Here is a 72,089-nt window from a genome sequence, read left to right on the forward strand (position 1 = left end):
CTTCACTTATATTATTTTGAGAGTCCTATAGAACAGCATGGTAATTTGCTTTGGTTATGAAATTAGTCCTAATATGATAGGCATCCAAGATGGGTATAATAAAAACTATCATAGAAAGTGCATTGAATACTATGAGAAGTTTGATACTTGATAATTGTTTTGAGATATAAAGATGGTGATATTAGAGTGTGCTAGTTGAGTAGTTGTGAATTTGAGAAATACTTGTGTTGAAGATTGCAAGTCCCGTAGCATGCACGTATGGTAACCGTTGTGTAACAAATTTAAAACATGAGGTGTTATTTGATTGTCTTCTTTATGAGTGGCGGTCGGGGACAAGTGATGGTCTTTTCCTACCAATCTATCCCCCTAGGAGCATGCGCGTAATGCTTGGTTTTTGATGCTTATAGATTTTTGCAATAAGTATGTGAGTTCTTTATGACTAATGTTGAGTCCATGGATTATACGCACTCTCACCTTTCCATCATTGCTAGCCTCTTCGGTACCGTGCATTGCGCTTTCTCACCTTGAGAGTTGGTGCAAACTTCGCCGGTGCATCCAAACCCCATGATATGATACGTTATATCACGCATAAACCTCCTTATATCTTCCTCAAAATGACCACCATACCTACCTATTATGGCATTTCCATAGCTATTCCGAGATATATTGCCATGCAACTTTCCACCGTTTCATTCATGACACGCTTCATCATTGTCATATTGATTTGCATGATCATGTAGTTGACATCATATTTGTGGCAAAGCCACCATGCATAATTTATCATACATGTCACTCTTGATTCATTGCCCTTCCTGGTACACCGCCGGAGGCATTCATATGGAGTCATATTTTGTTCTAGTATCGAGTTGTAATCATTGAGTTGTAAATAAATAGAATTGTGATGATCATCATTAATAGAGCATTCTCCCCAAAAAAAGGGGAATGCCCAAATAAAAAAAGGCCCAAAAAAGGGGGAAAAGGAGGAAATAAAAAGGGACAATGCTACTATCCTATTTTTCCACACTTGTGCTTCAAAGTAGCACCATGATCTTTATGATAGAGAGTCTCTTGTTTTGTCACATTCATATACTAGTGAGAATTTTGCATTATAGAACTTGGCTTGTATATTCTGACAAAGGGCTTCCTCAAATGCCCTAGGTCTTCGTGAGCAAGCAAGTTGGATGCACACCCACTTAGTTTCTTTTGTTGAGCTTTCATACATTTATAGCTCTAGTGCATCCGTTGCATGGCAATCCCTACTCCTTGCATTGACTTCAATTGATGGGCATCTCCCTAGCCCGCTGATTAGCTGCGTCGATGTGAGACTTCCTTCTTTTTTGTCTTCTCCACATAACCCTCATCATCATATTCTATTCCACCCATAGTGCTATATCCATGGCTCACGCTCATGTATTGCGTGGAAGTTGAAAAAAGTTTGAGATTACTAAAGTATGAAACAATTGCTTGGCTTCTCATCGGGGTTGTGCATGATGAGAGCATTCTTGTGTGACGAAAATGGAGCATGACCAAACTATATGATTCTGTAGGGATGAACTTTCTTTTGCCATGTTATTTTGAGAAGACATGATTGCTTAGTTAGTATGCTTGAAGTATTATTATTTTTATGTCAATATTAAACTTTTGTCTTGAATCTTTCGGATCTGAACATTCATGCTACAATAAAGAAAATTACATTGAGAATTATGATAGGTAGCATTCCACATCAAAAATTCTGTTTTTATCATTTACCTACTCAAGGACGAGCAGGAATTAAGTTTGGGGATGCTTGATACGTCTCCAATGTATCTATAATTTTTTATTGTTCCATGCTATTGTATTATCTGTTGTGGATGTTAATGGGCTTATTTATACACTTTTATATTATTTTGGGGACTAACCTACTTACCCAAGGCCCAGTGCAAATTGTTGTTTTTTGCCTATTTCAGTGTTTCGCAGAAAAGGAATGTCAAACGGAATCCAAACGGAATGAAACCTTCGGGAGAGTTATTTTTGGAACAAACGTGATCCAGGGGACTTGGAATGGACGTCAAGAAAGAAACGAGGTGGCCACGAAGCAGGGAGGCACGCCTGCTCCCCCTGGGCGCGCCCCCCACCCTCATGGCCCCCTCGCAGCTCCACCGACCTACTTCTTCCTCCTATATATATCGATATATACCGAAAACATCCAAGAGCACCATGAAACCCTATTTCCACTGCTGTAACCTTCTGTACCCAAGAGATCCCATCTTGGGGCCTTTTCCGGAGCTCCGCCGAAGGGGGAATCGATCACGGAGGGCTTCTACATCAACACCATAGCCTCTCCGATGACGTGTGAGTAGTTTACCATAGAACTTTGGGTCCATGGTTATTAGCAAGATGGCTTCTTCTCTCTCTTTGGATCTAAATACAATGTTCTCCTCGATCTTCTTGGAGATCTATTTGATGTAACTCTTTTTGCGGTGTGTTTGCCGAGATCCGATGAATTGTGGGTTTATGATCAAGTTTATCTATGAACAATATTTGATTCTTCTCCGAAATCTTTTATGTATGATTGGTTATCTTTGCAAGTCTCTTGGAATTATCAGTTTTGGTTTGGCCTACTAGATTGATCTTTCTTACAATGGGAGAAGTGCTTAGCTTTGGGTTCAATCTTGCGATGTCCTTTCCCAGTGACAGCAGGGGCAGCAAGGCACGTATTGTATTGCTGTCATCGAGGATAAAAAGATGGGGTTTATATCTTATTGCTTGAGTTTAACCCTCTACATTATGTCATCTTGCCTAATGCGTTATTCTGTTCTTATGAACCTAATACTCTAGATGCATGCTGGATAGCGGTCGATGTGTGGAGTAATAGTAGTAGATGCAGAATCGTTTCGGTCTACTTGTCGCGGACGTGATGCCTATATACATGATCATGCCTAGATATTCTCATAATTATGCACTTTTCTATCAATTGCTCGACAGTAATTTGTTCACCCACCGTAATACTTATGCTATCTTGAGAGAAGCCACTAGTGAAACCTATGGCCCCGGGTCTATCTTTTATTATATAAGTTCCCCATCTATTTTATTTTTCAATCTTTATTTTCCTATCTATATCATAAAAATACCAAAAATATTTATCTTATTATTATTATCTCAATCAGATCTCACTCTCGTAAGTGACCATGAAGGGATTGACAACCCCTTTATCACGTTGGTTGCGAGGTTCTTATTTGTTTGTGTAGGTACGAGGGACTTGCGTGTGGTCTCCTACTGGATTGATACCTTGGTTCTAAAAAACTGAGGGAAATACTTACGCTACTTTGCAGCATCACCCTTTCCTCTTCAAGGAAAAACCAATGAAGTGCTCAAGAGGTAGCAAGAAGGATTCTGGCGCCGTTGCCGGGGAGGTTGCACCAAGTCAAGTCAAGATTTGATCTCCCGTCAACAAGCCATTTCTGGCATAGTTGCCGGAGAGATCTACTCACAAGTCAAGACATACCAAGTACCCATCACAAACTCTTATCCCTCGCATTACATTATTTGCCATTTGCCTCTCGTTTTCCTCTCCCCCACTTCACCCTTGCTATTTTATTCGCCCTCTTTTTTTGTTCGCCTCTTTTTGTTTGCCTCTTGCTGCCATCATGTCTGAAATTGGGGAGGTTATCATTGATAAGGATAGTGGTAAAATTATTGGAAAAGGAGTTATTCAAGATTTCTTCACTTGTGTCGATGCTTTACCTACTATGGGAGGGTCTATTCTCCATAGAACTAGTAGTTTTTTGGATGCTATATCTTTGCTCATAGTTGAACTTGAAAGACAATTTATTCATATGCACCCTTGCATCCAAAGGATTTTCTAGAATTTTCTAATATTGAGCACTCTTCTGTTAAGCGAGCAGCTACTATCTTTCTAGCTCATGAGTTCAGATTTATAATGAAAGAAGCCAATGAAATTTTTGCGCATTATAGGGTGGACGTCGGCCGTCCTCCCAAAGAAGCAATCCTTTTTTATCAAGAAGACATAATGCGCTTACGATCCTTAGATCATGTTGCTTTTAACGAAAACCTTAGAAAGAAGGTTCCTACCGATATTCTTGTTGATAGTATTTCTGAACTTAATAATAATTTTTCCATCCAAAATAATGGGTTAGGTTTTTCCCTTGAACAAAAGCTCATGACTTTTTGCCAAAAGAATTCTTATAATGATGAATTGGTTGTGCAATATGAGGGGCCAAAGGAGGAACCAATACCTCCCGGGCTTGATCTTGGGGACTTTTGTCCCATTAAATTTAGCCCTTTTGATTACTTTTGCTTGCCACAAAGAAAGCTTGCTGCTGAACGTAGGGAGTATGAGATGAGTTTTCATGATCTACCTTATCATTATCATGGCAATACCAAGATCTATTCTTACTTTTATGCCTAGCTAGGGGCGTTAAACGGTAGCGCTTGTTGGGAGGCAACCCAATTTTATTTTTGTTTCTTGCTTTTCGATTCTTTTTAATAATAAATAATGCATCTAGCCTCTGTTTAGATGTGGTTTTATGATTTTAATAAATGTTTGTGCCAAGTAGAACTTTTGGGAAGACTTGGAGGAAGTTTTAGCGATCTTGCTGTAAAAAACAGAAACTTTAGCGCTCACGAGATTTGCTGCCATTTTTTACTGGAGAGTGCGATTAGGTTGATTTATTTTTCAGATGATTAATAGAAAAATTTATCACGGCCACAAATTTAATTCAGAATTTTTGGAGTTACATAAGTATTCGAAACCTACAGATTACTACAGACTATTCTGTTTTTGACAGATTCTGTTTTTCGTGTGTTGTTTGCTTATTTTAATGCATCTATGGCTAGTATCGGAGGGTAGGAACCATAGAGAAGTTGTAATACAGTCAGTTTAACACCAATATAAATAAATAATGAGTTCATTATAGTACCTTAACTGGTGGTTTGTTTTCTTATACTAACGGAGCTCATGTGATTTTCTATTGAGTTTTGTGTTGTGAAGTTTTCAAGTTTTGGGTAAAGATTTGATGGATTATGGAATAAGGAGTGGTAATACCCTAATCTTGGGGATTACCAAGGTACCCAGGGTAAAATTCAAGGACAACCAAAAGCCTAAACTTGGGGATTGTCAGTGTCAAAACCGGTGGATCTCGGGTAGGGGGTCCTGAACTGTGCGTCTAGGATCGATGGTAACAGGAGGCAGGGGACACGATGTTTACCCAGGTTCGGGCCCTCTTGATGGAGGTAATACCCTACGTCCTGCTTGATTGATATTGATGATATGAGTATTACAAGAGTTGATCTACCACGAGATCGTAGAGGCTTAACCCTAAAAGCTAGCCTATGGTATGATTGTTGTATATTATCTATTGACTAGCCTGGCCTCGGTTTATATAATGCACCAGAGGCCTAGGATAACAAGAGTCCTAGCCGAATACGCCAGTGGGGAGGAGTCCTTGTCTTGATCACCAAGTCTTGTGGAATCTTCCATGTATGTGGCAGCTGTCCGAACTGGCCCGTGAGTATACGGCCATGGGGGTCCTCGGCCCAATCTAACAGATCGGGAGATGACGTGGTGAGTACCCCCTAGTCCAGGACACCGTCAGTAGCCCCCTGAACCGGTCTTCAACTTAGGGACGCTCCTTGATTCTTCCGAGCTATTCTTCATCTTCGATTCTCGGTCTTGAAAACTGGTTCAACAAATCTTCTCATCTTCGATCTTGAGGATCGCCGAAATGCATTCGACAAGTTTATACGTCGGGTATCCGAGGAGCCCCTTTAAGTTTCCGGCCTTTATCAATGCCTTGTTATTTTTATGCCACACCTCGGGTTTGAAGTTGTTCCCGGGAGGCAGTGTCCTCTTGCCTCCGAGCTCCAACGCCGGACTACATTCGAGGTATCTTTTGCAGCCAGGCACCAATGTCGGACTGCTTCCGTGCTCCAACACCGGACTGTGTCCAAGCTCCAACGCCGGACTATATCCAAGATGTCATAGGTCATCTTGGTCCAAAAAAATTGAAGGAGTTTAGCTGAGCTTAATGCCAGAAATGCCCTCTATGGAGCCAGCCACTTGCGCCCGAGCTTTATGCTGGACTGCTTCCGAGGTGGTGCACCACCCCGACTGTGGGCCGATTTTTTGTCCATATTTTTTATTGGTGCAATTTATTCTCTACCGAGATATACAGCCAGTAGCCCTCAAGGTGTGTATCGGTCCTAAACCCGAGGTGCACCTGAAGGATGACGTAAGACCGCTGATCCCAGTAGCCGCTGAGACTCAGGTTGATTTGCAAAATCGGCCTGAGGATCAAGTCCTAGCTTGGCAGAATACTTCGGGACACAAAAAGCGGCGTGCTCAGTCCTCGAGACTCAGGTTGGGTGCGGCCGACCAACCTGAGGATCAAAATCTCCTCGGAAACTATATTGCACATAAAATTTTCTGCATTGGACAGGCAATGCAGTAGCCCCCGAGACACTGGTCGGGTGGCAACACCAGATCAGGGGATCGATGTGCCCCTTTAATAGTTGTAAATAATAAGCCCGAAGCCCAGTAGCCCCCGAGCCTTGATGCGGGCACGGGTGGCCGAATTAAGGATTGATATCCATAGTAAAATCACAAATTATGTGTAATGACTCTATGTATCCAAATACTTTATGTCATTAATGCTTGGATCCGCATTGTACAAAACTTTGTTGACCGACCATCGGCTTCCACCTCCTCGGCCAGTAGCCAACGAGTGTTTGTCCTACTTTATAAAGCCTTTATGAGGGCAAATATTTACGACAAACAAGGCAATCTGGCCATACGGTTTTATAAACAAAGATACGCAGAGAGATATGTTATATTACTGTTTAATATAAGAAATGTCTTCCAAAGAAAATAGTCCCGCTATCGGTTCCTTTTTTTGGGTTGTCATGCTAAGCATGATCATGAAACCTCAGCTCTAATGTAAGAGCAAAATATTGAGGATTTAGTTTGCGAGGCCAGTTACTAGCCCCGGTAGTGTTCGGCGACAGTCGAGGTCAAGCCGTAAACACTTTGGCCAATGTTATGAATGGCCCGTCATTTAACACAGTCATCGGATCGCTGACCAGTTTACGCTTATTGTGACAGTTAGTTTTCAGCTTTCTCCACTAAGGTGCTTAACCATGTGAGCTGGAAGCACAATCGCAGTGGTTCTCCCTTTGCACACCTAGCCGAATAAAGCGGAACATAGGAGGCAAGCGCAGGAGCCGGGCAACCCAACTATTGACCGAAGACACAATTCGAAACCGATGCATATATAGCAATATCCGAGAATGTTTTTGCCGAATCTCTAAAGGTGTCCGGTGTTGCACTATGAGACTTGTGCTGAAAACACACAAATAGTTTGAAAGTGCCATAAGCTTGGAAAACAAAAAAAACGTTAGTAAAAACTTGACGTCCGAACAAGATCAAGTGTCCGGTGCCAATCCGAAAATTGAAAAAAAATTGTGCTTCTGTCGTGCTTTAACATGACACATCCGATCTCAAGACTTCACGCGGGTCAGCCTACGGCTTCAAGCTCCTCATCCCAAAGGCGGAGTACTTCTCCGAGGTCAGTTTAGCAAACTAAACTCAAGCGGCTTCCAGAGAGAAGACATGCTATCCGGCTATTGACCATAAACTCGAGTCGAAAAAGGAGCGTAGAAAAAGACTTTGCAACGACCAAGAAGAAAACACATTTACTATAAAATAGCTCATATAAATTTTAAGAGCCCCCAAGTGACTTGGGTAAAAGAATTTTATGTATAATGATTGTATGTACCGAAGATGACCTATGACATCTTGGATATAGTCCGGCGTTGGAGCTTGGACATAGTCCGGCATTGGAGCACGAAAGCAGTCCGACATTGGTGCCCGGCTGCAAAAGATACCTCGAATGCAGTCCGGCGTTGGAACTCGGACGCAAGAGGACACTGCCTCCCGGGAACAACTTCAAACCCGAGGTGTGGCATAAAAATAACAAGGCATTGATAAAGGCCGGAAACTTAAAGGGGCTCCTCGGATACCCGACGTATAAAATTGTCGAATGCATTTCGGCGATCTTCAAGATCGAAGATGAGAAGATTTGTTGAACCAGTTTTCAAGACCAACAACCGAAGATGAATAATAGCTCGGAAGAATCGAGGAGCGTCCCTAACTTGAAGACCGGTTCAGGGGGCTACTGACGGTGTCCTGGACTAGGGGGTACTCACCACGTCATCTCCTGATCTGTTAGATTGGGCGGAGGACCCCCATGGCCGTATACTCATGGGCCAGTTCGGATAGCTGCCGCATACATGGAAGATTCCACAAGACTTGGTGATCAAGACAAGGACTCCTCCCCACCGGCGTATTCGGCTAGGACTCTTGTTATCCTAGGCTCTGGTGCATTATATAAACCGAGGCCAGGCTAGTCGATAGATAATATACAACAATCATACCATAGGCTAGCTTTTAGGGTTAAGCCTCTACGATCTCGTGGTAGATCAACTCTTGTAATACTCATATCATCAATATCAATCAAGCAAGACGTAGGGTATTACCTCCATCAAGAGGGCCCGAACCTGGGTAAACATCGTGTCCCCTGCCTCCTGTTACCATCGATCCTAGACGCACAGTTTGGGACCCCCTACCCAAGATCCGCCGGTTTTGACACTGACATTGGTGCTTTCATTGAGAGTTCCGCTGTGTGATCGGCAAAAGGATCAATGGCTCGCCCGCAGGTCAACTGTGACGTCAGCATCTTCGTCGCCGGCTCGACTGGTCACCTTGGCTCAACCGAGCACCGTGCTCCATCTCCGATCGTCATGTTCGGATGGGGGCCTTCTTCAACATCAACTCTGATCTCTATCATGATCATAGAGGATTCATCCATGGAGCTCGAGGGCTCAACGTCAACATTGCCATCGGGCGGTCGTGCTGCTTTTATGGACAGCGAACTTTTATTCGCCGTCACCACCTCCTCGAGTGTTGTTTTAACGATTCCTTCAGTGGAATTGTGCGGAATTGAGTCTACAACAACCTTGAAAAAATTCATCGAGTTCCGATGGAGTAATCTCTGGCAATCCGCGATATACCGGAGCCCTGTCAAATCTGGACGGGAATCTGGACGAGTTTAGGGCGTGGTGCATAGCTTTTAGCTCGGACGTCCTTTGGAAGATCCAACTGTTGAACGGCTGCGGAATTCCCATATCTACCACCCTTCAAAATTTCAGCTCGATCCGACCGTCCAAACTTCGGGAACCTTCCGATTAGTGCATCACTTTTCAGATATGCTTTCTGCACGAAAACGAATCCGTCCCTAGTTCGTCTTTTTTATGAACGGGATTTCGGACATCCTTTTTGAAGGAAGTTTTGTATGGGGTATTGTATTTTGTTCCCGAACACATCCCATTAACTTTAAAATCTTTTGAACATGATCTTCACCATCATGCTGGTGTCAAACCAGTCCGGTAATATTGCTCCACGGCTGCCGACCTGCGCTAGACACGTCGTCCTCCAAGAGGCAGTTGTCCGAACTGGCCCGTGAGTATACGGCCATGGGGGTCCTCGGCCCAATCTAACAGATCAGAAGATGACGTGGTGAGCACCCCCTAGTCCAGGACACCGTCAGGGATGCTCCGGAAGGCATCCCTTCTTTCGTCTTCTTCCATCGGTAACTTTACTTGAGGCTATATTTTTATTCGCCACATGATATGTGTTTTGCTTGGAGCGTCTTGTGTGAGTTGAGTATTTTATTTTTAGTTTACCACAATCATCCTTGTTGTACACACTTTTTAGGAGAGACACACATGAATTGGAATTTATTAGAATACTCTATGTGCTTCACTTATATCTTTTAAGCTAGATAATTTTGTTGTGGTGCTTCACTTATATCTTTTAGATCACGGTGGTGGTTTTATTTTATAGAAATTATTGATCTCTCATACTTCACTTATATTATTTTGAGAGTCCTATAGAACATCATGGTAATTTGCTTTGGTTATGAAATTAGTCCTAATATGATAGGCATCCAAGAAGGGTATAATAAAAACTATCATAGAAAGTGAATTGAATACTATGAGAAGTTTGATACTTGATAATTTTTTTGAGATATAAAGATGGTGATATTAGAGTGTGCTAGTTGAGTAGTTGTGAATTTGAGAAATACTTGTGTCGAAGATTGCAAGTCCCATAGTATGCATGTATGGTAACCGTTGTGTAAAACATTTAAAACATGAGGTGTTATTTGATTGTCTTCCTTATGAGTGGCGGTCGGGGACAAGTGATGGTCTTTTCCTACCAATCTATCCCCCTAGGAGCATGCGCGTAATGCTTGGTTTTTGATACTTGTAGATTTTTGCAATAAGTATGTGAGTTCTTTATGACTAATGTTGAGTCCATGGATTATACGCACTCTCACCTTTCCATCATTGCTAGCCTCTTCGGTACCGTGCATTGCCCTTTCTCACCTTGAGAGTTGGTGCAAACTTCACCGGTGCATCCAAACCCCGTGATATAATACGCTCTATCGCACATAAACCTCCTTATATCTTTCTCAAAACAGCCACCATACCTACCTATTATGGCATTTCCATAGCCATTCCGAGATATATTGCCATGCAACTTTCCACCGTTTCATTCATGACACGCTTCATCATTGTCATATTGCTTTGCATGATCATGTAGTTGACATCGTATTTGTGGCAAAGCCACCATGCATAATTTATCATACATGTCACTCTTGATTCATTGCCCTTCCCGGTACACCGCCGGAGGCATTCATATAGAGTCATATTTTGTTCTAGTATCGAGTTGTAATCATTGAGTTGTAAATAAATAGAAGTGTGATGATCATCATTAATAGAGCATTCTCCCCAAAAAAGGGGAATGCCCAAATAAAAAAGGCCCAAAAAGTAAAAAAAGAAAGAAAAAAGGAAGAAATAAAAAGGGACAATGCTACTATCCTCTTTTTCCACACTTGTGCTTCAAAGTAGCACCATGATCTTTATGATAGAGAGGCTCTTATTTTGTCACTTTCATATACGAGTGGGAATTTTGCATTATAGAACTTGGCTTGTATATTCTAACAATGGGCTTCCTCAAATGCCCTAGGTCTTCGTGAGCAAGAAAGTTGGATGCATATCCACTTAGTTTCTTTTGTTGAGCTTTCATACATTTATAGCTCTAGTGCATCCGTTGCATGGCAATCCATACTCCTTGCATTGACTTTAATTGATGGGCATCTCCCTAGCCCGTTGATTAGCCGCGTCGATGTGAGACTTTCTTCTTTTTTGTCTTCTCCACATAACCCTCATCATCATATTCTATTCCACCCATAGTGCTATATCCATGGCTCATGCTCATGTATTGCATGAAAGTTGAAAAAAGTTTGAGATTACTAAAGTATGAAACAATTGCTTGGCTTCTCATCGGGGTTGTGCATGATGAGAGCATTCTTGTGTGACGAAAATGGAGCATGACCAAACTATATGATTTTGTAGGGATGAACTTTCTTTTGCCATGTTATTTTGAGAAGACATGATTGCTTAGTTAGTATGCTTGAAGTATTATTATTTTTATGTCAATATTAAACTTTTGTCTTGAATCTTTCGGATCTGAACATTCATGCCACAATAAAGAAAATTACATTGAGAATTATGCTAGTAGCATTCCACATCAAAAATTCCGTTTTTATCATTTACCTACTCGAGGACGAGCAGGAATTAAGCTTGGGGATGCTTGATACGTCTCCAACGTATCTATAATTTTTTATTGTTCCATGCTATTGTATTATCTGTTTTGGATGTTAATGGGCTTATTTATACACTTTTATATTATTTTTGGGACTAACCTACTAACCCAAGGCCCAGTGCAAATTGCTATTTTTTTGCCTACTTTAGTGTTTCGCAAAAAAGGAATATCAAACGGAATCCAAACGGAATGAAACCTTCAGGAGAGTTATTTTTGGAACAAACGTGATCCAGGGGACTTGGAGTAGACGTCAAGAAAGAAACAAGGTGGCCACGAGGCAGGGAGGCACGCCTGCCCCTGGGCGCGCCCCCACCCTCGTGGGCCCCTCGCAACTCCACCGACCTACTTCTTCCTCCTATATATATCGATATATACCGAAAACATCCAGGAGCACCACGAAACCCTATTTCCACCGCCGTAACCTTCTGTACCCAAGAGATCCCATCTTGGGGCCTTTTCCGAAGCTCCGCCGGAGGGGGAATCGATCACGGAGGGCTTCTACATCAACACCATAGCCTCTCCGATGATGTGTGCGTAGTTTACCACAGAACTTCGGGTCCATGGTTATTAGCTAGATGGCTTCTTCTCTCTCTTTGGATCTAAATACAATGTTCTCCTCGATCATCTTGGAGATCTATTTGATGTAACTCTTTTTGCAGTGTGTTTGCCGAGATCCGATGAATTGTGGGTTTATGACCAACTTTATCTATGAACAATATTTGATTCTTCTCTGAAATCTTTTATGTATGATTGGTTATCTTTGCAAGTCTCTTGGAATTATCAGTTTTGGTTTGGCCTACTAGATTGATCTTTCTTGCAATGGGAGAAGTGCTTAGCTTTGGGTTCAATCTTGCGATGTCCTTTCCCAGTGACAGCAGGGGCAGCAAGGCACGTATTGTATTGCTGCCATCGAGGATAAAAATATGGGGTTTATATCATATTGCTTGAGTTTAACCCTCTACATTATGTCATATTGCCTAATGCGTTACTCTGTTCTTATGAACTTAATACTCTAGATGCATGCTGGATAGCGGTCGATGTGTGGAGTAATAGTAGTAGATGCATAATTGTTTCGGTCTACTTGTTGCGGACGTGATGCCTATATACATGATCATGCCTAGATATTCTCATAATTATGCACTTTTCTATCAATTGCTCGACAGTAATTTGTTCACCCACCGTAATACTTATGCTATCTTGAGAGAAGCCACTAGTGAAACCTATGGCCCCCGGGTCTTATCTTTTATCATATAAGTTTCCAATCTATTATATTTTGCAATATTTATTTTCCTATCTATATCATAAAAATACCAAAAATATTTATCTTATTATTATTATCTCTATCAGATTTCACTCTCGTAAGTGACCGTGAAGGGATTGACAACCCCTTTATCGCGTTGGTTGTGAGGTTCTTATTTGTTTGTGTAGGTACGAGGGACTTGCGTGTAGTCTCCTACTAGATTGATACCTTGGTTCTCAAAAACTGTGGGAAATACTTACGCTACTTTGCTGCATCACCCTTTCCTCTTCAAGGGAAAACCAACGCATTGCTCAAGAGGTAGCAACGGGTACCAGGGAAAATAAGGAAAACGTGCACTGTCTTTGAAGCGACCGCCGAGGGTAGATGGGCAATGGATGTTTGACCATCGGTGGTTGCCGAGACGCTGCAACAATACATACTTATTTGGCCAATGGTGGCGGCAATTAAAGTGGATGACCAGAGGCAAGACTCCATCGTCTGGTCCTGGGAGAAGGAGGGCCGGTTCTCAGCCAAGTCGGCATACGATGCAAAGTTTGCGGGACTGGAGGTTTTGCCAACGGCCGTCTTCACATGGAAATCTAGGGGGGGCCCTCCGTTGTCATTTCTTCACATGGCTCGCGCTAAAGGATAGGTGCTGAACTTCCGACCGGCTGGTGCGACATGGACTACCGCACCATGACTCGCGCCCCTTCCATACTCAGCATGACGAGACCATCTGCCATCTACTCTTAGAGAGCGTCTTCGTCCGGGAAGTCTAGTCGCACATCTTCTCGGCCTTGGGATTGGTGCAAGGCATGCCGCATATGGGGGAGACGTTGACGAGCCGGCGTGGCTGGCAAGGCCTGCATGGGCGTCAGGCGAGGACGGTGCACACAATTTGCCTTCTAGCCATGTGGGAGATTGGAAACACAGAAACGCCATCGTCTTTGACGGAGTACCGCCTTGCCTTCTGAAGGTTCTACGGCGGATTGCATGGGTATGCAAGGACTGGCAGCTAGCAGGCTTGTTGCGAGGAGAGCTGGAGGACTTCTTTAGGGTGGCGCTTGCATGGGATCAAGGCGAGTAGTCCTGTTCTGTATGGAGTGTGGGGTGGGGTGTGACCGTCTGTAGCCACATAATGTAAGCAAAATGTGGAGGGGCTCTTTCCCCCTTTCTCCTTTAATATACGCACACTTGTGCATATCCGAGAAAAAGATATATAGCCCCCTGTGGATTAACCATGCCATGCCTGCTGCACTAGGCCGTCCCCCACAACGCTTTTAGTGGGCTCTCGCGAACTTCCTTACAGTCTTCATGGCCCGCTTGGCCTTCCTCGGGAAGGTTGTGATAAAAGGGAGCTCCTATACGCCGCTTATTGCGGCAAATGGAGTGCGTGCCGCACAGGGGTCCCAACCGGCCCACTACAACCGAATTAAGTTGAACGCTAAACTTTACGATGCAAAAATACAGAGAAAATGATAGCGCTGGGAGGAACCGAACACGCGACATCCCGCCTCTGACCACATGCAGCTAGCCTGTTGAGCTGAAGCCGCCAGATGGCCAATGGTTAGCACGAAACTTTAAGAGCAGACAATAGAGGAACGTATTTAGAAGTCAAACATTTTTTTAAAGTTACATCACATTTTTGAAAATGTGAACATTTTTCAAAATTCCTGAACATGCTTTGAAAACGTGAATTTTTTTTGAATTGGTGAGCAAAATTTGAAAAAGGGACAATGTTTTAGATTCGGAACAAAATTTTAAAATTGACAACAATTGGAAAATCCTGAACAAATTTTGGAAATGTGAACATTTTTATTTAGGTGAACAAAACATTGAAACGAAGAAAAAAATCTGAACCTTCAAACATTTTTCGAAAATGCGAACATCTTTTGATTTTGTGAACAAAATTTAAAAACTGAAACAACTTTCAAAATACGTGAACATATTTGAAAACAAGAACATTTTTTAATTTTGTCAACAATTTTTGTAAAGAGAAACATTTTTTGAAATGCCGAACAATTTTGAAAAATGAGAACATTTCTTGAAGTGCCCAGATTAGTTTTTGAAAATGCGAACATTATTTGAATTTATGAACAATTTTCAAAAACATGACTATTTTTAGAACATTTAACATTTTTAAAAGGAAGATCATTTTTTAAGTTTCTGAACAATTTTCGAAACATGAACTTATTAAAAAATAAGAATATACTTGAAAAGTAAAGAAGAACCAGCAAAGGAAAAGAAAAGATAGAAGTATGTTCTTGTTTGAAAACAAAATTGAAAAAGGTGAATTTTCGAACTTTTGAACATGAACCTTTTTCGAATTTGTGAATAAAATTTTAATATAAAGAACATATTTCGAATTTTTAGAACAAATTTCAAAATGGAGAATAATTCTAAACATCCCAAAGAATTTGAAACGTGAACAATTTTTTAATACGTGATTTTTTTTAAACGAGAACACTTTTTGAAATTTCTGAACATTTTTTTCAAAAGGAGAAACATTTTTGAAATGCTGAACAATTTTGAAAAATGAGAACATTTCTTGAAATGCCCGGATTAGTTTTTGAAAATGAGAACATTATTTGAATTCATGAACAATTTTTTAAAACACGACTTTTTTAGAAAGAATTAATATTTTTTAAAGGACAAACATTTTTGAAGTTTCTGAACAATTTTCGAAACATGAACTTTAAAAAAAATAAGAATATACTTGAAAAGTGAAAAATAAATATAAAAGGAAAAGAAAAGATAGAAGCATGTTCTTGTTTTCGGAAGGTGAATTTTCGAATTTTTTTTGTAATTAGGAACATGTTTTGAATTCGTGAACAAAATTTTAAAATAAAGAACATACTTTTGAATTTTTAGAACACATTTTGAAATGGAGAAGAATTATGAAAATACCAAAAAAAATTAAATGCGAACTTTTTGAATATGCGAACAATTTTTTTGAAAAAGAGAACACTTTTTGAATTTGTGAACAAGTTTTGAAAACAGGAACATTTTCTGAAATCCCGGTCATTATGTGAAAAGTTCTGACTAATTTGATCAAAAATATTCCGAACAATTTTAAAAAACACTCCGAACAAGTTCTGAAAACAGGAACATTTTTTAAAATTCCAGAACAGTTCTTTGAAAGTGCAAAACGTTTTTTATTTTTTAAAAAACAAGACCATTTTTAAAAATATTTAACCATTTTTTAAAACCACAAACATTTATTTAATTTCCCAAACTATTTTCAAAACTTGAGGTCCTAAAAAAAGAAAAAAAAACTTGAAAACAAACGTAAAAAGAAAAAAGAAACGGCTATAGGAAAAGAAAAAAAATAAACAAAAAAACAAAAGGAAACAGAAAAAACGGTTCAAGGAACCTTCTAGAAGGTTCCCAATACCAGAAAAACGGAAACTGTAGAAGGTTCCCAAAACCGGAAACGCTTCAACACGTTAATGGGTCGGCCAACGTAATCGCTACATCGCTAGGTCTGTGCGAAGGGTAGACATTTCGTCCCTTCAAAAAAAAAAGGGTAGACATTTCGACGCACCGTGCGTCCGATAGGAAATTCCGTGACAAAAGGACACGTCATACTGTGAGGAAAAAAGACACCGTGCCATTTTCATGCAGCGCACGCACCTGGCCCGATCGAACGCCTGGGACGAGACGCCCGTACATCACGGCACGCGGCCACCCGCGTGTCGTCACGTGCGCGTGGCATCGCCTTCGACATGTCATCGTCTCATGGCACCCGAGGCGCGTGCCGCCCACGCCCCAGCCATGGGCGCGCCCGCGGCGGCGCGAGCCCGGAGTATCCGCCCTAGTCCCCCACAAAACCGTTGCGCGGCGACTCTACGGCGGCGCCTAGCGACATGCTATATAAGTCGCGGTCGCGGCGAACCAAACGGAGTACCATCGACCGAGCAAGCACCACGAGAAGACCTCGCGCCCTCCACTCCTCCACCTCCACCGCGCATTGGTGAGTCTTGTTCCTTAGATCGGAGTTCCAGGGGTTTCTCCTCCGGCCAGTGCCCTCGCTCGCTTATTTCTGACCTTTGTACGCGTCACACGGCCGGCCGGATTATAGGGCATCAATCGTCGATACTTCTCCTCCGGCGATCGTCGCACGGTTGAGTACTTCGGCCTCGTGCACTTGCCTCTCTGTTAGCGCGCTCCCCTGTTCCTCGAGAAGAGCCGCCGCCTATATCAGTCGAGTAGATGTAAGCTCCACGTACGGCACCATTATTCACCTCTACGCCGCCGCATTGCCGTCCGCTAGTTCAGACGCCACTGTGTTCTGGCTTGATGCCCGCCACTGCGTCGACCTAGCGAGCTCTCTAACCCCCCACTGATCGGGCGTAGATTTTCCTCTTGTAAATTCAAGTCCTAGTATCATCGAGATTCAATCTAATCTACAAGGATTTTGAAGTACTCCTATTTCGTTTAATTCAATGCAATTTTGCAGCTAGAAAATGGAACACAACAGGGAGACACCGGCGGTCTCCGGCAAGGAAGAAGTCGACATCGAGGCCGTCGCTGGCCTGAGAAGGGATGATTGCGGTGTCAACTCGCAGGATCCTGCATGGAAACGGTTCCTGCGCCACATTGGACCAGGCTTCATGGTCTCCTTGGCCTACCTCGATCCGGGAAACTGTAATGCTCTCTTCTCCATTAGTCTCTCTCAATCACAATTCACAACACACATAGTATGATTCTGGTACATATCTGCTCACGCGTTCCAAACTGAAACAGTGGAAACGGATCTCCAAGCCGGCGCCAACCACAGATACGAGGTACGTGGTGACCATTTGTTCGTCTTGCATTGCGTTTTGCTCGCCGGTCAGTCACCGTAGAAACTAATTATTTTGCTTCCTTCCCTGTTTCCATCGCATGCAGCTCCTTTGGGTGATTCTTATCGGCCTGATCTTCGCGCTAATTATACAGTCGCTGTCAGCTAATCTTGGCGTGGTGACAGGTAAGTGAGACGCATGTATAGTATATGTGACACTCATTTTATCATGCACATGATACACCAAACTAATTGGATTTGTGTCGATGGACATCAACTAAAACAGGGAGACACCTCGCCGAGCTGTGCAAGTCAGAGTATCCCGTATGGGTCAAGATCTGCTTGTGGTTACTTGCAGAGGTGGCTGTGATTGCTGCAGATATCCCAGAAGGTTTCAACTGCTGACATTATACTCAAAAGTAAAAAAACAACAAAAACAATCTGCGTTTAACTGTGATGTTTGTATTTGTGATTTGCAGTGATAGGAACGGCATTCGCTTTCAACCTCTTGTTCAACGTCCCGGTATGGATCGGGGTTCTCATTGCTGGCTCTAGCACGCTGCTGCTTCTCGGCCTTCAAAGATACGGGGTAACTAGCTACGGTCATCCCTTTGAAATGAATCGATTTTCTAGACACACATAGAAATGAGCCCCATGATATGTTGTTCTTATGTATGACCAGGTACGGAAGCTGGAGTTTTTGGTTGCGCTGCTGGTGTTCGTCATGGCGGGGTGTTTCTTCGTGGAGATGAGCATCGTGAAGCCTCCGGCAAAGGAGGTGATGAAGGGACTATTCATCCCCAGGCTCAACGGGTCCAGTGCCACCGCCGACGCCATTGCTCTCCTCGGGGCTCTTGTAATGCCGTAAGTCGTGCAGAATTTTAATGCCAGTTGCCATGCCTGTTTTTTTGTTGCCTGTTGCGAACATTAACTCACTGTCATGAATTATTCCAGGCACAACCTATTCCTGCACTCTGCCCTAGTGCTGTCAAGGGACACGCCTGCATCAGTAAGAGGAATGAACGACGCTTGCAGGTTCTTCCTCTTCGAGAGCGGCATCGCGCTGTTCGTGGCCCTTCTCGTCAACATCGCAATCATCTCTGTCTCCGGGACTGTCTGTAACGCGGGCAACCTATCCCCGGAAGACGCCGCCAAGTGTGGCGACCTCACACTGGACTCGTCTTCCTTCCTACTCAAGGTTTGTGAAATTGGCCACTGACTTCGGTTTGTGAACTGTACATGATCGATGGTGATTTATGAAAGATTGATTGTTATTTTTGTGGTGTTCTAGAACGTGCTGGGCAGGTCGAGCGCGATCGTGTACGGTGTGGCGCTCCTGGCCTCTGGGCAGAGCTCGAGTATCACTGGCACCTACGCCGGGCAATATATCATGCAGGGGTTCTTGGACATCAAGATGAAGAAGTGGGTGCGGAACCTGATGACCCGCAGCATCGCCATCGTCCCCAGCTTGGTTGTCTCCATTATCGGAGGCCCCAGTGGTGCCGGTCGTCTCATTATCATTGCATCGGTAGGTACACTGTTTTCACCACAGCACAGAATTGCTAAACATCCTGAATACTGCATGATGCATTATGTATAATGGCCTTGGTTATCGTCCATCCAAGCAGATGATACTATCATTTGAGCTACCGTTCGCTCTCATCCCGCTTCTCAAGTTCAGCAGCAGCAGGAACAAGATGGGACAGTGCAACAACTCAATCTATGTAAGGAAGCACATGCACTACCGATCGATAAATTTCATTAACTGTTTATATTTTTGGCTGTGGAAGTGTGGAATTTGTTGGCTGAATCCATCCATGTACCTGTGTACACAGATTGTAGGGTTCTCATGGACGCTAGGATTCATTATCATCGGGATAAACGTCTACTTCCTCAGCTCGAAATTGATTGGCTGGATCCTCCACAACTCGCTGCCGACCTACGCAAACGTCCTCGTCGGCATCACCTTGTTCCCGCTGATGCTGCTCTACATTGCTGCTGTCGTCTACCTCACATTCAGGAAGGACACAGTCAAGTTCATGTCTCGCCGCGAGCTGCAGGACATTGATGACACTGAGAAAGCGAAGGTTGCCAACGAGGGTGGCATCGAGGACGACATAGTTGTACAATCAAAGTGATGCTTGTTTACCACCCTCATTAATCCTAGATAGAAATATTTTGTTAGCTAGGCATATTGATTGAATTGATTAGTTTTTTGTATATCTTGTTAGTGTGGTCTTCTGCTAATGATAAATAGGCTCTGCAAGCATGCACGGCTTTGCTGCAATTGTTGTGGTGATGTATTTTTTTTCTCTTCTCTCAATGCCTTCTCTTTTTTTTGACCGCAAACTACGCGGTCATAAAAAAACATGAGGCAACCGAGCCCAATCTTTTCGCCCCTCTTTTGGCAAATTAATCGTCGTCGTGGTTGTTCCGACGATGCTCAGGTATAAGAGGGTCTGAATAAGCCCCATACATGCTTAGAGAAGGAGCAGTCCAGGATAATGTGCACATCAGTCTCCGGTTCTTGGTCACATAAACACGAGAGGATTGTTCGGCCAGCCTCTCTTTTGTAACCCGTCCGCTGTCCAGATTCAACCAGAGAAACAATTTCACCTTGCCTTCGGCCTTGACCTTGCAAGCAAGGTTTGCTGTGGCATAGGGATGTGACCAATGAATTGCACATCATAAGCAGCCTTGGCCGAATATTTGGCCCGAGCAGAGAGCATCCATGAGATCTCATCAGGATTGTCGGAAAGGTTAACTTGCTGAATTATTTCCCAGAGCAACTGTTGGTGTATGACTATATTTACCTAGTTCCTTAGGGACTAAAATGTAAAATGTACACATACTATAGATGTATATGTTAGAGTTATATTAAGTGATGTCTTTTGGCCTTTTACATTCTAGTCTCTTGGCATCATCTTGTAGCCTTTTGGCATTCTCATGTATGTGTATATATGTTGGCATTTGCCTCCTAATAATATATGCTGCATATTTCCAATATGGTATTAGAGCTCTAGGTTTTTTTTCGCAGGCGCACTCGTGCTCTCCCCGATCCAAAGTTCCCGTCACTGTTCGTCTCTGTCCAGCCGATTGCTGCTCCTAATCCCCTGTGCACATGCCCATGCCACCGTAACTCCCCTGCCTAGATCGAGCCACCCTGGTTTTCTCCACTAAGAAAAGCTCTGCTGCTCTCCCGATCGGGCCGCCCCGATCCTAATCCCCATTCCCGCCGCCGGCCGCCTCCAGATTGGGCGGTGTCTCGCCCGCCTCGTCTTGGCTGGCCCTGGCCTGCTTGGGTGTCCTCTGCACATCCCGCTGCCGGCCGCCGGCTCTTGGCCTGCTATCTGGCGCCAGCTTGACTCCCTTCGCACTACTGTTTGTGGCACTTGCCCGTGTTGCCAGATTGTGAGGTCAGATTTGGAGTTTCAGCGCGTCTATGAGTTCTTGTCACGGCTCCGTGGGGAGTTTGAGCCTCGACGTGCTCAGTTGTTTGCTCGTGGTCGTGTTCCTATTTCTGAGGTGCTTTCTGAGCTTCGTGCTGAGGAGACTCGCCTCTGTGGTGCTGGTTTGCTTCAGGTTCCCTCTGTACTCGCTGCTCGAGCTACTACTCCTCCAGTGTCTTCTCGCTCTAGTGCTCCCCCGCTACTGCCCACTCCTCCAGGTAGTGAGGCCCGCTCTCGTGAAGGCCGCTCTCGTCCTCGTACTCATTGTGACTACTGCAACAAGGATGGTCACCCCGAGTCTGACTGCTTCAAGAAGAAGTGTGATATGCGTAATAGGGAGCGCAATTCTTCTTCTGGGACTCGTGCTTCTTCCTCGACGCCGTCTACTGTCTCCTTGACTGAGCAAGATATTATGAAGCTCAAGCGTCTACTTGCTGCTTCAGGTTCTTCGACGGGTATCGCAGGCTCTGTGACTGGTGCTTCTAGTGCCGAGCGACCACTGTCTACATAGTCAGGTACATCCCCATGGGTTCTGGATTCTGGAGCTTCATCTCATATGTCCTCCGATTCTTCTATCTTGTCCTCTTGTAGATCTCTCGATTTTCCTATTAATGTTCTTACAGCTGATGGTACTCCTCTTCCTGTTGCGAGTCGAGGCACTCTTGCCACTTCTTCCTTTTATGTTCCAGATGTTTCTCATGTGCCTCGCCTTACTATGAACCTATTTTCTGCGGGTCAGCTTACTGATTCTGGTTGTCGCGTCATTCTTGACGTTGATTCTTGCACTATTCAGGATCGCCACACGAAGGCTCTGGTTGGGGCTGGCCCGCGTCGCCATGATTCTCAGGGGCTTTGGGAGTTGGACTGGCTTAATGTTCCTTCCGCTACCACCACACTCGCCAGTCCATCTGCCTTCGTCGCTTCAGCTACCAGCTCCTTCCAGCAGTCGCATCATCGACTTGGTCACCTTTGTGGTTCTCGACTATCGTCTTTAGTTCGTCGTGGTCTTCTGGGGCCTATTTCAGGAGATGTCTCCTTACAATGTCAGGGTTGTAGGCTTGGTAAACAAGTTCAGTTACCTTATCCTACTAGCGAGTCAGTGTCTCAGCGCCCTTTTGATTTAGTACATTCAGATGTGTGGGGTCCGGCTCCCTTCTCTTCCAAAGGGGGCCATCGCTACTATATTATTTTTATAGATGATTTCTCTCGCTACACTTGGCTTTACTTCATGTTTTCTCGTAGCGAGGTTCTCTCTATTTATAAGCGTTTTGCCGCCATGGTCCACACTCAGTTCTCTACACCTATTCGCGTGTTTCGTGCTGATTCTGCTGGCGAGTATATCTCCAAAATGTTGTGTGGTTTTCTTGCTGAGCAGGGTACTCTTGCTCAGTTCTCTTGTCCCGGTGCTCATGCTCAGAATGGCGTGGCTGAGCGCAAGCATCGTCACCTTCTTGAGACAGCTCGTGCGATGATGATTGCCGCCTCTCTTCCGCCTCATTTCTGGGCTGAGGCTGTCTCCACTGCCACATATCTCATAAACATTCAACCCTCATCTGCTCTACAGGGAGGTATTCCTCTAGAGCGTCTTTCTGATCATTCTCCTGATTATTCTGCTCTTCGAATGTTTGGTTGTGTTTGTTATGTTCTCCTTGCCCCCCGAGAACGCACCAAACTAAGTGCTCAGTCTGTCGAGTGTGTTTTTCTGGGCTACAGTGATGAACATAAGGGTTATCGGTGTTGGGATCCTATCGGTCGACGGATGCGTATTTCTAGGGATGTGACTTTTGATGAGTCTCGTCCATTCTACCCGCGACCATCCTCTTCGCCCTTTTCAGTAGAGGATATCTCTTTTCTCACGTTTCCTGATACACCTCCCTCTTTGCCTCATATTCCTACTCCTCCTTCTCATCCCACTATTGCAGATTCGACACCACCTTCTCCTATCGTATCTTCTCCTTCCTTATTGCATGACACTCCACCTTCATCACCGATGTCTTCTCCATCTCCATCATCTCCGATGGTTCCTTCTCATCCCACATTTCCTTTTCATTATACCCGTCGTCGACGTGTTATGGATGCATCTACTGACGTGCCATCTACTTCTGGTGCACCGTCTTCCTCCTCCCAGCCGACTTATGGTCTTCGGGCTCGACCTTGCCCTCCTCCTGACCGCTATTCTCCTAGCCGATATGGCCTTTCAGTTGTACTTGGAGCCTACCTCTTATCATGATGCTGTTGTTCATCCTGAATGGCAGTTTGCGATGGCAGAGGAGATTGCCGCACTTGAGCGCAACGGCACATGGGATCTGGTTTCTCTTCCTCCCCGTGTTCGTCCCATCACTTGTAAGTGGGTCTATAAAATTAAGACTCGCTCTGATGGTTCTCTCGAGCGTTATAAAGCTCGTCTTGTGGCTCGCGGCTTTCAGCAGGAGCATGGTCGTGATTATGATGAGACTTTTGCTCCCGTGGCCCATATGACCACTGTCCGCACACTTCTCGCTGTGGCCTTTGTTCGCCACTGGTCCGTGTCACAGCTTGATGTTAAAAATGCCTTTCTTAATGGTGAGTTGCATGAGGAGGTTTATATGCAGCCACCACCTGGGTATTCAGTTCCCGATGGCATGGTTTGTCGTCTTCGTCGCTCTCTCTATGGCCTTAAGCAAGCCCCTCGCGCTTGGTTTGAGCGTTTTTCCTCTGTGGTCACTGTTGCTGGTTTTTCACCCAGTGATCACGATCTAGCATTGTTTGTCCACCTTTCTGCTCGTGGTCGCACTCTTCTTCTTCTATATGTTGATGACATGATCATCACTGGTGACGATTCTGAGTATATTGCCTTTGTCAAGGCCCGTCTTAATGAGCAATTCCTTATGTCTGATCTTGGTCCTCTTCGTTACTTTCTTGGGATTGAGGTTTCGTCCACCTCTGCTGGCTTTTTTATTTCCCAAGAAAAGTATATCCAGGGTCTTCTTACTCGTGCGGCTCTTAGTGATGAGCGCACTGCTGAGACTCCTATGGAGCTCAATGTTCACCTTCGTGCTTCTGATGGTGAGCCCTTGTCTGACCCGACACGTTATCGTCATCTTGTTGGGAGTCTTGTGTATCTTGTTGTCACTTGTCCGGATATCTCCTATCCTGTCCATATTCTAAGTCAGTTTGTTTCTGCTCCCACTTCAGTTCACTATAGTCACCTTCTTCGCGTTCTACGATATCTTCGTGGCATGATCTCTCATCGTCTCTTTTTCCCCCGTTCCAGCTCGTTACAGCTCCAGGCCTATTCGGATGCTACGTGGGCTAGTGATCCTACGGATCACCGTTCACTTTCTGCCTACTGTGTCTTTCTTGGTGGTTCCCTCATTTCCTGGAAGATGAAGAAACAGACTGCAGTTTCTCGTTCGAGTGCAGAGGCCGAGTTGCGAGCTATGGCTCTTCTGACGGCTGAGGTGACTTGGTTACGATGGTTACTGGAGGATTTTGGTGTTTCTGTTACTACACCTACCACCCTCCTATCAGACAGCACAGGTGCTATTAGTATTGCGCGGGACCCCGTGAAGCATGAGCTTACCAAACACATTGGTGTTGATGCTTCTTATGTGCGCGCTGCTGTGCAGGATCATGTTGTTGCTCTTCAGTATGTGCCTTCTGAGTTACAGCTAGCGGACTTCTTCACGAAGGCTTAGACTAGAGCGCAACATGGGTTTCACCTCTCCAAACTCAGTGTTGTGGATCAACCATGAGTTTGAGGGGGGTGTTAGAGTTATATTAAGTGATGTCTTTTGGCCTTTTACATTCTAGTCTCTTGGCATCATCTTGTAGCCTTTTGGCATTCTCATGTATGTGTATATATGTTGGCATTTGCCTCCTAATAATATATGCTGCATATTTCCAACAGTATACAGAGAGAGGGACCGAGGAGAATGGTCCAGAAATTTCCCCAAATCCTCTCCATGGTTCTTCCAATCCCTAAAACTATTCTCTCAAATCTTGCTTGATTTTCAAGATGGCATCGGAGCAGGTTGAAATCCACTGCGTTTCTTCTGTGATTTGAGGTTGGCGGTGCTGTGTTGCCGTCCAGATTCGCCAGCTTGACTACGGCGGCTAGGCGGTAAGCTTTGAATCATCAGGTCGCCCCTGTGTTAGTTGATAAGGAAACGAGAAGCTAGTGATGTCTTGCCGCATCTAGCCGCACTGCCGCCGGTATACAGATTTGTTAATCTGCAGGCGAGCTTCTTGCTGTCATCCGCCAATATACGGCCACTGCCTCCTCTGCATCTGACCATCTGTATGAGAAGGTGATAATAGCACCTGTGATTCCCTTTGGATTATTGCGATTAGTACTGACTGCCTGTGAGCTCGTCAAGTCAAGCTTATCTTTGCTTGGTGGCCGGATTAAAATATTCTGCTTGTGCTGCGTGTGTGCATCTGAGAGCAACTCATACTAATACATTTACTTGCCATTGTGTACGAGTGTGTTGCTGGTGGAGTGCTAAAAAACAAGTCCTGTGTGACTGGGTGTTTGTTTTGTCGTGGTGAACTATGGCAGATCCAAGCAAGGATAAAGCAGGGGATTCTAGTGTGGATAAGCTATATGAAATTTTCAGCAAAATGTTTGAGCAGCAGCAACAACTCAGAGTGGTTCCTGAAGGAGTCAAATATGCACTTGAGCCCAATCCAGTAAAGCTGGCTGGACCGGGCAATTACATCAGCTGGGCACGACATGCCCAGTTAATCCTGAGTTCTCATGGTTATGATGACTTGCTTAGTGCTGATGAAGGAAAACAACTAAGTGACACTAGCGCAAAACAGGTTAATGACAGAGTGTTGGTCTGGTTATTAGGAAGCATGGAACCACCAATTCGAGAACAAGTTGCGAGTATGACTACTGTATCTGAAGTATGGGCAGCTTTGGAGAAGCAGTTTGCAGGGAAATCCAATAAAATGCAAGGTAATCGTATTATGCATGAATTAACAAACCTGAAGCAAGGCGCAAAGTCTGTGACAGAGTATGCTGGTGAGACCAAAAGACTGTACAGAGAACTGCATTATTATCATCCCTTTGAGCCCGTTGACAAACAAGACTTGGCTATTCATCATACCTGGTTTGAGCCATTTGTGAGAAAGCTCTTTCTTGATGGCTTAAATGAGAAATTTGACCTTCGACGCCAACTTATATTCTCAAAAACTGAGTGGCTTAGTCTTGATGATGTTATCTCAAGTGTGATATAGGAGGAGACTCGGTTGGCTCAGCCTGAGAATGGCCTAAAGTATACAGATGCTCGTGTAGCCTTATCCATGCAAGCTCGACGTGCCCCAAAGTTTGTTGGCAAATCAGATAAAAACAAACTTTTTTGCAACCATTGTAAAAGGACTAGACATATAAAGGATGCATGCTTTGAGCTGCATGGCTTTGCAACTTGGTGGGAAAAAGGAAAGTCTCGGCCAGGGGGAGTTCATGGAGCAAACAAAAAACAAGCTAACCTCACTACATCCAAGAGGGAGCTACCAGTGGTCGATGTGCGAGCTCTTGAGGATTTTACTTCCAAGCTTAGACTCTCAGAAGGCTCGTCTACTTCCTAGGATTCCTCTAAAGCTGAATCTAGTTTCTATATCAATTCACACCAAGGTATGAAACCTCACCAGACCCACACTTCTACAACACAATCAAACCCTTGGGTTATTGATACAGGAGCTACTAACCACATGACAGGAGCCTCAAATTTGTTCACTTATTACACACCTTGTTCAGGTAAGGACAAGGTACGTGTAGCTGATGGATCCATGGCACCTATTGTAGGACATGGATCCGTTAGGTGCACTAAGACATTGTCCTTATCTCCGGTCCTACATGTTCCTAAATTTCCAATCAACCTCTTATCTGTTAGCTCTATTACTAAATCCCTTAACTGTAGAGGTTGGTTTGATCCTACCTGTTGTGCTTTTCAGGAGCTAGCGACAGGGAGACTGTTGGGGACTGGGACCGTGCATGATGGACTCTACTATCTTGATGAAGGAAGTGATGAAGTTGCTTTTGCATCATGCTTGTCTCCTAGCCAAGAACTACTACTCTATCATCGCAGGCTTGGCCATCTATCTTTTGCTGCATTATTACGTATTTACCCCTCTCTTTTCAAGTTGTGTCCCAAGGAGCTCCTTGTATGTGATGCTTGTGAGTTAGCTAAACATACAAGGGGTTCCTATCCTAGTATAGGTTTAAGAAGTGCCAAACCATTTGAAATGATTCACTCGGATGTTTGGGGACCCTGTGAGGTTCGTTCCATTTTTGGGCACCGATGGTTTGTGAATTTTATTGATTGCTTTAGTCATTACACTTGGCTTTATCTCTTGAAGCATAAGAGTGATGTGTTCTTGATTTTTAAGGATTTATGTGCTCTCATTAAAAATCAACATGGGGCAACTATTAAAACCTTGCGTTCAGACAATGGTACCGAATATATCAACAACGAGTTTGGACAGTTCCTTGCCTCAAATGGCATTGAACATCAAACTACCTGTGTTGATACTCTAGAACAAAATGGTGTTGCAGAGCGTAAAAATAGACATTTGCTTGAGGTTGTACGATCACTTATGTTTACAATGAATGTGCCTAAATTTCTTTGGGGGGAAGCAATAAAACCGCAGCATATTTGATAAACCGTATGCCTCTTCGGGTTCTTGGTCACAAGACTCCCGCTGAGTGTCTCTTGAATTCTAATGACTTTGTAGTTCCTCCAAAGGTCTTTGGGTGTGTGTGCTTTATGCATGATTATAGGAACTCTGTTGGAAAATTAGATCCCCGTGCTCTCAAATGTGTTTTCATGGGTTATTCCCCCTCTCAAAAGGGTTATAGATGTTGGTGCCCTTTAGAGCGCCGGTTTTTTGTGAGCATGGATGTGACGTTCCGTGAGCATGAATCATATTATGGCTCAACAGGTGACACCGGCATTGCCTTATCCCTGCGTGAAGTGCAACAAGAAGGGGAGAGTAGTAATGGAGACTCTCCATTAAGCCCCATTCTTGTTTCCACTTCGGGTGGTTTACCCATTCTAGATAATGCTCAAAATCAGGAGGAGGAGACAAATAATGATGGGTGCAATAACGGTTCTGGTCATGGAGACACAGAAAATGCAATAGAAAATTCTTCATTTCCTTCACAAGACCGTGAGCTTCACATGCATGAGGACCCAAGTACTAACACTAACCCATGTAGTTCCGCCACTCCTATTAGCACCGCGGGGCAGAGTGAGAATCAATTATCTACCCTTGCTCCTGAAAATAATCTACCGATTGCTTTGCGAAAACCTACTAGAAATCGAAACATTCCAGGACACCTCAAAGATTATAAACATAACATTGCCAATTTCATTTCCTATGAATATTGTAATCCACCCTTCAAAAGCTTTATTGCCTCTTTAGACTCTATGTCCATACCATCTAATTGGAAAATAGCTATAGAGGATCCAAAATGGAAGGAAGCAATGCTTGATGAGATGAAAGCCTTGGAGAAGAATGAGACTTGGGAGCTCGTGGATCTACCACCAGGTAAGCAACCTGTAGGTTGTAAGTGGGTTTTCACTATTAAGCAGACCCTCGAGGGAAAGGTGGAGAGGTATAAAGACCGTCTTGTGGCGAAGGGCTACACACAAACATATGTAATCGACTATGAAGAGACCTTTGCATCGGTGGCAAAGATGAATTCGGTAAGGACACTTATGTCATGTGCTGTAAACCTTGATTGGGATATTTACCATATGGATGTGAAGAATGCTTTCCTTCATGCTGATCTCCAAGAAGAAGTATACATGCATATACCTCCTGGGTTTGAGTCCAGTCAAACCGGTGGAAAGGTGTTGCGCCTACATCGTTCTCTATACGGCTTAAAGCAGTCACCACGAGCTTGGTTTGACCGGTTCAGACAATCCATGCTGAAAAGGGGCTATGTTCAAAGCAATGCTGACCATACACTATTCTACAAGCATAGTAATAGCAAGGTTGCAATACTAATAGTGTATGTCAATGACATTGTGATTACCGGAGATGATTCCACTGAGGTTGCAAATCTGAAGCATCATCTTGCACAGGAATTTGAAGTGAAGGACTTGGGAAAACTGAGATATTTTCTTGGTATAGAGGTCTCACGGGGGTCAAAGGGCATTTTTCTCTCACAGCGGAAATATATCTTGGATTTGCTAAAGGAAACATGTATGCTTGGTTGTCGACTTGCAGCTACACCTATTGAGCAAAATCATCATTTAAGTAGTGATGCAGGTACACCCGTGGATCGAGAGCGCTATCAGAGAGTTGTTGGAAGGTTAATATATTTATCTCATACCCTTCCAGATATTGCTTTTGCTGTGAGTGTAGTTAGCCAGTATATGCATGACCCAAAATCAGCTCATATGGAAGCTGTAAACAGGATCCTAAGGTATCTTAAAGGGTGCCCAGGAAGAGGCCTTTTATATACCAGACAAGGAGACTTACAAGTTGAGTGCTTTACTGACGCTGATTGGGCTGGTTCCCTAGATGACCGATGCTCAACATCTGGTTATTGTGCATTTGTAGGAGGAAACCTAGTTTCTTGGTGAAGTAAAAAAGCAAGGTGTCGTGGCTCGATCTACTGCAGAGGCTGAGTTTAGATCTATGGCTCATGGCATATGTGAGTTACTATGGATACATATCCTCCTAGCAGAGCTGCGGCTGTACAGGTGCAAGCCTCTGATGTTGTACTGTGACAACAAAGCTGCCATTGACATTGCAAATAAACCTGTTCAGCATGATCGAACCAAGCACATAGAAATTGATTGTCATTTTATTAAGGAGAAGCTTGATAGAGGGATAGTTTGCCTACCGTATGTAACCTCAGCTAGTCAGGTAGCAGATGTCCTTACAAAAGGACTCCCCGAAAAAACATTCTCCATGTTTTGTAGCAAGATGGGTTTGTATGATGTATTTGCCCCATCTTGAGGGGGAGTGTTGGTGTATGACTATATTTACCTAGTTCCTTAGGGACTAAAATGTAAAATGTACACATACTATAGATGTATACAGAGAGAGGGACCGAGGAAAATGGTCCAGAAATTTCCCCAAATCCTCTCCATGGTTCTTCCAATCCCTAAAACTATTCTCTCAAATCTTGCTTGATTTTCAAGAGCAACACAAACTAGCCAATAGCTTCAATATAATTAATTTTGTGCACTCCTGTCATCCAAGTGTTGCTCGCAAAGCCTTCCTTGACAGAAATTAGTCTTTTCATCGAGGTGTTGGCAAGCAAGGGAGCAATCTCAGCAGGTTCCTGACCATCTATCCATCTATCCCTGGAAACTAGTCGTGGTGCCATCTCCCAGCGTGATTTTGGTTAGAATATGTCAGCACTAGTGCTCTGTTGCTGATGAAAGGCGCATTACGGAGCAGACAGGAGAAGAAGGGGATAGATACTAAGTGGCAGGCCGGAAGTTGACTCAAACGTTTGGGCCGTTGGCCCATCTCGTAGGGCAAGAGGACCCATGTAATAGAGTGCGTTAAATACCCAGTAGCTGAGCCGGAGAAGGCAGCGAATTGTAATTGGATCTCGATCCCCTCTCAGACTCTCCCTTCTCCCTTCTTCCCCAAGCTGTACCTCTCTTCTCCCAATCCCCATTCCAATCTATACGAAAGTACTATATATCCTTGAATTCGTTCAATAGATCGTGAGTAGAGGGTTCTATACATCACAATTGGTATCATATTTGGGTCGATTGGCGGCGGGATCGGACTCGGCGGCGGTCGGGTTGGGTTCTCTCATAAAATCCCCGTCCATTGGCTGGGTCTGCGGCGGCGGAGGGTGGCCGCAGTTCTTCGGCGGCACGGGCGGCGGCGGGTCGAGGGTAGCTCTCGATTGCACTCAGATCCTCTAGGTGTGTGAAATTCCGGTGGGCTACTCAGTTGGCGCTGCATGGCGGGGTTCGGAGTCAGTTGCAGAGGAAGGGGTTAGCGGCTGCTGTAAAACTCCCTGGTACTCGCTGATTCCTGGTAGGCGGTGAAGCTGGCGACTACGGCACCCCCAAAGCCGAATCAGCAGACACGTCTCATGGTGGATGCCATGGAGACCATCGAGGTGCGGGTGGGAGAACAACTGCAGCTTCTGCAAACGGTGGGCGACAAGTTGGGTAAGCTGGATGATCTGTTTAGTCGCTTGGATTCCCTTGATCAGCAGTTCATGGCACAGGCAGCGCAGATGCATATTGTTCAGAACAATGTCAGTCTCACGATGAAGTCGATTGGGGAAATTAGACAGGAGCAGGCAGCAGCTGCTCGTGAGTCAGGACCGAAGCAATCTCCTCCGAGTGCGTCCACCAGCGATGGCATTTTGGGTATGCCACCACAGCATAGGCAACCGGCCATTCCACCACCTGTGTTTGTGACTCAGACTGGGCATTCTACAACAGAGCATTTTGGGACAGAATTTCAGTTGAAGAAACCGTGGATGCCCAAAATGGATTTTCCCCGTTTTGAGGGAGAGGATGTTCGTATCTGGCTAGATGGATGTGAGGCCTACTTCTCACTGTATGTTTATCCCTGAAGAATTCAAGGTCACATCAGCTACGCTGCACCTGTCTGTTGATGCAGCAAATTGGTTCCATGCATACAAGGCTCTGCATTAGTGGCCGTGCTGGAATGAGTTTAGGATGGTAGTTATGCAGGAGTTTGATGTGAATGTTCATCGCACAAAGATGAGAGCTCTATTGTTACTTAAATAGACTGAATGAGTGGTTGAGTACAAACGGGAGTTCACCCAACTAGTGTATCAACTTTTGTTGTATGAACCGACAGTGAGTGACATATCTTTGGTGACGAGGTTCACTCTGGGCCTCAAGGAAGAACTCCGGGCTGCTGTTGATATGCAGCTACCCACTACTGTTAGTGAAGCAGCTTCATATGAATCCATGAAACTGTGAGCTCGCCAATCAAGTGGTACTTATTCTCCTAGACTCAGGTAGTACTCACAGTTTCATGGATTCAGCGTTGATGCCCAGAATTCAAGTGACACCACAACAACTGTCCAAAGAAATCTCTGTAATAGTGGCCAATGGAGAGAAACTGTTGTGTAATTCTGAAGTGCCCCAGCTCAACTGGTGGATCCAGGGACACACATTTGAGTATGATTTTAAAGTTCTTGATTTGAGAGGTTATGATCTCATTTTGGGCATGGACTGGTTGGAAGCTCAAGGGGAAATGACATGTCACTGGAGAAACAAATGGATCCAGTTCAGTCACAAGGATAGTCTGGTTAAGCTGCAAGGAATCCTTCCACAGTCTACAGAGGACATCAAGGAGGTCACTCTAGAACAAACTATGCAATGGAACAAATGCAATGATATTTGGGCAGTGGCACTGATACAACCAGTATGTGACAAAAAGCCTGACCTTGTTCCTAATCCAGTACAACCCTTGTTACAGGAGTTTGCAGATGTCTTCAAAGAACCTACTGAGCTACCATGCTCTTGAACTTTGAACCATGCAATACACTTGTTACCAGGGGCCGCTCCTGTCAACTCCAAACCTTACAGATACTCACCACTGCAAAAAGATGAGATTGAAAGGCAAGTTGCAGAAATGCTTAAAGCTGGTGAAGGAAATATGCCCTAGAGGCAATAATAAAGTTATTATTTATTTCCTTATATCATGATAAATGTTTATTATTCATGCTAGAATTGTATTAACCGAAAACATAATACATGTGTGAATACATAGACAAACAGAGTGTCACTAGTATGCCTCTACTTGACTAGCTCGTTAATCGGAGATGGTTATGTTTCCTAACCATGAACAAAAGAGTTGTTATTTGATTAACGGGATCACATCATTAGAAGAATGATGTGATTGACTTGACCCATTCCGTTAGCTTAGCACTCGATCGTTTAGTATGTTGCTATTGCTTTCTTCATGACTTATACATGTTCCTATGACTATGAGATTATGCAACTCCCGTTTACCGGAGGAACACTTTGTGTGCTACCAAACGTCACAACATAACTGAGTGATTATAAAGGAGCTCTACAGGTGTCTCCAAAGGTACATGTTGGGTTGGCGTATTTCGAGATTAGGATTTGTCACTCTGATTGTCGGAGAGGTATCTCTGGGCCCTCTCGGTAATGCACATCACATAAGCCTTGCAAGCATTGCAACTAATGAGTTAGTTGCAGGATGATGTATTACGAAACGAGTAAAGAGACTTGCCGATAACGAGATTGAACTAGGTATTGAGATACCGACGATCGAATCTCGGGCAAGTAACATACCGATGACAAAAGGAACAACGTATGTTGTTATGCGGTCTGATCGATAAAGATCTTCGTAGAATATGTGGGAGCCAATATGAGCATCCAGGTTCCGCTATTGGTTATTGACCGGAGACGTGTCTCGGTCATGTCTACATTGTTCTCGAACCCGTAGGGTCCGCACGCTTAAGGTTTCGATGATAGTTATATTATGAGTTTATGAGTTTTGATGTACCGAAGGAGTTCAGAGTTCCGGATGAGATCGGGGACATGATGAGGAGTCTCGAAATGGTCGAGACGTAAAGATCGATATATTGGACGACTATATTCGGACATCGGAAAGGTTCCGAGTGATTCGGGTATTTTCGGAGGTACCGAGGAGTTACAGGAATACGAGGAAGAAGCAATGGGCCTTAATGGGCCTTAGTGGAAAGGACTAGGAGGTGGCGCGCGCCCCTCCCAAGCCCAGTCTAAATTGGACAAGGGGTTTGGGGCGCGGCCCCTCTCTCCCTTCCTTCCCCTCTTCTCCCCTTTCCCCCCTTCTCCTAGTTGGACTAGGAAAGGAGGAAACCTACTCCAACTAGGAGTAGGAATCCTACTTCCTGGCGCGCCCCTCCTAGGGCCGGCCTCCTCCCCCTTGCTCCTTTATATACGGGGGCAGGGGGCACCTCTAGACACACAAGTTGATCCACGTGATCATATTCTTAGCCGTGTGCGGTGCCCCCTTCCACCATAATCCTCGATAATATTGTAGCGGTGCTTAGGCGAAGCCCTGCGATGGTAGAACATCAAGATCATCACCACGCCGTCGTGCTGACAAAACTCTTCCCTGACACTTTGCTGGATCGGAGTCCGGGGATCGTCATCGAGCTGAACGTGTGCTAGAACTCGGAGGTGCCGTAGTTTTGGTGCTTGATCGGTCGGGCCGTGAAGACGTACGACTACATCAACTGCGTTGTGCTAACGCTTCCGTTGTCGGTCTACAAGGGTACGTAGATCACACTCTCCCCTCTCGTTGCTATGCATCACCATGATCTTGCGTGTGCATAGGAATTTTTTTTGAAATTACTACGTTCCCCAACAGTGGTATCCGAGCCTAGGTTTTATGTGTTGATGTTATATGCACGAGTAGAACACAAGTGAGTTGTGGGCGATATAAGTCATACTGCTTACCAGCATGTCATACTTTGGTTCGGCGGTATTGTTGGACGAAGCGGCCCGGACCGACATTACGCGTACGCTTACGCGAGACCGGTTCTCCCGACGTGCTTTGCACAAAGGTGGCTAGCGGGTGACAGTTTCTCCAACTTTAGTTGAACCGAGTGTGGCTACGCCCGATCCTTGCGAAGGTTAAAACAGCACCAACTTGACAAACTATTGTTGTGGTTTTGATGCGTAGGTAAGATTGGTTCTTGCTTAAGCCCGTAGCAGCCACGTAAAACTTGCAACAACAAAGTAGAGGACGTCTAACTTGTTTTTGTAGGGCATGTTGTGATGCGATATGGTCAAGACATGATGCTAAATTTTACTGTATGAGATGATCATGTTTTGTAACCAAGTTATCGGCAACTGGTAGGAGCCATATGGTTGTCGCTTTATTGTATGCAATGCAATTGCGCTGTAATGCTTTACTTTATCACTAAGCGGTAGCGATAGTCGTGGAAGCATAAGATTGGCGAGACGACAACGATGCTACGATGGTGATCAAGGTGTCGCGCCGGTGACGATGGTGATCACGACGGTGCTTCGAAGATGGAGATCACAAGCACAAGATGATGATGGCCATATCATATCACTTATATTGATTGCATGTGATGTTTATCCTTTATGCATCTTATCTTGCTTTGATTGTCGGTAGCATTTTAAGATGATCTCTCACTAATTATCAAGAAGTGTTCTCCCTGAGTATGCACCGTTGCGAAAGTTCTTCGTGCTGAGACACCACGTGATGATCGGGTGTGATAGGCTCTACGTTCAAATACAACGGGTGCAAAACAGTTGCACACGCGGAATATTCAGGTTATACTTGACGAGCCAAGCATATACAGATATGGCCACGGAACATGGAGACCGAAAGGTCGAGCGTGAATCATATAGTAGATATGATCAACATAGTGATATTCACCAATGAAACTACTCCATCTCACGTGATGATCGGACATGGTTTAGTTGATTTGGATCACGTGATCACTTAGAGGATTAGAGGGATGTCTATCTAAGTGGGAGTTCTTAAGTAATATGATTAATTGAACTTAAATTTATCATGAACTTAGTCCTGGTAGTATTTTGCAAATTATGTTGTAGATCAATAGCTCGCGTTGTTGATTCCCTGTGTTTATTTTGATATGTTCCTAGAGAAAATTATGTTGAAAGATGTTAGTAGCAATGATGTGGATTGGATCCGTGATCTGAGGTTTATCCTCATTGCCGCACAGAAGAATTATGTCCTTGATGCACCGCTAGGTGACAGACCTATTGCAGGAGCATATGCAGATGTTATGAACGTTTGGCTAGCTCAATATGATGACTACTTGATAGTTTAGTGCACCATGCTTAATGGCTTAGAATCGGGACTTCAAAGAAGTTTTGAACGTCATGAACCATATGAGATGTTCCAGGAGTTGAAGTTAATATTTCAAGAAAATACCCGAGTTGAGAGATATGAAGTCTCCAACAAGTTCTATAGCTAAAAGATGGAGGAGAATCGCTCAACTAGTGAGCATGTGCTCAGATTGTCTGGGTACTACAATCGCTTGAATCAAGTGGGAGTTAATCTTCCAGATAAGATAGTGATTGACAGAATTCTCTAGTCACCATCACCAAGTTAGTAGAACTTCGTGATGAACTATAATATGCAAGGGATAATGGAAACAACTCCCAAGCTCTTCGTGATGCTGAAATCAACGAAGGTAGAAATCAAGAAAAACATCAAGTGTTGATGGTTGACAAGACCACTAGTTTCAAGAAAAGGGCAAAGGGAAGAAGGGGAACTTCAAGAAGAACGGCAAGCAAGTTGCTGCTCAAGTGAAGAAGTCCAAGTCTGATCCTAAGCCTGAGACTAAGTGCTTCTACTGCAAAGGGACTGGTCACTGGAAGTGGAACTGCCCCAAGTATTTGGCGGATAAGAAGGATGGCAAGGTAAACAAAGGTATATTGGATATACGTGTTATTGATGTGTACTTTACTAGTGTTTATAGCAACCCCTCGGCATTTGATACTGGTTCAGTTGCTAAGAGTAGTAACTCAAAACGGGAGTTGCAAAATAAACAGAAACTAGTAAAGGGTGAGGTGACGATGTGTGTTGGAAGTAGTTCCAAGATTGATATGATCATCATCGCACACTCCCTATACTTTCGGGATTAGTGTTGAAATTAAATAAGTGTTATTTGGTGTTTGCGTTAAGCATGAATATGATTTGATCATGTTTATTGCAATACGGTTATTCATTAAAGTCAGAGAATAATTGTTGTTCTGTTTACATGAATAAAACCTTCGATGGTCATACACCCAATGAAAATAGTTCATTGGATCTCGATCGTAGTGTTACACATATTCATAATATTGAAGCCAAAAGATGCAAAGTTAATAATGATAGTGCAACTTATTTGTGGCACTGTCGTTTAGGTCATATCGGTGTAAAGCGCATGAAGAAACTCCATACTGATGGACTTTTGGAACCACTTGATTATGAATCACTTGGTACTTGCGAACCATGCCTCATGGGCAAGATGACTAAGACTCCGTTCTCTGGAATAATGGAGCGAGCAACAAACTTGATTGGAAATAATACATACTGATGTATGCAGTCCAATGAGTGTTGAGGCTCGCAGCGGGTATCGTTATTTTCTGACCCTCACAAATGATTTGAGCAGATATAAGTATATCTACTTGATGAAACATAAGTCTGAAACATTTGAAAAGTTCAAATAATTTCAGGGTGAAGTGGAAAATCATCGTGACAAGAATAAGGTTTCTACGATCTGATCGCAGAGACAAATATTTGAGTTACGAGTTTGGTCTTCAATTAAAACATTGTGGAATAGTTTCACAAACTCATGCCACCTGGAACACCACAGCATAATGGTGTGTCCGATCGTCATAACCGTACTTTATTAGATATAGTGCAATCTATGATGTCTCTTACCGATCTACCACTATCGTTTTGGGGTTATGCATTAGAGACAGCTGCATTCACGTTAAAAAGGGCACCATCTAAATCCGTTGAGACGACACAATCTGAATTATGGTTTGGCAAGAAACCAAAGTCGTCGTTTCTTAAAGTTTTGGGTTGTGACGCTTATGTGAAAAAGTTTCATCCTGATAAGCTCAAACCCAAATCGGAGAAATATGTCTTCATAGGATACCCAAAGGAGACTGTTGGGTACACCTTCTATCACAGATCCGAAGGCAAGACATTCGTTGCTAAGAATAGATCCTTTCTAGAGAAGGAGTTTCTCTCAAAAGAAGTGAGTGGGAGGAAAGTAGAAAACTTGATAAGGTAATTGTACCTTCTCCCTTATTGGAAAGTAGTTCATCACAGAAATCTATTCTTGTGACTACTACACCAATTAGTGAGGAAGCTAATGATGATGATCATGTAACTTCAGATCAAGTTACTACCAAATCTCATAGGTAAACTAGAGTGAGATCCGCACCAGAGTGGTACGGTAATCCTGTTCTGGAAGTCATGTTACTAGACCATGACGAACCTACGAACTATGAGGAAGCGATGATGAGCCCAGATTCCGCGAAATGGCTTGAGGCCATGAAATCTGAGATGAGATCCATGTATGAGAACAAAGTATGGACTTTGGTTGACTTGCCCGATGTTCGGCAAGTCATTGAGATTAAATGGATCTTCAAGAGGAAGACGGACGCTGATAGTAGTGTTACTATCTACAAAGCTAGAATTGTTGCAAAAAGGTTTTCGACAAGTTCAAGGTGTTGACTACGATAAGAGTTTCTCACTCGTATCTATGCTTAAGTCTGTCCGAATCATGTTAGCAATTGCCGCATTTTATGAAATCTAGCAAATGGATAAACAAAGATGCATTCCTTAATGGATTTCTTAAAGAAGAGTTGTATATGATGCAACCAGAAGGTTTTGTCAATCCTAAAAGTGTTAACAAAATATGCAAGCTCCAGCGATCCATCTATGGACTGGTGCAAGCATCTCGGAGTTGGAATATATGCTTTGATAAGTTGATCAAAGCATATAGTTTTATACAGACTTGCGGTGAAGCCTGTATTTACAAGAAAGTGAGTGGGAGCACTACAACATTTCTGATAAGTATATGTGAATGACATATTGTTGATCGGAAATAATGTAGAATTATTCTGCAAAGCATAAAGGAGTGTTTGAAAGGAGTTTTTTTTAAGAAAGACCTCGGTGAAGCTGCTTACATATTGAGCATCAAGATCTATAGAGATAGATCAAAAACGCTTGATAAGTTTTTTCAACGAGTACATACCTTGACAAGATTTTGAAGTAGTTCAAAATGGAACAGTCAAAGAAAGAATTTTTGCCTGTGTTACAAGGTGTGAAATTGAGTAAGACTCAAAGCCCGACCACGGCAGAAAATACAAAGAGAATGAAAGTCATTCCCTATGCCTTGGCCATAGGTTCTATAAAGTATGCCATGATGTGTACCAGACCTATTGTATACCCTACACTAATTTTGGCAAGGGAGTACAATAGTGATCTAGGAGTAGATCACTGGACAGTGGTCAAAATTATCCTTAGTGGAATAAGGATATGTTTCTCGATTGTGGAGGTGACAAAAGGTTCGTCGTAAAAAGTTACGTCGATGAAAGTTTTGACACAGATCTGGATGACTCTGAGTCTCGATCTAGATACATATTGAAAGTGGGAGCAATTAGCTGGAGTAGCTCCGTGCAGAGCATTGTAGACATGGAATTCGCAAAATACTTACGGATTTGTATGTGACAGACCCGTTGACTAAAATTATCTCACAAGCAAAACATGATCACACCTTAGTACTCTTTGGGTGTTAATCACATAAACAATGTGAACTAGATTACTGACTCTAGTAAACCCTTTGGGTATAGGTCACATGACAATGTGAACTATGGGTGTTAATCACATGGTGATGTGAACTATTAGTGTTGAATCACATGGCGATGTGAACTAGATTATTGACTCTAGTGCAAGTGGGAGACTGAAGGAAATATGCCCTAGAGGCAATAATAAAGTTATTATTTATTTCCTTATATCATGATAAATGTTTATTATTCATGCTAGAATTGTATTAACCGGAAACATAATACATGTGTGAATACATAGACAAACAGAGTGTCACTAGTATGCCTCTACTTGACTAGCTCGTTAATCAAAGATGGTTATGTTTCCTAACCATGAACAAAAGAGTTTTTATTTGATTAACGGGGTCACATCATTAGAAGAATGATGTGATTGACTTGACCCATTCCGTTAGCTTAGCACTCGATCGTTTAGTATGTTGCTATTGCTTTCTTCATGACTTATACATGTTCCTATGACTATGAGATTATGCAACTCCCGTTTACCGAAGGAACACTTTGTGTGCTACCAAACGTCACAACGTAACTGGGTGATTATAAAGGAGCTCTACAGGTGTCTCCAAAGGTACATGTTGGGTTGGCGTATTTCGAGATTAGGATTTGTCACTCCGATTGTCGGAGAGGTATCTCTGGGCCCTCTCGGTAATGCACATCACATAAGCCTTGCAAGCATTGCAACTAATGAGTTAGTTGCGGGATGATGTATTACGAAACGAGTAAAGAGACTTGCCGATAACGAGATTGAACTAGGTATTGAGATACCGACGATCGAATCTCGGGCAAGTAACATACCGATGACAAAAGGAACAACGTATGTTGTTATGCGGTCTGACCGATAAAGATCTTCGTAGAATATGTGGGAGCCAATATGAGCATCCAGGTTCCGCTATTGGTTATTGACCGGAGACGTGTCTCGGTCATGTCTACATTGTTCTCGAACCCGTAGGGTCCGCACGCTTAAGGTTTCGATGATAGTTATATTATGAGTTTATGAGTTTTGATGTACCGAAGGAGTTCGAAGTCCCGGATGAGATCGGGGACATGACGAGGAGTCTCGAAATGGCCGAGACATAAAGATCGATATATTAGACGACTATATTCGGACATCGGAAAGGTTCCGAGTGATTCGGGTATTTTCAGAGGTACCGGGGAGTTACGGGAATACGAGGAAGAAGCAATGGGCCTTAATGGGCCTTAGTGGAAAGGACCAGGAGGTGGCGCGCCCCCCTCCCAAGCCCAGTCCGAATTGGACAAGGGGTTTGGGGCGCGGCCCCTCTCTCCCTTCCTTCCCCTCTTCTCCCCTTTCCCCCCTTCTCCTAGTTGGACTAGGAAAGGAGGAAACCTACTCCAACTAGGAGTAGGAATCCTACTCCCTGGCGCGCCCCTCCTAGGGCCGGCCTCCTCCCCCTTGCTCCTTTATATACGGGGGCAGGGGGGCACCTCTAGTCACACAAGTTGATCCACGTGATCATATTCTTAGCCGTGTGCGGTGCCCCCTTCCACCATAATCCTCGATAATATTGTAGCGGTGCTTAGGCGAAACCCTGCGATGGTAGAACATCAAGATCGTCACCACGCCGTCGTGCTGACGAAACTCGTCCCAGACACTTTGCTGGATCGGAGTCCGGGGATCGTCATCGAGCTGAACGTGTGCTAGAACTCGGAGGTGCCGTAGTTTCGGTGCTTGATCGGTCGGGCCGTGAAGACGTACGACTACATCAACCGCGTTGTGCCAACGCTTCCGCTGTCGATCTACAAGGGTACGTAGATCACACTCTCCCGTCTCGTTGCTATGCATCACCATGATCTTGCGTGTGCGTAGGAATTTTTTTTGAAATTACTACGTTCCCCAACAGCTGGTACTATCACTCCCAGTCTCGCTCTTTTGCTTCTCCTGTCCTATTGGTAAAAAAGAAAGATGAATCTTGGAGATTTTGTGTAGATTATAGGAAGCTAAATTCCATCACTATGAAGAGCAAGTTCCTAATGCCAGTGGTAGATGAGCTTTTGGATGAGCTTAGTGGCACGAAGTGGTTCTCCAAGTTAGATCTCAGGTCAGGATATCATCAAATCAGAATGTTACCGGAGGATGAACACAAAACAGCTTTCAAAACTCACAGTGGACAGTATCAATTTAGGGTAATGCCCTTTGGTCTTACTAATGCCCCCTCCACTTTTCAATGCATCATGAATTGGATTTTTGTTGCTTACAACAGAAAATTTGTTCTTGTCTTCATGGATGATATCTTAATCTTTAGTGAGACCCTGGAAGAACATTTGGAACATCTCAGAATAGTGTTTCAAACCTTAAGAGAGCATCAGTTCTTTGCTAAGAGTACCAAATGCAATTTTGCACAGCAACAGTTGGAATATCCAGGACACATCATTTCTGACAAAGGGGTTCAGACAGATCCTGAGAAAACTTTGGCTATGGCCAGGTGGCCTACTCCTCAGGATGTGACTGAATTAAGAGGTTTTTTGGGGCTCACGGGATATTACAGGAAGTTGGTGCAAGGATATGGTTTAATTGCTAAACCACCCACTCAACTACAGAAGAAACAAGCCTTTGCTTGGTCCTCAGAGGCCCAGGAAGCTTTTGAGAAACTCAAGGCAGCGATGATGACTACTCCTATATTAGTGTTGCCTGACTTTGACCAGCCGTTCTGCATTGAAACAGATGCATGTGCTACAGGAATTGGTGTTGTGCTCACTCAAGGAGGACACCCTATTGCCTTTTATAGCAAAGCTTTGGGCATCAAAAATAAATCTCTGTCCATCTACGAAAAGGAGTTTTTGGCAATTATGATGGATGTAGAAAAATGGAGAGCATATCTACAATGAGGTCCTTTTATTATCAAAACGGATCATCAAAGTCCGTGTCAGTTGTAAGACCAAATCCTTACAACTGATGTTCAGAAAAAGCCATGACCAAGTTAGTGGGACTGCAATTTCAGTTTCAATACAAAAAAGGCAGTGAGAACTTAGCAGTCGATGCCTTATCCAGAGTAGGGCACTTACTGGCAGTGACCACTACTTCCACCAGTAGACATGTGTGGTGCTACCTCTTGAGCACTGCGTTGGTTTTCCCTTGAAGGGGAAAGGGTGATGCAGCAAAGTAGCATAAGTATTTCCCTCAGTTTTTGAGAACCAAGGTATCAATCCAGTAGGAGACTACACGCAAGTCCCTCATACCTACACAAACAAATAAGAACCTCGCAACCAACGCGATAAAGGGGTTGTCAATCCCTTCACGGTCACTTATGAGAGTGACATCTGATAGAGATAATAATAATAAGATAAATATTTTTGGTATTTTTATGATATAGATTGAAAGTAAAGATTGCAAAATAAAAGGTGCCAGAAATAGCTAGTTGACGGGAGATTAATATAATAGAGAATAGACCCGCGGCCATAGGTTTCACTAGTGGCTTCTCTCAAGATAGCATAAGTATTACGGTGGGTGAACAAATTACTATCGAGCAATTTATAGAAAAGTGCATAATTATGAGAATATCTAGGCATGATCATGTATATAGGCATCACATCCGTGACAAGTAGACCGAAACGATTCCGCATCTACTACTATTACTCCACACATCGACCGCTATCCAGCATGCATCTAGAGTATTAAGTTCATAAGAACAGAGTAATGCATTAAGCAAGATGACATGATGTAGAGGGATAAACTCAAGCAATATGATATAAACCCCATCTTTTTATCCTCGATGGCAACAATACAATACGTGCCTTGATGCCCCTGCTATCATTGGGAAAGGACACTGCAAGACTGAACCCAAAGCTAAGCACTTCTCCCATTGCAAGAAAGATCAATCTAGTAGGTCAAACCAAACTGATAATTCGAAGAGACTTGCAAAGATAACCAATCATACATAAAAGATTTCAGAGAAGAATCAAATATTTTTCATAGATAAACTTGATCATAAACCCACAATTCATTGGATCTCGACAAACACACCGCAAAAAGAGTTACATCAAATAGATCTCCAAGAAGATCGAGGAGAACTTTGTATTGAGATCCAAAGAGAGAGAGAGAGAAGAAGCCATCCAGCTAATAACTATGGACCTGAAGGTCTGAGGTAAACTACTCACACATCATCGGAGAGGCTATGGTGTTGATGTAGAAGTCCTCCGTGATCGATTCCCCCTTCGGCGGAGCTCCGGAAAAGGCCCCAAGATGGGATCTCTTGGGTACAGAAGGTTGCGGTGGTGGAAATAGGGTTTCGTGGTGCTCTTGGATGTTTTCGGGGTATATGGGTATATATAGGAGGAAGAAGGAAGAGGTAGGTCGGTGGAGCTACGAGGGGCCCACGAGGGTGGAGGGCGCGCCTAGGGGGTAGGCGCGCCCCTGCCTCGTGGCCTCCTTGTTGATTTCTTGACGTCCACTCCAAGTCCCCTGGATCATGTTTGTTCCAAAAATAACTCTCCCGAAGGTTTCATTCCGTTTGGATTCCGTTTGATATTCCTTTTCTGCGAAACACTGAAATAGGCAAAAAAACAACACTTTGCATTGGGCCTTGGGTTAGTAGGTTAGTCCCAAAAATAATATAAAAGTCTATAAATAAGCCATTAACATCCAGAACAGATAATATAATAGCATGGAACAATCAAAAATTATAGATACGTTGGAGACGTATTATGTGGCTACAGGAAGTACTTAATTCATATGAGGTGGACCCAGATGCTCAAACACTGCTTCAGAAACTAGCTATTTCTGCTGCTGATACATCAGAGTACTCTCTGGAGAAAGGTGTGATCAAGCATCAAGGCATAATATGGATTGGAGCAAATCAAGCATTGAGAACAAAACTCATTTCGGCCTTTCATGCAAGTGCTGTGGGGGGACACACTGGCATCCAGGCTACATATCAAAGAGTTAGGAAACTGTTTGTGTGGACTGGGCTGAAACAAGATATCATTGATTTTGTTCATCAATGTGCTATGTGTCAACAAGCAAAGCATGAACATGTGAAATCTCCCGGATTACTTCAACCACTTCCTGTACCTGACGGACCTTGGCAGGAGATCACCATGGACTTCATCAAAGCTCTACCAAAATCTGAGGGCTATACAGTGATCTTAGTGGTGGTTGATAGACTGACCAAGTATGCTCACTTTATCCCCTTGAAACATCATTTCTCTGCTCTAGTGGTAGCGAAAGCATTCCTACATACTGTGGTCAAATTGCATGGACAACCCCATACTATAGTTTCAGATAGGGACAAGATCTTTACCAGTCATTTTGGAAGGATTTGTTCAAGCTTTGGGATACTAAATTGCTCATGAGTACTACCTATCATCCTCAAACAGATGGGCAGAGTGAAAGAGTGAATCAGTGTTTGGAGATGTTTCTCAGATGTGCAGTACATGATACTCCAACAAAATGGCATTCATGGTTACCCTTAGCAGAATTCTAGTACAATACTAATTTTCATTATGCTTTGGACTGCTCCCCTTTTAAAGCTCTCTATGAATATGAACCTACTTATGGGGTGTTTCCCTCTTTGCTTACCTCTGATAATGTTGAAGTGGAACAGTGGCTTAAGGAACACCAGGCACATACATCTCTGCTGAAGGCACACTTACTTAAAGCCCAGACGAAGATGAAACACTATGCGGATCAGAACAGATCACCCAGGATGTTTTCGGTGGGAGACTCGGTGTATTTGAAGCTCCAGCCATATGCTCAACACACTGTAGTCAACCGACCATGTGCAAAATTAGCATACAAGTTCTATGGACCTTTTGAAGTTTTGGAACAGATCAGACCGGCTGCTTACAAACTTCAGCTACCTGCAGCAACCCAGATCCACCCCGTGCTTCACGTCTCTCAACTCAAAGAATTTGTGCCAGATCATACACCAGTCTTTTGCACTTTGCCTGCTCCAGTTGTTTTTTAAAGTATGGACGTGCAGCCAGGTATGATCTTGGATAGGAAATTAGTCAAAAAAGGTAACAACGCATTGTTGCAGGTTTTGGTACAGTGGACACGACTTCCAGCCGAGGCAGCCACCTAGGAGGATTATGATACAATCAAGCTTCGCTACCCTACTACTCCAGCCTGGGGTCAGGCTGAATCTCAAGAGGGCGGCACTGTCAGCACTAGTGCTCTGTTGCTGACGAAAGGCGCATTAGGGAGCAGACAGGAGAAGAAGGGGACAGATACTAAGTGGCAGGCCGGAAGTTGACTCAAACGTTTGGGCCGTTGGCCCATCTCGTAGGGCAAGAGGACCCATGTAATAGAGTGTGTTAAGTACCCAGTAGCTGAGCCAGAGAAGGCACCGAATTGTAATTGGATCTCGATCCCCTCTCAGACTCTCCCTTCTTCCTTCTTCCCCAAGCTGTACCTCTCTTCTCCCAATCCCCATTCCAATCTCTACGAAAGTACTATGTATCCTTGAATTCGTTCAATAGATCGTGAGCAGAGGGTTCTGTACATCACAGAATAGTTGCAGGTCAGTACTTAACAGGGCACCTGGGATCCTTTGCAAGGTCGATCAATGACGTTGCAGACAAACCATGACCATCTTAACCTAAGGGCTCTGCCGAAACATTTCAGATCTTTTAGCACCTGAACCTCCAAACTTCTTGGGCATACAGACTTCGCTCCAGCTAACCAGACATTTGCCGCCGTGAGCCTCCTCCTCGCTAAACCAGAGAAAGTTTCTTCGTATTTATCAATCTTCTTAATGGCCGAAGCACTCAGAAACGAATTGGTAAGGAAATAAGCAGCAGTCGCAGTTAAATAGAGTTGACCAGCACCAATCTTCCTGGCGTGACCATGAACTTCCTCTTCATGGTTTCAGTTTTCCAGACCGGAGCTGCTAAAAATCAGTCGACTGAGAAGTCTCAGTGGAGCCTCAACCGTTCGATTGTCGTTCCTTCAAGATTCGCGCAGCTCAGCGTCTTTGTCTCAATTCGGTCTGTTAAAACGTGCGTCTGGCCTGTTTTTCTTTCCAGTTTCGTTATTTGGTCTGCGGGTTCCTATATAGCACATACCGGCAAGCAAGGTAGCGTGGGAAGGTTCTAGAACCTTCCCTGAACCGGGTTTTTCTGTTTTCTTTTGGTTTTTATTTTCTTTTTCCTTTTTTCTTTTTCTTTTTTCGTTTTCTTCTCATTTGTTCTTTACTTTTATGTTTTCATTCTTATTCTTGTTTTTCAATTTCCGAAAATCTATTAATTCGTGATTTATTTTTAAAATTGTATTTTTTCGGAGTGATCAACATTTTTTTCCAAAATTGTGGTTTTATTTTTACTAATTCGTTACTATTAAATCATGAACATTTTTTTAAACTGTGAACATTTTTTAAAAGTCACGAACATTTTTTCCAAATCGTGAACATTTTTATTAAATTTGTGAAGATTTTTTTAATTTGTCAAACATTCTCTTAAGTCATGAGCATGTTTTTTAACTCATGTTTGTTTTTGAAATAATGAACATTATAAAACTAAAGACTATTTTTTCAAAATCACGAACTGTTTTTAAAATTCATGAACATTTTTAGAATTAGCAAACATTTTTTTTGAATCATGAACATGTTTTCCAAATTCGTGAACATTTTTTGAATTAGTGAACATTTTTTTGAATCATGAACTGTTTTTCCAAATTCGTGAAGATTTTTCGAATTAGCGTACACTTTTATGAATCGTGAAGTTTTTTAAAAATTACGAACATTTTTAAAGTTTGTGAACATTTTTTTACAAATTCGTGAACAACTTTTGAATTCCAGAGCATTTTTCTGTAATCATGAATATTTTTCTGAAATCATGATAGTTTTATTAAAATTAGCAACTTTTTTTATATCCCAAATTATTGAAAAAAGGGAAAACAAAAAAAAGTAAACATGCGCTGCCGTTTCGTAGTGCGTTGTGCGCTGTACATGAGCTCCTGTTTGGTCTGGGCTCCTTTGGTTGTGGCGGGGGCAGGGGTTTGCCCGTGGGCTGGGCTGGCGTTTAGCCCATTTTTTGTTGTTTGCTTTTTGTTCCTTTTCTTTTCTTTTGTAAACTTTTACAATTAAAGAAAGAGACAGAAGAGGAAGTTTTTTTTTTTTTTGAAATGGTAACCACATGTTTCAATATTTGTCAAAGTTACAACACACGCAGTCCCTGACCAGACAAAGGGAGGACAGAAGTCTAAGTGCATTTGCACAAAACACCCCGAGATGAGATAAATTGCAATCACAGCCTTGAAGGTGCTTGTGCACGTTACTGGCGGTGACTTAGGGAGGGGAAGGGGTCCTGTCACATACACTCCACTCTGCGTACTCTCCTTGAAGCATGGGTGTTTTTCCTTATGTGCAAGTGACTGTCCTTTTTCACTTGAAAATTTCTGCTTTTTTGTTGTTGCCTAATTTATGTGTTATTTCACTTCTACGTTTTATTTTTTTTCTTCTTCATAATTTTATGCATCTACTAAAATATATCATCTATCATTGCTTCTTTATTCTTGTTTTTTGCTGTTCACTTCTTCTTTTCTTCTTTTTATTGTCTAGTTGCACTATCTTTTTCAATGTGAAACGTGCATTAAGCAAATTTCCAATAAGTTAATATTTTCATTTTGTACCATTTTTTATGTAATTTTTTAATGTTTTAGTGTCACAGTTTCACATTTCTAGCGCCACGATTGCCCAAAATATATTTTTCATATACAATGAGGCAAAGTAATGCATGGCTGGTTGGGCATGTGATTTGTTTGCTGCACTGGCTAAAGAGCTGCATTTTTGTGCCTTTTTTGCGTCTGTTTGTTTCTGTGTAGGGGGTTTGTATACGGTCGGTCTTTTTGTGTGATTTTTCTTTTTCTTTTCACTTTGACTTTCAACGACAAAGTGTTTGACTGAGTGACCACATCTTATTTGTTCTATAATGTGTCCTTTCTTTTTCCCTCAAGCACACCTGCCCGACTTTTCTTCGTTCTTAAACTATACTTGTGTTTTTTCTCTTCTAATTAACTCTCAATTTTTTACGTTTAATTTTGTCGTTTCTTTAATCAAACTACCAATACATGTATTCATCCAAGATCCATGATCCATGGCTTGGGTATTGATCCAAGATCCATGATCCATGGGTTGGGGGCACCGGGACACCAGGCACGGGTATTAATCCAAGATCCATGGCTTTGGCTGCTCATCGACACATGTATTCGGTTCTACAAGGCAGTTCCAACTTCCAATGTGTCGATCATTCACCACTCTCTGTCAGCGCCCACTTTACAATATCCCATGAGTTCTCCCTAAATACAGTGAGCGGCGGTGTGAGCGGCTTTGACCACTTCGGCCCGGATTGTGGAACCTTGCGGCATGGAAACATGAGTTGTCGCTCCTCCGCCGTCACCTCGTCATAAACTCGCCCCGCAAAAATGGTCCTCGTGATAGTGGCCTCACTTGGCATCCAGTGAACACGCTCCTCACACATTGTCGGCGCAAACCGCAATACATGCCTCGCAAAGGTTCATTCATATTGTGTTGCAACCATGCTCACACCTTGCGCATGTGGGTGTCGTTCCCCTCCTTGAAGGCATCGCTACGGTGTGTCGGCATCTCCCCCCTTCTTTATTGAACAGTTGTCTCCAGGCGAAAGCCTACGTCTTGGACCAGCGATGGCGGCGTCTGCTGAAATCTGAGATGGGCTCTAGGCCCATATTGCAATTTCTGAAAAATCTCTAAGGGCCCATGTGGGTTATATGACACTAGGTGTGGTGGGAAGTTTAGTCCCACCCCGGAAGTGGAAGGAGAGTTGGAGTGGTTTATAAGGGTTTCTCTTCTACATGCTATTAGAGCTTGAGAAGAGAAGAGGCCCTCGCGCACTCCTCCTCCGCCGCCCGCCTCGTCACGACGCGCTGCGGGTTGCGGGATTGAGCCGAGCCGAGCTCACACCTACGCGCTTATTTTTGCCAGTCACTAACGGAGAGTTTTCTGACAGCTGGGCCACGATCTGAGACGTCGGATCGTGGGCTGTCACGGACTCGGACGTGGGTCGAGCCCACGTCTCTCCACGCGGCTGCGCCTATAAGTATGCAGTGTCTCCTAACCCTAGCCGCCACGAACAGATCACATCTGCTCACGCGCACGCCCACCGTCGTTCCTTTGCTGCTGCTGCCGCCGGTGACTCCATCCCGTCCGCCGCGTACACGGTCGACGGGAGAGCAGGTCTCCGAAACCACGCCCTTCTGGTTCCTGTACGGGGTGAGGGGCGAATAGGTTTTTGGGCAGCGATTACGCGACTGCTCGCTTCCGATCGTCTACTTCCTCTACGTCCGCGTCACCTTCATCATCACCATGTCCACCGACGCCGACCGTGCCGCCGCCGAGAAAGCTGAAGCCGACAAGAAGGCCGCCGAGGACGCCGCTGCTGCCACCAAAGCCGCGGCCTCTGCGTGGCCTACTGGAGGGTATAACTCGTTTATCCCACTTCTGATTATTTTCATATTAGCAGTACTAGCAGTATGTGTAGGTTTGTCTACTGTTTGCTTAGTACGTGCATGTTTAGATCAGAGTCAGTACGTCATCAACTTAGTCAATGCCATGCTAGTGATTTACTCATGGATTAATTTAATCGAGAAATTGCCTATTTACTCAACAGCGTCTGGGCATCGTTCCTTTGTTGGGAGCATCATGTGTGGAGACATGGCTTGAAGGTTATGTGGTGCGGTTGTTCGGTGTGTGTTGCTTGTCCGAGTAGAGGTTCGTTGGCGCAATGTACGTCGATGCCGGTGACTTCAAGACGATGGCTTTCTCTGGACCAACCGAGTCCCGCCACCCACTCGCCATGTCCTGTCGGCATTCGAGGGTGGTTGATGTGTTGGCAAGGGAAGTTCGGTTGAAATTGTTGCTATTCGGGGTGATTGGCCTTGGTAGAGATGCGGCTTTGATGTTCTCGTTGTGTTTGTAATGTGTGCGGTGACTTTTTTTTGAATTAGCTTGGGTGTGATGTTTGCACTGCACTTTGTTGTTCGCAGCGATAGGTAACCTTTTATAATTTTTCTCTGTCTTCTGTCAAAATATAGTACTCCGTACGTCTTTGGCGTACTCTCTCGGAAAAAAAAGAGAGACAGAGAGCACGCGTCCACTCTAGGAAAGAAAAAACAAGACACAGCGCGCGCATGCACGAGCACGAACAGAAGACCCGGCCAACGCAAGCTCTGAAACCTCTCTTGTCTCCTGGTCTTGCATGCACGATCACACGTACACTCCTCTCCTACAAAAGTGGCGATCGGCGAGTGTGCCTCCGACCACTAGCTACCACCTGCCTGTCTGTCTCGATCTGCCCTACACCAATCGCCATGAAACATCCTCTCATTGGTTTCTTCACCAGCTAGCTAGAATCACAAGACCTCGATCGACCGAGTTGGCCGGCCGCCTGAAGGAACCAACCGATCGATGGGCAAGACGAGCACCGTGTCGTCGTGGCTGTGCTGCCCGTGCCGGTGCCTCTTCTGCGGCCTGCTGAGCTGCATCTTCAGCGTCCTCGCCACCATCCTCGTCATCGCCGGCGTCGTCGTGCTCGCCCTCTATCTCCTCTTCCGACCGCACCTCATCCAAGCCACCGTCGCGTCCGCCGACCTCATCGACTTCACCCTCACGCCGAGCACCTGGATCCTCCGCTACAACCTCTCTGTCGCGCTCTCCGTCCGCAACCCTAACTCCCGGATCGCCATCCACTACCAGTCCGTCGTCGCCGAGGCCTACTACCAGGGCCAGGGCTTCGCCCGCGCCGACCTCCCGGACTTCTACCAGGACACCGGCGAGACCACCGTCCTGCCGCTGGCCTTCGCTGGCGATCACCCGCTCGAGGGCGGGGTCGCCGCCGCGGGGTTCCGCAAGGAGGCCATCGACCACGCCTCCTTCTCAGTCGACATCAAGCTCAGCGCCAAGATGAAGCTCAAGGTGTGGGCCTTCAGGGTGCCGGGGCCAAAGCCCAGGGTTGACTGCCCTCTCAACATCCACCGACGGAACGCCTCCGCACCCGCCGCCGTCGGCCCGCAGGAGTTCCACCCCATCGAATGCCGCGTCTGGTTCTGATTGATTCAGGCGATTCAGATTGCCAGTTGATTACATGTTGTTAGTAGTTAATTAAATCTGTAGTAGTTAGATCTGAATATAGTCTACCATTCTCCCATGCATCTTGGTTAATTAATCACCTTTGTTGACAATTAAGCATGTTTCCCTGATCGCTTAATCTGTAGTAAGTATAAATTTGGATCGGTTTCATAAAAATTGATCTCTTCACCATGTCCTCGCTCATATATATACGTATATAGTTATATGCAGAGTATTAGTTAATTAATTGATTGTTTGATCTGTTCCCTCCAAATGGACATCCATTTGTAGTTGTATAAGTTGTAAGTACGTACTACTACAATACGTATGTACATAGGTACTGGATGCAATAAAAGTGTATACACATTTTCTTCTTCCAAGCCGACGCTCTTTTTATACAAGAGAAAGCATTCGCCGAATTATATACTGAATCTCATCTTTACCTCGATGCTGAGAATTTTTTACGTGTCTGGATCGGTCTGTATTCTTGAAAACAGGAAGAAGTCATTGTTGGAAGACAAACAATCCCTCATAGTGCAAACTTTGGGGATACTAACTAGGGTCTACATCCATCAATGCAAAAGGAAAATGATTCTAGTTAACGCTTTCAATTTGCTCTGAATTTAATGAGTAATCAGACAACATATAACTCAGTAGTGTTTTGGAGCTCCTTGTTTAGGGGGACCAGTTCTCCTATTTAGAAAATACAAAATCCATTCTTCATGGCCGGGCCCATTCTCCAAACCAGGGTCAAAAGTGGAACGCTAAGCAAGGGTGGGAGGTTGTCAGCTCTGCGTGTGCGTGAAGATACCTCCCAATTCACAACACATACAAGAAGAAAACAATAACTCCAAACTAGAAAATGCTATTGAGTATACATATGAACTTTTTTTATTAATAAAATTGTATTTCAATTACCAAAAAATTATGGCAAAATTTCATGCACATGGATAATGAGTATAAACTTACCAATCTAATTTTTGGCAACCCAATATGATCATTTTTGAGTTGTTAGTAAAAATCTGAAACTAGGGTATGATCTGAATTGCTAAGGTTGTACACAAGTTGTTTTTGCACAGAAATTCATTTTTTGGTTATTTCCTACATGAAAAATAAATGGTCATATATTTTTACCTACTTTTAGGACTGTAAGTGAAAGTGCGTTATATCGACTAGAGGGGGGGGGGGAGTGAATAGGCGATTTTTATGAAATTCTTCACTGAGGAATTTGCCGGTGAGGAAATTCCTTAGCGAAGAACTACTAGCAGCGGAATAAGTACTCAACAATAAACATAACAGAATACAAGCATAGTCATCATCATGAAATGAAGACAGGCACAAAGTACAGGAAGTGTAAGCACAGGATAACACAGGATGAAGACAAACTGACTGAAGAAATTGAACTGAGGAAATTGAGAAAGTCTTCAGCCAAAGTCTTCAAACACATATATGAACAAGCACACAACACAGTTATGAGGAAATGAAAGAGTTGAGGAAATAGAACCAGTGAGCTTGGTGAAGACAATGATTTGGTAGACCAGTTCCAACTGCTGTCTCAGTTGTACGTCTGGTTGGAGCGGCTGAGTATTTAAACTCGAGGACACACAGTCCCGGACACCCAGTCCTGAACACGCAGCTCAGGATACCCAGTCCTCACCGTATTCTCGTTGAACTAAGGTCACACAGACCTCGTCCAATCACTCGTGGTAAGTCTTCAGATGACTTCAAAACCTTCACAAACTTGGTCACTCGGCGATCCACAATTCCTCTTGGATGCTCTAGACCATGACGCCTAACCGTCTGGAAGAAGCACAGTCTTCAAAGGTAACAAGTGTCGGATCCACGCAGGATCAATCTCTTCAGTGATGCTCAATCACTTGGGGTTTGTAGGTGTTTGGATTTTTCCTCACTTGATGATTTTGGCTCAAAGTCCCCGGAGGATGGGTTGCTCTCAAATGACAAGTGTCAGTTTCTCTCGGAGCAGCCAACCAACTAGTGGTTGTAGGGGGCGGCTATTTATAGCCTAGGGAGCAGCCCGACATGATAAGACATAAATGCCCTTCAATGATATGACCGTTAGGTGGATAGATATTTTGAGACAGCTGGCGCATAGCACAACAACGGTCGGAATTTTGAGTAGCAAAATCCTCAGGCCTATCATGTTCCTCACTGTGTAGGCAATCCGCACTGGCGAATTCCTAACTCCTCAGTCAGAACAAATTCCTCAGAGACCAGAAGAACTTCGTCTTTGTCACTGAAGAATTGACTGAAATGTATGAGATTTCCAATGGCTTCACTTGAAGGGATTGGTAGGTGTAGGATTTTGGGTTGAGCATCACTTGGGAAAATTTTCCTTAGTATTTCCTCGACCGCCTTTAACAGTACGGTGTTTCCTATGACTCAAGAAAGAGAAAATGAAACTACGAAAACAAAAGTCTTCACGCTTCATGTTCCTCTAATGAATACCAAGTCTTCACGGTCACACCAATTTCTTCACTTTCAAAGTCTTCAGAAAGTCTTCAGAGATCCAAAGTCTTCAGTCGAAGAACTTCATTTTTAGGGGTCGACTTTCTCTGTAAATATCAAACTCCTCATAGACTTATAAACCTGTGTACACTCACAAACGCATTAGTCCCTTAACCTATAAGTCTTCAATACACCAAAATCACTAAGGGGCACTAGATGCACTTACAGTAAGTTTCTATTCATCCTCCTTGTTGATGATATTTTTTTGCTGAGTTTCAAAAGTTAGCTCTTAAATCTAACAGACATATAGAGCTCTTTTAATTTGGAGTTTCATTACCTTATTAACAGAGATATCAGTAAGCTTGCAAGGATTAATTATATCAGTAGTGTTGGTTAGTGCATGTTAAACACTATTACCATCTTTTTTGGCGAGAAAACTTCCAATCTATTCATCGTGTCATGGTAGTACAAAGAACGCAGAAATAATAAAAAATACATCCATGTTCGTAGACCATCTAGCAATGAAATACAAGAACTGGAACGAGCCAAAGTCACGCCGACGTCATCACCCCCCCCCCCACCGGAGTCGGTCCAAACTTGTTGTAGTAGACAACCGGGAAGTCGTCGTGCTAAGGCCCCACAGGTGGCCCGGGGGATGGGCTATGCCCCTTATGCGGAGTGCTTGAGGACTCCAACCATATCTTCTTCCGCTGCCCGGCAACGATCTTTCTTTGGAGTTTCCTCCGGGATGTTGTCAGTGGCAATTGGTGCCACGACAACCTTCCGGACATGTTCCAGGAAATGCTCAGTCGGCCATCCAGGTTGCGCCCCTCCTTTGGGTGGCGATGGGCTCTCTCGCGTGGACCTTATGGACTATGCGCAATAAACTAGTGATTGAGCATGTGATTTCACCTCGCGCGACTGATGCGATATTCAAACTATGTGGTTTCTTATAGCTCTGGAGACCACTTAGCAAGCAGAGTGACCGGGACAACCTTGACGCGATCATTGCGGGTCTTCGCTCCACCGCCACATCCATCACGCCACCTCCTCCCCCTCCACCACCTGAGCCAGATTAGCTAGTTGGATGCGTATTTTATTGGGGTTTGTTGTGTTGTGCCTCCAGCTGAACCTATTTGCACACTTTCTTCACATTTGCTTCTGGTTGTGTTTGAACCTCGAACTCATTGTCGTTGTCGGATGTTGTTGGTGCGGTTGCTTTATAATCTAAAGCAGGGGGAAACCCTTTTTCGTTAAGGACCAGCGCACCAGAACAGCAACCACCGCTGCTAAAGAGAAGTATAGATCGTAAGGATCCAATATGTAGACAGATGAACCAAGACGGAACAAAGGTTGCATCCAAGCGGATCCACCGAAGACCAACACCGACCGAATCCCGCGAGATCCACCGGAAACACACCTCCACACGCTTCTACTTCCGCTAGATGCATCAGCTAAATGGGGGCCAAGCGGGGAGAACCTTATTCCATCTTCAGGGAGCCGTCACTTCCTTGCCTTACTGAGTAGGACACAAACCCTAAAGAAACTCACAAAGCATGAAACGAAGCAAGATCCCTCCCTCCCACAAGGGACGGGATCCATCGTGCCTCCATGTCCCTAGGGCCACCAGAGACGAGGCGGATCGACAACAACACCGGCAAGAGGCGGAGGAACCCTAAGTTCTTTCTTGCAGAGGGAGGCGAACACTACTCCTATTGTTCCAGCAAAAAGGAAAGGCACTACTCCTACTGGCTATTGTTAACATCTACCTATTGTTCTCGACCACTGCTAGAGTAATCAAATATCTGGCATGAAGCCCCCCCCCCCACACACACCGCCACCACCCCCTCTACCCCATCCACTGCCTTCGCTACTGCCAGATGAGATGGTCGACAAAGTCCTTGGGATGAATGATGGTGATGAAACGTTTCCCCTTCTCACGGCGGCATAGGTGGTGTCTATGCGACGATGGGTCTGACTTTATGAGGCGGTTGCGACGAGTGGTGCAGTGTGGATTCGATTGAATCCTTCTCTCCTGGTCCTCAACGTGGATCACATGGCGGGTTAGGGTTGTTCAGGCCCACTGTTCTGTGGGCAGTAGCGGCTGGATCTAGTGCGTGAAGCTAGGCGGAGTTCGGGATGCGGGCTAGCGACCCCTAGTTGCTCTCGCCAGCGGTGGCCAACCGTGGTCATGTGGACGAGCGGTGTCTAGATCTGGTGTAGAAGTTGTCCTACGGCTCGGCGTGCTGCTCACATTGCTTGTTGTTGATGTGTTGTGTTCCTACATGCATGATGTCAATTGGATTAGCTGGGTGACTATGGTTGTGTGCCTCCGCATGGTGAGGGTGGTCATGCCTTTGTTCGTTCCCAGCGAGGATGTTCCCTCTTTGGATTTGATGCTCATCTCTATGGTGTTGTTGAGGCTCGTCCGGCGGGCTCTCGGACCTGACAACCATGGCCTGCTACTACCGGTGCAACGCGGGTTCGAGTTGCTCTCTATTAGCAGTGGCTGGGCAACTTTACAGGGGCTAGGGTAGGTGGAGGAGCTTAGGGCTCTGGTGAAAGGACCAAGATGTCGCCTAGAGGGGGTGAATATGCGGTTTAAAAACTTATATATATTTTACTTTATCCTAATGCAGAGATAAACTAGGCGGGTACTTTTCAAGCACAAATCCTAAATATATTAGGCTCAACTAAGTGCAATAACAGTTTAAGATAAACCAGATGAAGACAACAAGGATACTAGCAAGCACAACTAAGCTACACAAACTTACACAAGGTATATCACAAGATATGGAAATGAATGATACACATAAGCACAAAGAATCAATACAAGCTTACACAAGTTATATCACAAGATATGGATTTGAATGATACAAGCTAGCACAAGCACTACAAGCTTACACAAGTTATATCATAAGATATGGAATTAAATGATAAGAAAGCACAAGTAAACACTACAAGCTTACAGAAGTTATATCACAAGATATCGAGCTGAATGTTACAAGTTAGCAATTCACACTAAGAACAAGATATATCAATAATAGCAAGTTTGAAATGTGGAAAGTAAAGGGGGCAAGAGACTACCGATTTTTTTCGCAAAGTTCAAGTATCAATTGACACCTAGTTTCCGTTGGAGAGATGGGTATTACCACGAAGGTGCACAAACACCACGAAAGCTTACCTTATTCGCCCCTTGAGATATCACCACAAAGGTGATTCCCAACCACTATGGTTAGCTTCGTTCTCCACTCCGGAGATTTCAAATACCAAGACCATTTCACAATCCCCGTGAAGGAGTAACTCGGGCCTCTCCACAATATCCACGAAGAGATCACCGAGGTAACAACCACCAAATCGTCTAGAAATTGGTGGCCTCCAAGAGTAACATGCTCACATGCTCTCACTCTAATAAATTGACGAGCAGAGCACAAACCGATGCAACAAATGCAAAGCAAGAACAAAAGAATTCTCAAATACCTCTCTCTCAAATCCTACCAAAAGAAACTAATGCTATGGAGGGATGGGAGAGGGGAGGAACCATGGATGAGGTCAACATATGAACCCTACACTACAAAAAAGACACTTCCGTGATGATACGTGTTTGTCACAGTAGGTCACGTTTTCTGTCATGCATGTACATCCATGACAAATTTATAACAGAATCAAGATAGTCATACATGTGCTGTCGTAGAAGTGTTCCATGACATTACCAAAATTATCATCACGGAAGTGTCCACTTCCATGACGATAAATCGCGCATCATGGAAGTGCTTTCGTCAAGGGTGACCGACATGTGGCATCCACCGTAACAGGACACCGTTAAGCTATAGGGTCCAGTTTTGGATCCGATAACCCGCTAACTGCCCGGACCAATGAGGATTTTGCATGTGTAAAATTCTCATTGGCCAGAGGAAACACGTGTTGGCTCACCATTGGGACAGATGGCATCCATTCATTGGACATGAGGCGCGTATGATACGTCGACACGTGGCACGGCCCAATAGAGGCCCATTCCGGTGAAAAGGCCGTCCCGTTTGACTTGGTCAAAAGGTAACGGGTCGGCCCATGGAAAGCGTGTTAACGGCATGTTCTTATATAGCCCATTTACGGCCCGCTAACTCACGGCCCGTTACGGCCTATCCGAATTAAGCACAGTAGCTTCATCTGGGCCTTCCAATATGATTCCAGCCCATTGTAACTTCCGGCCCATGTATGGCCCATGATGTCTTTCGGCCCATACGAGACCATTTGTAACTCTTGGCCCATTAACGGCCCATGGTGAATCTGGCCCGCAATGAACAGTGTACCCCTTTATACCCATTAACGGCCCATTATTCCATTGGGCCATTTCCAACCCATGTTATCTTTCGGCCTTCTCAAGGCCCATTTATTCTTGGGCTCATTTCCAGCATTCGGTTACTTATGGCCCGTCATTGGCCTTTTCTGCCTGTGGGCCAAATTCAGCCCACGGTTACAATCGTCCTGTTTGCGGCCCGTTACTCCAATGGGCCGTTTTCATAACGACATTAAATATGGTTGACTAATGACGGCCTGTTATTGTCGGCCCATGAATGGACGATTCCAAATATAGCTCGTTTACGGCCCATAATGCGGTCTGTTATTGGCCCATGTTTGGCCTATCGATCATACGGCCCGTAGAAGGCCCATTGATGCTACGGCCCGTAGAAGGCCCATTGATGCTACGGCCCTAAGAAGGCCCATTGTTTCTACGACCCTAAGAAGGCCCATTGTTTCTACGGCCCGTAGGAGGCCCATGGTAACTACAGTAAATATGTAGCCCATGGTTATTGTGGCCTAGTTTTTTTTAAAAAATAGGTTATTGCGGCCACTAGCAAACCGCGGAAAAAGAACTGCACTGACTACAAGCAAACAAATAAACAAGACAACAAGGAAATAAATAAGCAAGCAACTTACGCTAGGCTATCACGGCTATTACACATATTACATCCACCGGGCATCAAAGTTCGCCACCAGTGCAAATATAGGGAACAAAGCAGCATATCATATACACTGGTTGTCAAAGTTGGCGACCGGTGCAAATAAACGGCACAACAAAACAAGTCCGGAACTGAAACCACTTCAGTAGAGCTCAAGAAACAATATCATGGGTACCCATAATGCTGGCAAGATGCTTAGTAAGCTTATTAACTTTCTCTTGTTTGGCGCTTAAATCCTCCAGCACTTTTTGTTGCACTAGAAAGTATGCATCTGAATTCTGCAGGGACTTACTCAGTCCTTCGGCTTCCTGTCGCATAACATCTGATCGATGTCTTTCAACTTGAAGTTGAGACTCAAGAAGCCGAACTGATTCAGGCAGCGAGTTCGAAGAGCTGGTGCCAGCAGTAGTAGCCAGTAACTCGAACACTACATCAAGAAAGGACTTTGGGGTTGTCTCAGTGTCTTCAATATAGTTTTTATCAGCTTTCTTGGAGACCAACATGGATGTCTCACTATCTTGAACCTTATCTGCATTACTTCCTTTACCATTGCATAACGGGGTACTCTTCTCCAATATTTTATCCGCGTTATAAAAGAGAAACAAACAAACACATCACAGGTTTACAATGTAGCATATGAAACTCATTTTGGTAAATAGTTCAGTAGTAAGGTGGACAGGATAATATCATGAAACAAACATATATCTATGTAGTATGGTCACTGTATGGTTTATATCATTCTAGTTTATGTTGCCAAATCAAGATAGATACAGTTTGAATCATATCTATTTAGGACAAAGCAGCATAGATAGAATATAAGTGTGGGAAACTACACAACAATAACAACACTTGTAATGTGCATGGCATGAGAACATAACTATTTATTCAATTGAAACTGAAAATCAACATAGAGCAAGTTACAACAGCAAACACATTAAAAAAACAGGTTTAAAACATACCTGTTGCGCCATTGGAGTTTCAATTGCATCCTTCAATTTGAAATTAGTTGGTATGAGTAAATACAGTGATGCAAGAGCAAAGTAGTATGAACCATAGCTACTGAACCTGACCTGAGAACATTTCTTCTACTACTTTAAGCGTTGACTTGGGGTTCAGAGTGGTGGTCCTCGTGCTTTGGGCACTGCAGTTGCCTAACTAACTGCTCGTGTTTGGGTGCTCTGTGGTGGAGACGGTGCTATGTCAACTGTATCTGGGTTACTATCTGCTGGGGTTGGGATTAGAAGGGGTGTAGCTGGTTCTCTGTCCAACTGGGTAGGGGTACAATTTGCGTGAGTCTGAGTTATGTGTGGTGGGGCTGGTTCTTGGGCAAGTACAACCGTGGTTCTATCTGCATCGACAGGTAGCACAATCTTTTCTGAAGACCGTGTTTTTACTCCCATAGATACTGCCATCACCCCCTCCAATTGAAATGGCTGATAAACAAGAAAAATAATTGAATGTACAGACATTGTAAGATAGACAGGTGCAATGGGTAGTAGGGAAGAAAACAGGGCATGAAATAATTCACATTTATGTTGTCTAACCAAACAGAATAGCAGGACATAATTTCACATATATGATGGCTAAATAAACAGGATAGCATGACACAATTTCAAATGTATGATGGCTAACTAAATAGGATAGAATGACATAATTCAAAATATGATGACTATGTAAACAGGATGAGATGATATAACTATATTATGTCTTTATAAAATGGGTTGGCATGCCATAATTCAGATACATGCTGTCTATGTAAACATCTTGGCATGATATAATTCAAATATATGATTTATATACTAAGCAAGTGAGCAGTGGGCAATCACATATATGATGTGTTAACTCAGGAGATGGCATTCAATATTGTGCATATGATGTAAAAACTAAGCATTGCAATAGAACATATGCATGATATGAGTAATATAACCCTGCCAAGTTTGAGCATACACCTTAGGGGGATAATAGGACTGGTCATCTGCCTCCGAATCCTCCTATGAAGAGCTATCTGTAACCAGTAAGATATCTGCTCATCAAGTAGCATTGTCAGCTCTGAAGACCTTGTTTTCACTCCAGATTTCTCCATCACCAATTCAAATGGCTGATGCACAGGAAGAGCAGTTGAATATACAAACATTGTCTACAAATGCAACGAGAAATACAAAAAAAGGACGGCATGATATAATTCACATATATGACGCTTGGCTAAACAGCATGGCATTGCATAATTCACATACATAATGCCTTGCAACAAGATAGCATTGCATAATTCACATATATAATGTCTTGCAACAAGATGACATCGCATAATTCACATATATGGTAATTAGACACTAAACAGGTGGCATTCACACAAAGCATGTCTAAACTAAGCAAATGACATAGCAATGCAAGATACCATACGCACGATATGAGGAACATAACCCTGCCAAGTTAGAGCATGCACCTCAGGGGGGGATAGGACTGGTCATCTGTCTCTGAATCCTCCTCTGAGGAGCTATCTGTAACCAGCAAGACATGCGCTTCGTCAGATAGCATTGTCTGCTCTGAAGACCTTGTTTCCACTTCAGATTTTTCCATGGCCGTGCCGAATGGTTGATGCACAGGAACAATAATTGAATGTACTAAAATTGTTGACAAATTTAACACGTAATAAAAAAATGATGGCATGATATAATTCACATATAAGATGACTGGCTAACCAGGATGGCTCTGCAAAATTCTGTAGCGACCCGACCTCAAACGGTCAAGTCTCTGTGCTTCAGTGTCATCCCTGGATCGGTAATGCTGACACACACAGTACTCGAGGATTTATAACAGAGTAGCAATCACACACTTATTACATCGAATGTCTCAAAAGAGAACTTATTACAATAAATATGGCTTAAGGCCATCTAATATGATAACAGCGGAAGGCTTGGAAGATAAAGCGAGTCCATCAACTCCAACGGCATAGCTGAGCTGCACGGCAACGACCTAACGAACCTTACTCCTCGTCTGAAAAGTCTGCAACATAATATGTTGCAGCCCGAAAACGGGTCAGCGCATGGAATATGCTGGCAAAGTAACACAGTAGAGCAAGAACAGAATAATGCTATCACTACATGCATATTTGGCTGGTGGAAAGCTCTATGGTTATGATTTTTGCGAAAAGCCAATTTTTTCCTACAACAAAGGAATAAATTTTATTTAACTATCATGGTAGTTGAAACATCATTGAGAAGGTTCCTCCAACTCAATCCCAATTGAAGTAATTAACAACCCAACAATTTTATTTAGAGTGATGAGATACTTATGATACTCCAAGTACTAGATACTCAAGATGTCCATAACCGGGGACACGGCTAACCATGATTAGTTTATACACTCTGCAGAGATTTGCGCACTTTTCCCCACAAGACCCGATCTCCTCCGTTGGATTTCTCACACTACAGGGTGTTTGAGAAATGGATGACCGAGAGACAGTATTTCAGAAGCATTGACCCCTTACTTCGGGCAGACTATACCAACCTACATCCCTCTACCTGTTGATCCACCTCTTCGGGAGCTTCACGCAACCTACTCAACTATGCTAGATCCCATAATAGCTTGTGGCTGCACACGGAAGTTTCTAGCATGAAAATATCTCAGATCCCTTTGAGCCTGAGTGGCGGACCATAGGATTATCACACGGGTACTCTCGGATATCCTAGGACAACACTGGATTCCCCAGGTGCCCAACAAACAATCCACCCAGATGTGTATTCAAGTTGCCACCTTAAGTTGAATCATTAATTAACAATCTCACATCTGTCATGGATTTCACTCACCCAAACCACGTCTACGAGCATAGCATAGCAATATAAGCAATACGTAGAAGTAACTCCCAAGGGTTTGAATATAACAGGGCAATAGGTTCTACCTCATCAACTACTTCCCAACCCACATGTTAATCACATCCTAACCATGCAATGTTTGAGGATTGGAACTAATGCATAAAAACTGGGTGATAAAGGGGTATGATCAAAGTGTTACTTGCCTTGCTGATGATCCGCAAAACCTAGGGATTCGTAGTAGCACGCTTCGCACTCCGAGTGTTCTATCGCAAACAAACAATAGCATACATAAGCAAACAAGCAAAGAAACACAGGTAAATCTCAAATAAGAAGATCTAACTAGAAAGTTCAACTTAAGAACTCTGGTTTGCGAATAGAATCAAATCAAACAGAGCAACAGAAACTCAAACTGCGAAAGAAACAAGATCCGTTTGCTAATCTGAACTAAGGTCAAATTTTACAGTAGCAAAAGCTTTTTCAAGTTGGTTAAATGGAAAGAGGGTTTCTAGATGAAAATCCAGGCGCTTGAATCGCTTGATTCCGGCGAACGAGCGAAAAGATAAACTAAAACGAAAATCGGATCAGAAACCGCGATTGAAATTTATCGCGGAAAAAGGAAACTGACGAACAGGCTAACGAACGAGCGTTCATTGTCTGCGGCTAATGAGTGAACACGTTTGTTAGAACGAACGTACGGACGAACGTCCGCAAAGTAACTAAACCGAGAAAAACCATCGAACCGATCTAAAAAACGAACTAGGGTTTTCTAACGAAAACCGAACCATTTTTTCTTAAAAAAACCGAACGACGCTATACCTCCGGCGAGGTCCGGCGCGGCGGGCGGCTCCGGCCAGTGGAGGGGCAGCGCAGTGCGACGGCGGCGCGGGCAAACGGCAGCGGCGGCGGGGTTTGCGGCTTGCGGCGGCGGGGTGGCTCGGGGCTCTAGGGGGGTCGGCGGCTTATAAGAGACGGGGGGGCTTGGAGGAGGGGGCAAGGCGCGGGGGAAACGGAGTCCCGGCCGGACTCCAGTTCGGGCGGCGGCAGCGGCGGCGGCGCGGTCTCCAGCTCGGAGGCGGCGGCGGGGAAGCGGGCCGGCTCGGCTGGGCTTCGGCCCAGTCGGCCACTATGCGTTTTTTTAAAAGGTAATAATTTCGCTGAATGAAAAAATCCTAGAAAATAAAATAAAATTCTAAAAATGCCAAAATAAATTTTCTCCGTCTAAATAAAATATTTAGAATAGGATGAACATTTTCTTTGCCCTAAAATGCAACTTTGGAAAACATGCAATTTTTCTAATTCCAATAAAATAGCAATAAACTCTGTATAAAAGCAAATATTTGCTTTTAATATTTTTCCTCCAATATTTCATTTATTTTGGAGAAGTCATATTATCTCCTCTCATATATTTTAATATGAAATATTTTCGGAGAGAAAAATAATTAAAACCAAAAATCCTCGTTTTAATATTTGATAAAACTCAAATATGAAAATAGGGAAATCCCCAACTCTCTCCGAGGGTCCTTGAGTTGCTTAGGATTTCGAGGATCACAAAACGAAATGCAATAAAATATGATATGCATGAATGATCTATGTAGAACATTCCAAATTGAAAATTTGGGATGTTACAAACCTACCCCCCTTAAGATGAATCTCGCCCTCGAGATTCGGGTTGGCTAGAGAATAGGTGTGGGTGGTCTTTGCGAAGATCATCCTCTCATTTCCAGGTGGCTTCATCCTCGGTATGGTGGCTCCACTGAACTTTGCAAAACTTGATAACCTTGCTGCGGGTGACTCGGCTGGCAAACTCGAGAATCCTGACTGGCTTCTCCTCATAGGTCAAATCACCGTCCAACTGAATCGCCTCCAAGGGTATTGTATCTCTTAACGGTATATCGGCCATCTCAGCATGACACTTCTTCAGCTGTGAAACATGAAATACATCATGAACTCCTGACAGTCCTTCAGGTAACTCCAACTTGTAGGCAACTTCTCCCATACGTTCCTACAAATCTCGGGGCTAACTTTCCCTTAACTCCAAAATGTTTCACTCCTCGTAGGGGTGACACTCGCAGGTATGCTCTATCTCCAATTTCATAGGTTATTTCCTTGCGTTTCGAATTTGCACAACTCTTCTGCCTGGACTGAGCTATCTTCAGTCTATCTCTAATCAACTTAACTTTCTCTTCAGACTCTTTGATCAAATCTGGTCCAAACAACTGTCGGTCTCCAACTTCATCCCACATCAACGGTGTTCTGCACCTTCGTCCATACAGGGCTTCGAACGGTGCCATTTTCAAACTGGCTTGGTAGCTATTGTTGTATGAGAACACCGCGTAGGGCAAATTGTCATCCCAACTAGTGATGGGTTTCGTAGTAATTTCAAAAAATTTCCTACGCACACGCAAGATCATGTGATGCATAGCAACGAGAGGGAAGAGTGTTGTCTACGTACCCACGCAGACCGACTGCGGAAGTGTTGACACAACGTAGAGGAAGTACTCGTACGTCTTCACGATCCAACCGATCAAGTACCGAAACTACGACACCTCCGAGTTCGAGCACACGTTCAGCTCGATGACGATCCCCGGACTCCGATCCAGCAAAGTGTCGGGGAAGAGTTCCGTCAGCACGACGGCGTGGTGATGATCTTGATGCACTACAGCAGCAGGGCTTCGCCTAAACTCCGCTACAGTATTATCGAGGAATATGGTGGCTGGGGGCACCGCACACGGCTAAGGAATAGATCACGTGGATCAACTTGTGTGTTCTAGGGTGCCTCTACCTCAGTATATAAAGGACCAAAGGGGGGAGGCTGGCCGGCCACAAGGGGCGCTCCAGGAGAGTCCTACTCCCTCCAGGAGTAGGATTCCCCCCCCCCAATCCTAGTTGGAATAGGATTCCTCGGGGGGGGGGGGGAAGTGAGAGAGGGGGCTGGCCACCTCTCCTAGTCCTAATAGGACTATGGGAAGGGGGGAGGCGCGCGGCCACCTTGGGCTGCCCCTTTCTCCTTTCCACTAAGGCCCATCAAGGCCCATATGGTTCCCGGGGGGTTCCGGTAACCTCCCGGTACTCCGGTAAAATCCCGATTTCACCCGGAACACTTCTGATATCCAAACATAGGCTTCCAATATATAAATCTTTACATCTCGACCATTTCGAGACTCCTCGTCATGTCCGTGATCACATCCGGGACTCTGAACAACCTTCGGTACATCAAAATGCATAAACTCATAATATAACTGTCATCATAACCTTAAGCGTGCGGACCCTACGGGTTCGAGAACAATGTAGACATGACCGAGACACGTCTCCGGTCAATAACCAATAGTGGGACCTGGATGCCCATGTTGGCTCCTACATATTCTACGAAGATCTTTATCGGTCAGACCGCATAACAACATACGTTGTTCCCTTTGTCATCGGTATGTTACTTGCCCGAGATTCGACCGTCGGTATCCAATACCTAGTTCAATCTCGTTACCGGCAAGTCTCTTTACTCGTTCTGTAATACATCATCTCGCAACTAACTCATTAGTTGCAATGCTTGCAAGGCTTATGTGATGTGCATTACCGAGAGGGCCCAGAGATACCTCTCCGACAATCGGAGTGACAAAACCTAATCTCGAAATACGCTAACCCAACATGTACCTTTGGAGACACCTGTAGTACTCCTTTATAATCACCCAGTTACGTTGTGACGTTTCGTAGTACCCAAAGTGTTCCTCCGGTAAACGGGAGTTGCATAATCTCATAGTTATAGGAACATGTATAAGTCATGAAGAAAGCAATAGCAACATACTAAACGATCGGGTGCTAAGCTAATGGAATGGGTCATGTCAATCAGATCATTCTCTTAATGATGTGATCCCGTTAATCAAATAACAACTCATTGTTCATGGTTAGGAAACATAACCATCTTTGATTAATGAGCTAGTCAAGTAGAGGCATACTAGTGATACTTTGTTTGTCTATGTATTCACACATGTATTATGTTTCCGGTTAATACAATTCTAGCATGAATAATAAACATTTATCATGATTATAAGGAAATAAATAATAACTTTATTATTGCCTCTAGGGCATATTTCCTTCAGTCTCCCACTTGCACTAGAGTCAATAATCTAGATTACACTGTAATGATTCTAACACCCATGGAGCCTTGGTGCTGATCATGTTTTGCTCGTGGAAGAGGCTTAGTCAACGGGTCTGCAACATTCAGATCCGTATGTGTCTTGCAAATCTCTATGTCTCCCACCTGGACTAGATCCCGGATGGAATTGAAGTGTCTCTTGATGTGCTTGGTTCTCTTGTGAAATCTGGATTCCTTTGCCAAGGCAATTGCACCAGTATTGTCACAAAAGATTTTCATTGGACCCGATGCACTAGGTATGACACCTAGATCGGATATGAACTCCTTCATCCAGACTCCTTCGTTCGCTGCTTCCGAAGCAGCTATGTACTCCGCTTCACATGTAGATCCCGCTACGACGCTTTGTTTAGAACTGCACCAACTGATAGCTCCACTGTTTAATGTAAACACGTATCCGGTTTGCGATTTAGAATCGTCCGGATCAGTGTCAAAGCTTGCATCAACGTAACCTTTTACGATGAGCTCTTTGTCACCTCCATATACGAGAAACATATCCTTAGTCCTTTTCAGGTATTTCAGGATGTTCTTGACCGCTGTCCAGTGATCCACTCATGGATTACTTTGGTACCTCCCTGCTAGACTTATAGCAAGGCACACATCGGGTCTGGTACACAACATTGCATACATGATAGATCCTATGGCTGATGCATAGGGAACATCTTTCATATTTTCTCTATCTTCTGCAGTGGTCGGGCATTGAGTCTTACTCAATTTCACACCTTGTAACACAGGCAAGAATCCTTTCTTTGCTTGATCCATTTTGAACTTCTTCAAAATTTTGTCAAGGTATGTTGTTTGTGAAAGTCCAATTAAGCGTTTTGATCTATCTCTATAGATCTTTATGCCTAATATGTAAGCAGCTTCACCGAGGTCTTTCATTGAAAAACTCTTATTCAAGTATCCCTTTATGCTATCCAGAAATTCTATATCATTTCCAATTAGTAATATGTCATCCACATATAGTATTAGAAATGCTATAGAGCTCCCACTCACTTTCTTGTAAATACAGGCTTCTCCGAAAGTCTGTATAAAACCAAATGCTTTGATCACACTATCAAAGCGTTTATTCCAACTCCGAGAGGCTTGCACCAGTCCATAAATGGATCGCTGGAGCTTGCACACTTTGTTAGCTCCTTTTGGATCGACAAAACCTTCTGGTTGCATCATATACAACTCTTCTTCCAGAAATCCATTCAGGAATGCAGTTTTGACATCCATTTGCCAAATTTCATAAGCATAAAATGCGGCAATTGCTAACATGATTCGGACGGACTTAAGCATCGCTACGGGTGAGAAGGTCTCATCGTAGTCAATCCCTTGAACTTGCCGAAAACCTTTCGCGACAAGTCGAGCTTTGTAGACAGTAACATTACCATCAGCGTCAGTCTTCTTCTTAAAGATCCATTTATTCTCAATTGCTTGCCGATCATCGGGCAAGTCAACCAAAGTCCATACTTTGTTCTCATACATGGATCCTATCTCAGATTTCATGGCTTCAAGCCACTTTGCGGAATCTGGGCTCACCATCGCTTCTTCATAGTTCGTAGGTTCATCATGATCTAGTAGCATGATTTCCAGAACAGGATTACCGTACCACTCTGGCGCGGATCTTACTTTGGTTGATCTACGAGGTTCAGTAGTATCTTGATCTGAAGTTTCATGACTATCATCATTAGCTTCCTCACTTATTGGTGTAGGTGTCGCAGAAACAGTTTTCTGTGATGTACTACTTTCCAATAAAGGAGCAGGCACAGTTACCTCGTCAAGTTCTACTTTCCTCCCACTCACTTCTTTCGAGAGAAACTCCTTCTCTAGAAAGGATCCATTCTTAGCTACGAATGTTTTGCCTTCGGATCTGTGATAGAAGGTGTACCCAACAGTCTCCTTTGGGTATCCTATGAAGACACATTTCTCCGATTTGGGTTCGAGCTTATCAGGTTGAAGCCTTTTCACATAAGCATCGCAGCCCCAAACTTTAAGAAACAACAACTTTGGTTTCTTGCCAAACCACAGTTCATAAGGCGTCGTCTCAACGGATTTTGATGGTGCCCTATTTAACGTGAATGCGGCCGTCTCTAGAGCGTATCCCCAAAACGATAGCGGTAAATCAGTAAGAGACATCATAGATCGCACCATATCTAGTAAAGTACGATTACGACGTTCAGACACACCATTACGCTGTGGTGTTCCGGGTGGCGTGAGTTGTGAAACTATTCCACAATTTTTCAAATGTACACCAAACTCGTAACTCAAATATTCTCCTCCACGATCAGATCGTAGAAACTTTATTTTCTTGTTACGATGATTTTCAACTTCACTCTGAAATTCTTTGAACTTTTCAAATGTTTCAGACTTGGGCCAATTCCAGTTCTTCCCCTAACTCGAACCCACTACTCAGTTTTGCCCCTAATTTTCAGGTATGCTCAGTTTTGCCCCTCCGCCGTTAGTGTCACTTATAGAAATGCCCTTTTGCGCCGTTACCGTCCGGTCAAAGTACTTTGACCATCCAGAAAAAAATAGCAAAAAAAATTAAAAAAATATGAAATTTGGTGGGATCGAAGATAGTCATGTCCGCAAGGCGCGTGCACATTTTTGTGTTGGTTGGACACTCCGGGAGCTCGTGGCAAAGGAAAACAAAAATAATTTATGCCTATGAACAGTAAATTCGAAAAAATAGCAAAAAAGTTCAAAAAAATTTGAATTTATTTGGCGTCAAAGAGGCTTGAGTGCACAAAGTGCTTGCAAGTTTTGGTGATCAAATGACGTACGGGGCGCTCTAGAGAAAAAAAAATAGTGCATTTTTTCAAAGTTTTTTTGAGCTAAAATTTGTTTTTTTTCTCCACGAGCTCCTACAATGTCCAAACACAACAAAAACGTGCACACATCTTGCGCACCTAAATATCTTGAGTCCCACGAAATTTCATATTTTTTTGATTTTTTTTCTATTTTTTTTTGAATCTACTGCTGGCATGCGTACAAAATTTATGTTTTCCTTTGACATGAGCTCCCGGAGTGTCTGAACGGCATGAAAATGTGCACGCGCCTTGCGGACATGACTATTTTCGATCCCACCAAATTTCATATTTTTTTGATTTTTTTTGCTATTTTTTCAGGACGGTCAAAGACCTTTGACCGGACGGTAATGGCAGAGAAGGGCATTTCTATAAGTGAAACTAACGGCGGAGGGGCAAAACTGAGCATACCTAAAAATTAGGGGAAAAACTGAGTAGTGGGTTCGAGTTAAGGGCATAGATGTAAATGTCCCTTCAGACTTATGTTTCATTAAGTAGATATACCCATATCTGCTTAAGTCATCTGTGAAGGTGAGAAAATAACGATATCCGCCACGAGCCTCAATATTCATCGGACCACATACATCGGTATGTATGATCTCCAACAAATCTGTTGCTCTCTCCATAGTACCGGAGAACGGTGTTTTAGTCATCTTGCCCATGAGGCACGGTCCACAAGTACCAAGTGATTCATAATCAAGTGGTTCCAAAAGTCCATCAGTATGGAGTTTCTTCATGCGCTTTATACCGATATGACCTAAACGACAGTGCCACAAATAAGTTGCACTTTCATTATCAACTCTGCATCTTTTGGCTTCAACATTATGAATATGTGTATCACTACTATCGAGATTCATCAAAAATAGACCACTTTTCAAAGGTGCATGACCATAAAATATATTACTCATATAAATAGAACAACCATTATTCTCTGATTTAAATGAATAACCGTCTCGCATCAAACAAGATCCAGATATAATGTTCATGCTCAACGCTGGCACCAAATAACAATTATTTAGTTCTAATATTAATCCCGAAGGTAGATGTAGAGGTAGCGTGCCGACCGCGATCACATCGACTTTGGAACCGTTTCCCACGCGCATCGTCACCTCGTCCTTTGCCAGTGCCCGCTTATTCCGTAGTCCCTGTTTCGAGTTGCAAATATTAGCAACAAAACCAGTATCAAATACCCAGGTGCTACTGCGAGCTCTAGTAAGGTACACATCAATAACATGTATATCACATATACCTTTGTTCACCTTGCCATCCTTCTTATCCGCCAAATACTTGGGGCAGTTCCGCTTCCAGTGACCAGTCTGCTTGCAGTAGAAGCACTCAGTTTCAGGCTTAGGTCCAGACTTGGGTTTCTTCTCCTGAGCAGCAACTTGTTTTCCGTTCTTCTTGAAGTTCCCCTTCTTCTTCCCTTTGCCCTTTTTCTTGAAACTAGTGGTCTTGTTGACCATCAACACTTGATGCTCTTTCTTGATTTCTACCTTCGCAGCTTTTAGCATTGCGAAGAGCTCGGGAATAGTCTTGTTCATCCCTTGCATATTATAGTTCATCACGAAGCTCTTGTAGCTTGGTGGCAGTGATTGGAGAATTCTGTCAATGACGCAATCATCTGGAAGATTAACTCCCAATTGAATCAAGTGATTATTATACCCAGACATTTTGAGTATATGCTCACTGACAGAACTGTTCTCCTCCATCTTGCAGCTATAGAACTTATTGGAGACTTCATATCTCTCAATCCGGGCATTTGCTTGAAATATTAACTTCAACTCCTGAAACATCTCATATGCTCCATGATGTTCAAAACGTCGTTGAAGTCCCGATTCTAAGCCGTAAAGCATGGCACACTAAACTATCGAGTAGTCATCAGCTTTGCTCTGCCAGACGTTCATAACATCCGGCGTTGCTCCTGCAGCAGGCCTGGCACCCAGCGGTGCTTCCAGGACGTAATTCTTCTGTGCAGCAATGAGGATAATCCTCAAGTTACGGACCCAGTCCGTGTAATTGCTACCATCATCTTTCAACTTTGCTTTCTCAAGGAACGCATTAAAATTCAACGGAACAACAGCACGAGCCATCTATCTACAATCAACATAAACAATCAAGATACTATCAGGGACTAAGTTCATGATAAATTTAAGTTCAATTAATCATATTACTTAAGAACTCCCACTTAGATAGACATCCCTCTAATCTTCTAAGTGATCACGTGATCCAAATCAACTAAACCATAACCGATCATCACGTGAGATGGAGTAGTTTTCAATGGTGAACATCGTTATGTTGATCATATCTACTATATGATTCACGCTCGACCTTTCGGTCTCCATGTTCCGAG

The 72,089-nt window shown here is 43.8% G+C and overlaps 2 protein-coding genes and 2 pseudogenes across 2 annotated transcripts; all 4 read left to right on the top strand.

The window, feature by feature from the left end:
- Window positions 1–16,777: 16,777 nt before the first annotated feature.
- LOC125521210 (metal transporter Nramp1-like) lies at window positions 16,778–20,032 on the top strand. The gene is made up of 11 exons (XM_048686269.2): window positions 16,778–16,935; window positions 17,422–17,609; window positions 17,709–17,749; window positions 17,853–17,931; window positions 18,032–18,136; window positions 18,225–18,334; window positions 18,428–18,609; window positions 18,700–18,943; window positions 19,037–19,273; window positions 19,374–19,469; window positions 19,581–20,032. The coding sequence occupies exons 2-11, from the start codon at window positions 17,429–17,431 to the stop codon at window positions 19,881–19,883; spliced, it is 1,578 nt and encodes a 525-aa protein (XP_048542226.1). The 5' UTR covers window positions 16,778–16,935; window positions 17,422–17,428; the 3' UTR covers window positions 19,884–20,032.
- A 5,695-nt stretch (window positions 20,033–25,727) lies between these two features.
- LOC147960088 (uncharacterized) lies at window positions 25,728–27,178 on the top strand (annotated as a pseudogene).
- Window positions 27,179–27,776: 598 nt separating this feature from the next.
- LOC147960089 (uncharacterized) lies at window positions 27,777–31,828 on the top strand (annotated as a pseudogene).
- An 18,972-nt stretch (window positions 31,829–50,800) lies between these two features.
- Window positions 50,801–51,540, top strand: LOC125518960 (NDR1/HIN1-like protein 10). Its single transcript, XM_048683841.2, has one exon. The coding sequence runs from the start codon at window positions 50,899–50,901 to the stop codon at window positions 51,538–51,540; it is 642 nt and encodes a 213-aa protein (XP_048539798.2). The 5' UTR covers window positions 50,801–50,898.
- Window positions 51,541–72,089: the final 20,549 nt, after the last annotated feature.

This window comes from Triticum urartu, chromosome 7A, assembly GCF_056163025.1.
Source record: "Triticum urartu cultivar PI428250 chromosome 7A, HENAU_Tu73, whole genome shotgun sequence".
NCBI lineage: Eukaryota > Viridiplantae > Streptophyta > Magnoliopsida > Poales > Poaceae > Triticum > Triticum urartu.

Bases quoted from the DNA above. Each gene is read 5' to 3' on its own strand.
- LOC125521210 (XM_048686269.2), top strand. From the start codon at position 17,429: ATGGAACACAACAGGGAGACACCGGCGGTCTCCGGCAAGGAAGAAGTC. The intron at 17,932-18,031 runs GTAAGTGAGACG...CAACTAAAACAG, and splicing joins TAATCTTGGCGTGGTGACAG to GGAGACACCTCGCCGAGCTG. The intron at 18,944-19,036 runs GTTTGTGAAATT...GTGGTGTTCTAG, and splicing joins CGTCTTCCTTCCTACTCAAG to AACGTGCTGGGCAGGTCGAG.
- LOC125518960 (XM_048683841.2), top strand. From the start codon at position 50,899: ATGGGCAAGACGAGCACCGTGTCGTCGTGGCTGTGCTGCCCGTGCCGG.